The 71,342-nt window shown below is 40.3% G+C and overlaps 4 protein-coding genes across 11 annotated transcripts in view; 2 read left to right on the top strand and 2 right to left on the bottom strand.

Moving 5' to 3' along the window:
• wipi2 (WD repeat domain, phosphoinositide interacting 2) overlaps positions 1–10,304 on the bottom strand; it is a 10,883-nt gene extending 579 nt beyond the window's left edge. The window contains exons 1-12 of one of the 2 annotated variants that reach the window (XM_061701111.1): positions 10,069–10,304; positions 9,445–9,527; positions 8,994–9,163; positions 8,779–8,875; positions 6,811–6,908; positions 6,397–6,489; positions 6,180–6,250; positions 5,988–6,101; positions 5,439–5,603; positions 5,012–5,119; positions 4,113–4,210; positions 1–676 (exon numbers count right to left, since the gene is read on the bottom strand). The exon at positions 1–676 is cut by the window's left edge and continues 579 nt beyond it. In XM_061701111.1, the coding sequence (XP_061557095.1) occupies positions 564–676; positions 4,113–4,210; positions 5,012–5,119; positions 5,439–5,603; positions 5,988–6,101; positions 6,180–6,250; positions 6,397–6,489; positions 6,811–6,908; positions 8,779–8,875; positions 8,994–9,163; positions 9,445–9,527; positions 10,069–10,142 (1,284 nt within the window). In that variant the 5' untranslated portion in view covers positions 10,143–10,304 and the 3' untranslated portion in view covers positions 1–563. The remainder of the gene's footprint in view (positions 677–4,112; positions 4,211–5,011; positions 5,120–5,438; positions 5,604–5,987; positions 6,102–6,179; positions 6,251–6,396; positions 6,490–6,810; positions 6,909–8,778; positions 8,876–8,993; positions 9,164–9,444; positions 9,528–10,068) is intronic. The other variant, XM_061701112.1, reaches the window with a different exon arrangement.
• Positions 10,305–15,108: 4,804 nt separating this feature from the next.
• mmd2a (monocyte to macrophage differentiation-associated 2a) lies at positions 15,109–25,843 on the top strand. 3 transcript variants are annotated; one of them, XM_061699863.1, is made up of 7 exons: positions 15,109–15,467; positions 19,843–19,924; positions 21,614–21,774; positions 22,906–22,980; positions 23,081–23,182; positions 23,244–23,383; positions 24,111–24,220. In XM_061699863.1, exons 1-7 carry the CDS (start codon positions 15,352–15,354, stop codon positions 24,131–24,133), a joined length of 699 nt encoding a protein of 232 aa, XP_061555847.1. In that variant the 5' UTR covers positions 15,109–15,351; the 3' UTR covers positions 24,134–24,220. The 3 variants fall into 3 exon arrangements, with proteins under 3 accessions (XP_061555847.1, XP_061555846.1, XP_061555845.1); XM_061699861.1 differs by having other exon boundaries at positions 15,111–15,467; positions 23,314–23,383; positions 24,111–25,843; XM_061699862.1 differs by lacking the exon at positions 23,244–23,383 and having other exon boundaries at positions 15,110–15,467; positions 24,111–25,843.
• Positions 24,516–39,106, bottom strand: ap5z1 (adaptor related protein complex 5 subunit zeta 1). 4 transcript variants are annotated; one of them, XM_061699857.1, is made up of 18 exons: positions 39,000–39,106; positions 38,689–38,826; positions 36,857–37,037; positions 35,651–35,801; positions 35,389–35,501; positions 35,146–35,317; positions 32,407–32,454; positions 31,246–31,386; positions 30,270–30,307; positions 29,922–30,084; positions 28,757–28,935; positions 28,527–28,669; positions 28,296–28,414; positions 28,033–28,160; positions 27,331–27,428; positions 27,105–27,237; positions 26,676–26,890; positions 24,516–26,596 (listed from the first exon to the last, which is right to left on the bottom strand). In XM_061699857.1, the coding sequence occupies exons 1-18, from the start codon at positions 39,038–39,040 to the stop codon at positions 26,287–26,289; spliced, it is 2,511 nt and encodes an 836-aa protein (XP_061555841.1). In that variant the 5' UTR covers positions 39,041–39,106; the 3' UTR covers positions 24,516–26,286. The 4 variants fall into 4 exon arrangements, with proteins under 4 accessions (XP_061555841.1, XP_061555842.1, XP_061555844.1 ...); XM_061699858.1 differs by lacking the exon at positions 32,407–32,454; XM_061699859.1 differs by lacking the exon at positions 26,676–26,890 and having other exon boundaries at positions 26,433–26,596.
• Positions 39,107–40,954: 1,848 nt separating this feature from the next.
• Positions 40,955–70,903, top strand: card11 (caspase recruitment domain family, member 11). Of its 2 annotated transcripts, XM_061699825.1 has the most exons (25): positions 40,955–41,130; positions 53,013–53,221; positions 53,317–53,454; positions 54,960–55,136; positions 55,777–55,925; positions 56,821–57,000; positions 57,233–57,379; positions 58,176–58,301; positions 58,393–58,587; positions 58,722–58,874; positions 59,287–59,356; positions 59,443–59,627; positions 59,730–59,836; positions 60,348–60,388; positions 60,492–60,627; positions 60,703–60,904; positions 62,044–62,170; positions 62,240–62,483; positions 63,361–63,445; positions 63,608–63,703; positions 63,947–64,064; positions 65,307–65,489; positions 65,873–65,994; positions 66,108–66,223; positions 70,569–70,903. In XM_061699825.1, exons 2-25 carry the CDS (start codon positions 53,023–53,025, stop codon positions 70,771–70,773), a joined length of 3,501 nt encoding a protein of 1,166 aa, XP_061555809.1. In that variant the 5' UTR covers positions 40,955–41,130; positions 53,013–53,022; the 3' UTR covers positions 70,774–70,903. The 2 variants fall into 2 exon arrangements, with proteins under 2 accessions (XP_061555809.1, XP_061555810.1); XM_061699826.1 differs by lacking the exons at positions 65,873–65,994; positions 66,108–66,223 and having other exon boundaries at positions 70,569–70,709.
• The last annotated feature ends 439 nt before the right edge of the window (positions 70,904–71,342 follow it).

Here is a 71,342-nt window from a genome sequence, read left to right as displayed (position 1 = left end):
AGTGTGTGTGTGTGTGTGCTCATGTGAGAGAGCAAAGTGTCAGAAAGGAGAGTACAGCACACACCCTCAGATATCAGACAAATGAAAATAGATTTTTATTAAGCCAATGCAGAGATCTTAAGAAGAAGAAAAAAACATGATAGGAGAGCAAAGAGGCACTTACACAATTGTTTTTTTATACACAGCGCTAGCATCTGCGTGTGTGTCTTTAGTAGAGCACTGCTACATTTCTATTTTGATCAATAGTCCAACACGCACACTCACATTGGGGTTTTGTTTGAGCGGTTGGCACATGTACATGCAAAGCAGTCAGTTTGGCCTGCGCAGACTAAACCGAGGGGAAAAGGAGCACAAGGAAGAGGGAGGAAGATAAAATATGGAGATGTATGTGAAGAAACAAACAACAACAAATAACAACAGAAAGGCTCTAGAGCGCTCGGTGTGTTTAAAAAAAAAAAAAAAAAAACACCTTCCCTCTCTGATCTTGCTCTCCCCCTAGTGTCACTTGTCTATAGCAGCGCCAGAGGAGGCCCTCTGATTGATGGGTGAGGCCGTTCATTTGGTCAGTCAGTTTCCAGGATGAGCGGCGGCTGCTCATTCTCGTCCTCCAGGCGCAAGTTGTTGAGGTCGTCGTCTAGCCCCGCCCCTCCCACGGCACCCTGCTCGTCACAGTAACCTAGGATGTTAAAAGGTGAGTGTGAGTTCAAAGGTCACCTAATTGGACACAAAATACTTAGAACCCCCCCCCCCTTAATTTAACATGCATACCGTATTGTATTATAAGGTATTGTAATGCCCTAACATGTGGGCAAGGAGAGCGACAGCCAAATACAGAAATACAAACTGTTTTTTTTGGGGAGCCTGGAACAGACTAATGACATTTCAATGAGGAAAATTTATTTGAGTAAACTGAGTTACAAACTTGGTCACAGAACAAATTAAGTTCTTAAGCCAAGGTACGCTTCACTTAAATAATGATCTTGTTTCAATTGACTGACACAGTGTGAAATTTGGGCCTGTTTTGTTGAACACAAAGCTATCATTATGTCATATAAATGGCAAGCGGTGGATACATAGGTTAATTGTACCTTGTGACATTTCGTGGAAGAGCATTTAATGGCTCTGCCTGTCACTATACATTGCTGGAATAGATAGATGCTCAAAGACACATATTTGTAATAAAATTTTAGGATCAACAAAGTGAAACTGGCCAATTTTCCACAGCACATGTGATGATCAGTGCTCTCCTGTGTGGTGTACTTGAGACCCCACACAGCACACCACACGTCTGCCATAATACTAAAGGCCTCTTTATACACCCGCGCTCGAGCATTCGACAATGCCCGCATTGCATCACATGACCGACATATCGGCCTGCGTGGCCCCTCTGCGTCGCTTGACGCGCACACGGCTAAAATTATCATCCCTCGTGATTGGTCCGTTTTAGTCACATGCTGTGATGATGTAATCAGCGTTCGTCCCAGTTCCACATAGCACCTACGCTGCCGCCTTCTTGATAGATTTTGCAGCATAATTAAACGTATGATCTGGTCATCTAGGTCCATTTGTTCTAGCAGACTCTGTTCCACGGTCGCCATTGTTGTTGCTTTGTTCCGGAAACGAAAGTAAAAACGGCTACCGGAAATGGTCAAAAAAATCCTGAGGAAACTCCACCCTGTGGCGTCCTAGCCAATACCAGCCGGAGCGACACCCCTGACTTGGAGGAGAACTGCAGCACACTTTTAAAACAGCGCGCATGGGTTGCGCTCGAGTATAAAGGCAAACTGCGTGCGTGATAGCCATAGTGACGTCAGCGCGGTCGCCGTCCACATGAGTATAAAGAAGCCTTAAGACTGACCTGCGACAGGCAGCATGGTGCAACAGGGTATCAACACTAACGGAAAATACAAAGAAGAAAGAGTAGTAGAACTAGAAGAAATAGAAGCTAAACTAACTGCAAGCTTACATTGTGCTCGAAAGCTCGTCTCTCCTTGTCATTTTTACTGCGGTCAATGACTGAAGGAAAACATTAAGCCGGCCGGACTGTGTACTAGGACGCAACCACAATCCAGTAGGCAACTGACACTCGCACACCTACTAACTTGCTGCAACCAAAAATACCACCCCTGTCTTTATCAGGAAGCAACATTTTGAAGTATTGGTTTATTGGACCACAAACAACATGGCCATTGTAAAGGAAAAAGCACACTGCCCTGACCGCTGCTGTAATTATAGTTCTATAGGTACATATCGTCCTTGGTCGGGCGGAATCCTCGCATGTACAAAATTATTACTTTGCAGGAAATTAAAAAAAACAAAAAAAAAAACATTACAAAATAGAAAAAAAAAAGCCATTTTGCTTGAGTTACTAAACACTGCATCATTCAAGTTGGTATTACACCTCAGACTGCTGTCATATGCCGTTGCGCACCAGAATAAACACAACCCCAAAATCAAGTTAAAAAAGAAAATCACTAATTTATTACGCTGTCATTGATTAAAATGACAGGACACGTTGCCAGTGCCAGCCGTCCACAGCGCACCAACCCCCTGACAAGAAAAAATAAAAATCTTTAATACTTCACAAAAGCATATGACTGTGGTTACATCACCATCTCAAACTATTTCTTCAAGGTCTTGGAGCCATGAGTGATGCTATAAACAAAACGACGTGCTGACTAAGCAGTTTAATAGGTGGAAATTAATCTGCATGGGTGTATCTAACCCAGTGATTTCCAACCTATATGGAGTTGAGGCACATATTTTACAACTGAAGAATCTCACGGCACACCAACAAACATAAATGTCACAAAAAGTGAATACATTAATTACAGTATGTACTTCCCGCCATCTAATAGAATAGCATTTATTTGGTCAGTCTGTCACTATGCCTCACTGGCATAAATCGATGAACAAAGATACATTATTTCTTTTTTTTTTTTTTATTAGAATTTTTTTTGACCAATTATGTAACATTTTATAAGTTCCCATGACACACCTGAAGAGCGCTCACGGCACACCAATGTGCCCCGGCACACTGGTTGAGAATCACTGATTTAACATGACTATTTTCACTTGTAATTCTCTTAAAAAAATAGAAAAAAAATAAAATAAAATAATAAAAACTCCTGAATTTTGATTTTAATGTGCCATAATGCCACAAGGCTCCCACAGAGTGAGGGAAGAGGTTGTCTTTTACAACACTTCTCAGACAGTTGAGCATTCAAAGAGAATTAATAGATCTGTTGTCAAGCTTTTCCCCCCCCCCAACACTTTAAATTGGTTAATTTTATGAAAAAAGAAAAGACAACTTAAGAACAGATCGATTGTGTCGATTTGTGAAAAAATATTAAATTGACCTTATTAGGACACAGAAGATTCCAGCCCGACAGTGACGATATGAAATTATAAATATAGTTACGGTAAAGACACAATTTCTAAATATTGGTATGGCTTGGTGGCTGACTGGATATATAAATAAAATATTTATTTATTTATTTATTTATTTTTATTTTACACAACAAAAATTAAAATTTTTTGTTGTGTAAGATCATGTGATACAACCTCACATTTTGATTGGCCGGAACACCGGTTGCGATTCGACATTTGTAATCGCAGCCAACCTCGTTGCAGACGGTCTGTAACTCGTAAAACTACTTGCTGAACCCTGCATACTGCCTGACTGTTCAGTGGCGTTCTGCCACAAAGATTTAACACAACTAGTTTCTCCTCTATTTGTGTCCGGCAACAGCGCGAGCTTCAGGTCACTTCCTAATTGGCTTTCGTTACTTTTCAAGTCGCAATCACAGAATCAGTGGCTCGCCCGACCTTGGTGTTGACCACACATATAAGGATTTGTGATCGTTTAATATTTTGCGAGATCACGGAGGTAAAATGACTATTAACACACCTCGCACCACAGTATAATCTTTCAGAGACATCTGAGAAGGGTTAGAGGTTTAAAATGCTCTAATGTATCCTGCCTGTTGATTTGTACACTACATACCCTGCTTAACATTGCTCCTTCCTTATTCATGATTCTATATGCATGACTTACTGAGGAATCCACCGGATGTACTCAGTTATGAGCGTTAGAATGCTTTGTGACATACCTTTAGTGACAGAAGCACTGTAGGTCTGCGCCACAAGTGGGCGATCATGTGACCCCTGCTCCAGGATCTCATTAGGCGGCTCTGCGCTGCCGTCTAACCTGAGGTCAACAGCAGAGGCTCTGTTTCACAAAGGCTGGATTTACACTGCAGGTGCAAGTCACCAATTACGATTTAATGCTTAGATCGATTATTCTCTTATTCAACTCCCAGGTACATTTCAATTGACAGTGGCAGTATGTGATCTCATGTCCGTGTTTACATTGACGGAACACATGAAACAATCCGCAGACGCCCAAATTGTCCGTAAACGACTAGTATCAACACCAAGCAATGACAACACAAAAGTAAACAATAATAAATTAATTTATATAAAAATCAAATGTTACAATGTGAAGACAATTTGCAATTTTGATCTTTTACCCAAAAACATGAAGTTGACTCACAATTTACTTTCGGGGGCCACAAAAAAGCTGTAATGGGCCAGATCTGCCTCTCGGGCCCCGAGTTTGATATCTGTACACTACAGTAACACAGTAGCCATCCAACCTTATCCAGAGTGTAAATTTCATCACTGACAACTACAAACACAATAATAAACAGACTGCTCAATGATACAAATTGAGCAATATAACTGTGTGATCTTTGTAAATGTAGAATTTGTTATACTGCTCTTTGATCTTATACATCTTGTTACTATGTCTCTACTGTGCAGGGGTACCTAACGCCATGGCCAGTGTACCTGTCATTGACAATAACACATACATGATAATGAATGCTATCATCTTTAAGCAACCCATGTAAACCTCAGAAATCCAATATGGTCTAATTTAGCACAAGTGGGGTTATTCATGTCCAAATAAACAGAGCACTTTTACTGTGTATGTCGAAGTTTGCGTTACCTGTGCTGCTTCATGAGAGTGCATTCCCCTCCTTCTTGTGGATCCAAGTTGTAGAGATATAAGTAGCCATCAGCCGCTGCAACCAGCAACCTGGGAATCTTCTGAATCCTACGAGAAAACCAAAAAGACAAAAATAAGACTGCGTATGTGGTATTGAATTCATGAACTCATGTATTGACATGTCATGCTGACGTGCCTCTACCTAATTCCTATTGGTGTTAATATATATGGAAAGCTTATTGACTCTGAATATTTCTATATAATAAAGATTGGACAACATATTCTTCAAAGGAGCAATGACCAGTGTATCGCTAAGTGGAAGATAACATGCTTGAGCTCGATCTCACTGAATATCCTTCTGGTGCTTCGTACTTTTTAATGTCTTGCAGAAATTAGCGCAATAAAAAAAGTATAGAGAGAAAGTTACATTGTTAAAGCACAGATGTTTTTATGGCCACAGAAGGGCAGGCGCACGGTGGCGAAGGCTCGCCCCTGTGTGAACATTTCTGTGACCTGGGAGGGCAGATAGGTGGTTGACGCCATCAGAACCTTGCCCAAGTACCCACCCCAAGTGGTGGGCTCCTCTGCTGGCCTACACACACAATGTGAGAAACATTGGTAATTTCACAGTACAACCTTCCATCAGTTTTCTCAAGAGTAATCCCCCCCATATTCACGGTTCACTATTAACCTAGTTGTTCCTGTGGAACCTATACCCAGCTACTGGCTAAAAATCTCACCTATTGTGTTTATTTAGTCTATCACAGCTAAGTTTGAGGGAAAGGCGAACTACACTCTGGATGGGTCACAGGCAATCACAGAGCACATATAGAGAGACAACCATTCACTCACATTCACACTGTCACAGAGTAAGAACTGAACCCATGCCGCCTGCACGGAGGTCAAGTAAGTGAACTACTATCAGTGATATTTATAGCCACATCAAAGACCCAACCATTCTTTTTGAAATACGTACACATACTTCTCCTTCTGTGTTTCTAGTTTGAAGATGTGAACCGTCTCTGTGTTGCTGGAGGCTGACAGGTACAAGCCCTCCATGCTGAAGGCCAAGGAGCAGATGCTCACACACCTACAACAAGGAACACAAACAATTAAGTGAATAGCACTCAAGTGTGGTATGAAACTTTTGGTGTAGCATATCAATCACCTCTTGACCCCTCGTCGAAATTCAAAGAGTTTTTGTCCTTCTGGGATGGAGAAGACACGGATGACAGTGCCCTGGGACGAGGAAGTGAAACACAAAAAGACACGCATAGGAAGACAACGGTTGAAGGCGATGTAAGGAGACTTTATTTACTCAAGCATGCAGACAGAGAGCTACAGATAGAAAAAATAACCGGGCATGGGGGTTGTTACTGTCCTACCTTCTCTGAAGCTGTGGCTAGTTTAGTTCCGCTGGCATCAAAAGCAAGAGCTGCTAATGGGCTGTCGTGGGCTGGAATCATGTTTGCGGCTCGCTGGAACACCACACACGCACACACATGTGTAAGGGGTGTGCAACATCAGAGCACAGGTTGTGGAAATACTGACAAAAGAAGGCAGTCACACAGGGCTGTCTTTGTTAGACTGTAACTAATAGGGTCACTGTCCAGTTAAAACCCTATAGCTTCACTTTATTCTTCCATGTGTGCAGACAAACAACCAATGGGAACATGTTGGATAACGGCATGTTTATAATGAACATCTCCATTCGCCTCAATACTGTCATAGAAAAGTGAAATCATGACTAACGAGAGAGCCTGAGGGGCGGAAGCGATGCTGTCTTTGTGTTCACCTACCAGGTTGACTGTGTCAAACACTTGAACTTCTCCTATCATGGCACTGCCAGGATATGCCAGGTAACAATTGTCGTTGTTAATGGACAGGGCACACAACCCTGCAGGAAGGTGCACAAACACAAACGAATTAAACAATTAAGTCATTCAAGGGCTGCGACTGGCTAGCGACCAGTTCAGGGTCTACACTGCCTCTCGCCCAGAGATAGCCGTGATAGGCTCCAGCACACCTGCGACCCTCGTGAGGATAAGCGGTACGGAAAATGGATAGATGAAGTCATTCGAGGGAAAAGATTCAATTGTAGCGCTGTATCCAAAATACTCTGATTAAATGACACGGTCAAAGGTATTAACTTTATGTTTCGTATTGCAGACCGTGAACTGCTTCATACAGAGGGCTCTTTCTGATTGTTATTATATTTCATTAAGAAAGGTCAAAGGTCAAAACTGCAATTACTACAGGAAAGTAATTCATTAAGAACGCCAAGGCAAAAAGGTTGTGGTCGACATATCAACACAAAGGATTCCTCATAAAGAACGGATTGTGTTGTGTGCTTCAAGTTATAGTAGTTTACACGGGGTGCTCAGTTTAAAACAGTTCTGACATTTCCAGATTACGAATGGCACATGATTTAAGAAAACATTGCCCAGTTACCACCATACTTACGGTTTTTCATTTGATTCTTTTACAGCATATTTATGGCCTACAAGTGTTTTGCATACACAATTTTTTTTCATCCAAACATTTACTGCAATTGTTACATTTCATGGTTCCGAACTCCATGCAACAAACTAGTTTGTGCAGCGATGTACGATTGCATCAATAAAACATCATTTATAACGCCATTTTTGTACAAACAAAATGCAAATCAAAGTGCCCAATTTGACTGTTTCATATTTATGGTTTGTGGCCTGTCCTCCACACATCAGATCCCCAACCACCGGGCCGCGGAACAGTACCATGCCGCAGGAAATTTGGTACCAGACCACACAAAAAGAATGGAAAAAACATAAAATCATCAGTCGGAAGTTTTATTTCAAAATTAGGTGCATCTGCATGTGCCTCGGTCAAAAAGCTCATCTCGGTCATGTGATACAGGGAAAAAGTAAGCCCACAAGGAAGTGAAAATTTGTAAAAATGAATCAACTAAAATACCGTGTTCGGAGAGCTTCTTCAAAAAGCCGTAAAGGCCAAATAACGAGACAGAGGAAAAGCCTACAACTTCCAAGAAAAAGAAAGCCATATTTAAGAGACAATGTTTACCCACAGTCGTACTTAAGGTACAGGTTTATTAGTAGCTGTCTCGCACGCACCAACTCCTGCTCTCCGTAATATGTTGCAAAGGGCTCGGATGAGGCAATGAAGCCATCAAAACTGCTTCGACACACAGGGCCCAAGCCCCTAGCATTTATATTTAAAAAAAAAAATTTATTAAAAAAAAAAACAAAAACAAAAAAACCAAGCCTTTTTTTGGTTTTGGAAAATAAAAAAGATAGGACCAGCTCGTTGATTAGAAATAAGCGCAGGGCTCAGTGCAGGGAAAAACGTAAATTCAAATAAAAGAAGTGTATTTTATCTATTTATTATATACCCTCATCTTTATACAGCTTTTCACCTAAATGAAAGTTGCAGTTGATATCGTGAGCTGGTTATGTGGAAGCGTGTCATTTGCATTCTAGGGTGGGGTTGTTGGGTATGCCATTAAAGAGCGTAAGCGCCAATAGAAACAAATTTCCCCTTGAATGGGTTGTGGCAAATATCTTATGTTTAATGGTAATCAGGAACTAATGGTAATGATACTAACAATGGTGAAATCAATACCTCTTGCCGAGAGGTAAACTGCAGTCATCAACAAAAGTAAGTGCTATTGTCTTTGCAGAGGTAGAAATTTTGATAGAGCTGTGGTTTTGTAGTTCATTAACCAAATGTGGTCAATGTGAGTATACTGACATGACAAGCTTGAGACAAACCTGAAGGATTGGGGGGAGTCTCTCTGATTGTATGCAGCACTTTCATGTCTCGAATATTGTGAATGTAAAGTGACTCCTCCAGACACACTATGAGCCGCTGTAGAGGAAACAACACACGCACACACACACAAAAACCCTAAATATCAACTGATCATTTTTTATAAAACTTCACCTGAGATGGAGGACATTGCAAATAAATCGAAGTGTCTTCTTACCTGTCTGTTGAGTTTAACAGCCAGTATTGTGTTGGAGTAAGAGTAGTTGCAGATTTCTGTTCCCTTCTTAAAGTGACAGACTTTGAGCTTCCTGGGGGCCTTCAGGCTGACGATGGCCACCAGGCTGCTGGAGAACAGACGCTCCACTATACACACATCCTCTGTGTCCGCTGTGGGACGCAAACACACACATCATCAGCTTTCATGTGTCACTATAGCAGTTTCAGAAGGGTTACATGCTTTTACGATATCAGACTTTGGAGGATGTGTCATGACAAGGAAGCTAGATACTTAAGGATGTGACGGCTATTAATAAAACGAAGTGATACTATTGATGGGAGTACAAGCAGCTGTACTGTACACATACATAATGTACATTTATACAGTAAAGGAAGTTAGGAGCGGTGTTATATTTTCACTGACCATAAGAAGATAAATAAAGGCTACTCACTACATTCATATATCTGCTCCAATTTCTCCACAGAGGACAGAGAAAAAAACTTGTATCCTGATTTGGTACCAACAGCCAGGGACCTTTGAAACAAATACAAACACAAGTCATCACCACAACAGAAAGACAACACATCTTTAATAACGCTGTAATGTCAGCCGACGCAACTAAATCAAACCACAAATGTAGGAAAATTTTATGTCAAAAACCTGGCGCCAGTCAATATTACAGTAAATACATAAGGAATTATGTGAATTAAAAATGGCCACATTGAAAATGATGAATGTAAATCTCTTCTCTCTGGTGCATGTGGCTACAGTTAGCACAACATCACGTTCGCTGAGCAGCTAGCCGCTACCGACCGACCATGTAAGACGAGCTACAGTATTAGAATTGGAAAACCAACAATACTCGCGTATTAGATTTGGCATCCGGATAAAACAAAGCCAGACGGTGTCTCGTCCGGCAGTGTCAGGTCGCCATTTGAACACAAAAGCCCATTCAATGTAAGCTAACGCTAGCTAGCGCGATAGACGGCCCATCGCAGCACGGAACGTTCCCCGCAGCCTGCCTGTGTTCTTCCGCTCCCTGCCCTACATTCGCCCCGACCCGGCCCCGGCTTACGTGTTGTCCTGGTTAAAGTTGGCAAAGAGGAGCTGGCTTCCGCCCGCATCCCCGCTTAGGCTGGCCAGGTTCATGAGCCCGGCACCATCGGCGTTTCAAGTCCAGGGGGAATTTGAAGTATCTGGCCTGATAACGGTAGTGTGTATTTGGGGCCAGGTGTATATTTGCGCTTCAGGGAACCATTGCGTTGGCCAGCGTAGCACTGCTAATGCTAACAATATTGTTGTTGTTTTACATTGGGGGTTGCCGCTTATGCTTCACTCATACGCGCATGCGCGGAGCCCGACGCGTGGTGCGGCCTTAAAGTGACCGACACATATTTGTTCGACTCAAGCGCTCAAGCCTGAACATAAAAAGAAAAATAATATCTTCATTGTGCTGCCACCTTAAGAGTCCTATCCGGGCCGCTTCTGAAAATATGATTTTAGAATATATCTGCCCAGGTTTGTAAACATAAGCGAACAAACGCAAGCCGCGAAACGCAAGCCAAATAAATGTCATGTTTCATGCTACAGCGTCATCAGCTGTCGATACATGGTAGTACAGTAGTGCATGCCACACTTGAAATCATACACGGTACAGATAAGTACAAGAAATGTTGGATTTATTAAATATATCGAGACGTGACAAAAATACTCACATTCTGTACTTAAGTAGAAGTAGAGATACTTTGAGGGAAAAAAGACTAAAAAGGAAGGACTTTCTCTACTCCTTCACTTATAAAAAGTACACTATGAAAAGTACTTGCGTACAAAAAAAAGAAAGAAAAACGACTGTCAATTATATGGAAAATTGCTTTGCTAACTTGGCACAACGAAAAAAAAAAACAGTTGGCTTTTATGCTATCAAAACATGTTCCTAGCTTTGCTAATGTTGCGAACTGACCAGCGATACTGCAGAGTCGCCAAAAAGTGTACTCAAGTAAGAGCCTAATGTTACTTTAGCGTAATATTAAAGTCAAATTAAAGTTAAAAAGGTGTCCTCCAAATTATTTATTTATTCAACCTTCATTTATCCAGGTAAGGATTCTCATTTTCAATGGCGACCTGCCAGCAGACAGCAGTGGAAAACAAAGTAAAATAAAATCAAATACAAATACATAGACAACAAACTGCACAGTGTGATATAATTACATAATACATTACATTACATCATAGCACATGATGACTAAAAGGTTCAAAATGGGCTAAAATGGCAGGTGCCGTGACCATGTACATTATCCCTCACTAACTTTTTAAACGACGATGTTGCTATGAATGAGTTGAGTCTTATAATTTCTTGCAGACTATTCCAGTTGTTTGGGGCAGAAAATTGACCAAAAGTTGTGCAGACTTTGGGATGGAAGACATTAAAAAAAACTGCTGGAACGGAGAGTGCAGGTGGTGGTATGCATGGTGAGCAGAGAGCAAAGACAGGGGGAGATTACTTGATTGACTTCTACAAGTAGTAGAGTAATTAAGTATTCAATGAAAAAAAAAATGTATGTACTGAGTAACTGGTGAGTAACCTCTGGTTTATTATATGACAGCACCCGGGGCAGAAGTCTCTCTGAGAACCCACATCAAATAGTTCATGCAAGAGCAACAGTAGATGATAAAAATAAACATCAATGTAATGGACAAAAGGTAATGTTTCTGAACAAACAAAATAGTCAAGTAAAAGTCAAAAATATACGCTATATGTATTTCTAAACTACTCTACCATGAACAGTCCATCTAAAAAGTTGCTTAAGTAATAGTAACAGTAAACATAGTGTACAGATATCTGTTTTCAAAATGTAGAGGCTAACAACAAAAAAGTTATCAGAAAAGTAAATACTTAATTAAAATACAGATACCTGAAAAATCTACTAACAATACTTATTTATTAGCGTTGTAAAGTACTTCGTTACTTGAGAAAAATCAACAGTTGCATTAATAACATTGACCGTCAGGTGTTGTACTGTCAATTACTATACAATATGTTGCACATTTAGTTTTACCTCATTCATGAATACATTTAATTACTGGACCTTACAAAATGTACACAGTGTGTCTGATTAACCGAATCACAACTTGGTGCATTTCACATTTTCAGTCACACAAACCTCCTAGAAAATGTGTAATACTGAAGTGTGCTGACTGTTGTATTATTGTTAGGCTATTGACAGCTGTGCCCTTTGCTCCAGTTTAATGTTATGGTTCCTCCAGAGGTTTGAAAGCATTGGCGCACATCCAACACATGTTGGTTTAATTTGGTTTACAGTACGTTCTCTTCCAGGTAAATACATCTTCTGAAACAGAAAGCAAAGCTGTGCAAGCCATAATTGCATCCGCATGAATAAATATGCTCATATCATATGTAAAGAAAAACAAATAAGACCAGAATACACAAAATTGCAGAATAGTGTAAGTTCAGTTACCATGTACCATGATATTAATGATACTTTTTACTTGCTTGGCCACTGTGGTTGATGGAATGGATTTTTATCAATAAACACAGTCAGAGGTAAATGTGTAACCTGATTTGTATAGAGCATACACAGCTCTTTGCATAATGTGTTTGTTCTGCCTCACACACCAACCCCACATTTCCACACAAGCGATTATGTTTGTTGGATAATATTTAATTTTCCATTCCAGTCTGCATATTTCTAAAGTACAAATCTTTGTGAGTGCCCGTTGCGCACGTGCATGACATTCTGGCTGAACCTCACTTTTAGAGAACACATTAAGGTTGTGGAATCATTAACGTCACGACATATGCTATGTCCTGAATACATTGTAACCTCCAAAGTGGAAGAAGAAAAGTTTGAGGATAACAATAGAACCAGAACATTTTATTATTTCCACAAAGATAAGCATCTTGCTGCCAAATACAAGTAATTAAACTAAATTTACATGCCCACATTATATGGCATGGCCAAAAAAGTGTTTGCCATCTGTCAGTGATAGCTGGTTCTTAATGGTACTCATTTGGGTGAATCCCTATTTGGAGTTCGTCAAAAATCAGAGGCGTAGAATTTGATCAAAATGGCTGTTTCAAACAAAAATGGCTGACTTTTTTAACACTGTAACAAATTATGTCCACGCAATTTTGTGTTGATGGGCGAAACTGGAAGATTAGTTTCACAATCTGTTCTTTCAATACAATGATTCCAAGTGGGCCTTCGGACTGCCTGGTGCTCCCGCCCTCATTAACTTGACCAATCAGATGTTAATGTAAGAATTTTTCATACACTGACTACACAACATGCATGAATTCTTAAAATAGAAAAACAAAACAAAAAACTACAACCCAAACGAGACGACAGTACAGGGTCAGTGTGAGAGTTGCTTTCTATGCACTTTCATCTCAAATGCATCAAACCATAGAACGTCATCTTCCGGAAGAGGCGTTTTTGTCACTGCTGTTGTAAATATAAATGTTGTTTTTACGAAGTTTTTTGACAACATAACCCAAATTTGTACATACAGTAAGTCGGAACGCACTGCAGTCTATTACTCTTGTTATACTTGTGATGATGTATTCTTATACTGTGCATAACTAATCTATACGCTAATACAGTATAAAACCATCCATCCATCCATTGTCAACACCGCTTATCCTGGTTAGGGTCGTGGGGCGCTGGAGCCTATCCCAGCTGACTTCGGGCGAAAGGCGGACTACACCCTGAACTGGTCGCCAGTCAGTAGCAGGGCACATATAGACACGGACCAGCATTCGCACTCACATTCACACCGTCACTGAGTGGGAACTGATCCCACGCTGCCCGCACCAAAGTCAGGCGAGTGCACCACTACACCATCAGTGACTGTATAAAACCATAATTACAGTAAACATATGTTTGAAAAACACTTCTAGGCTATAAACATAAAACAATCAAATTAAGCTCAGTTTAATGGTAACTGTATGTTCTTTCTAATGCCGTGTGACAACATATTCTTCCGCAGTTCATTGCACGCCATTCGTAACCTCAACACGCTGTATGTCGGTTCCGTCGTAAACTGAGGACCACCTGTATCTCTTTGCGAAAAACTTCCTGTTCTCTCACCATTATGCTTCTCAAGTTTTCATTTACAGTGGTTAATTTATCTTTACACTACTATGTCAGTTAGGAATGTTAATCACAGTGGCAGGCCGTGCTTTTGTACCTTCACCATTCGATGGGGACGTGCCTGACTTAATCCACCTCTTTATACCAACACTAGGTCACAATTAGAGAAACCACCAAAATTACAAAAACCCAATACGGTCTAACAGCATGCCAGAATAAATATTTTTCTAACAAGATGACAAAAATAAACAGTTATATACAATATTTCATACTCACCAGATATGCTGATTCTTAAATGTAGACTACCAATGTGTGCAGATCACCGCAGATGTGTTTTGCTAGTTGAAGTTGGTTTACGGTGACTAACCAACCCACGGCCGAAAAAATACTGACGTTATTTTGGGCCAGCTAGTGGGCCCTGTGAGGCGAATTTGAAATCTGATTGGTAAAAGAAACAGTCCCAAGGCAAGGCCGTGAGTAGATTAGAGTGACATAGCGGCTCAAATGTGATGGGACAAAAAAAAAAAAAAAAAAAAAGAATAAAAAAAATCTCACATCCACATACAAGTACTGGAAGCAGTGCAGCCATTAGAAATGCTATTAAATGAAGAGAATAGATGAATACAGTTTAATGGAACAAATAATAGAATGTAGGGTGCAAAGACCTTGCTTGCCCTGACGAGCGGGCAAGCAAGCAAAACGGCTCGTTTTTTAGTCTTGTCCAACTGGTATTGGACAAGACTAAAAAAAAAAGTGACATTTGACTCGACTACATTGCAGGAAAACTGAGAGACCATCCCCAGTGCAGCCAGTTAATACAGGATATGTATTATGGCGACAGATTGAGGCCTCACTCAAGGGATTGGGTTCGATTTTAGAGGTTTCCTCAGCACTGTATTTGCAGTCCATTGGCCAGTGTTTCCTCTACAAATATTTACAGCTAAAATACAGTACAGACTTGAGGGAGGAGATAAATTGCGTCGGGAGGAGTGGTGGTTGGCTGCTGTGTTATCATCGGCCAGGAGAGGGGAGGAGGGATTACAAGACCAGCCGGCTGAACATCCTGCAAGCACATCTGAGACGCTGCACAAAAACTCTGCGCAGACCCACAAGCCCACGACCCAAGCCGGCTAAAAGGAATGCAGCCTGGGTCCATTCACACAGTGGTGAAAAGTTGTGTTGAAGTCGGGTAGACGTCGTTGTGTGCCGGAGCGAGCCTACAGGTTGTCGTCGGTCCGGCTGGATTTATGTGTTTGTTATTTTTGAGCGCACGGCTGTGGGACGTCCGGAATGGGGGATCCGTAGACGGAGACGCGCAAACAGACGCGCGCAAGATGGACCTGAAGTGGACGACATTTGGAAGGTAATGAGAAATTTGGTCATTTAAACTTTTACAACTGGAACGGTTGCAGTGCATCCAAACGAACTGACGCGCACGGTTCGAGCCAAAGAGATTGGTTTGGATCGACTGCGTGTGTACAGTAAAGAATGGGCACTCGCGAGTGTGCGTGACAATAACTGCATCTCATTCAGTAAAACTTTATTTAAAAAAAAATTTTTTTTTACAGTGCGTTTTTTTTTTTTTTTTGCTCTAAAGCTGCAGTTCAAAATGTGTATCATTCCGCTATACATTAATATATTACCTTTTTTAACGTGTCCTTTAGTGCAGTACTCACACTGTATTCAAGTAGAAGTACTTGTGCAAAAGAAAAAGAATAAGCAGAAGCACTGATTCAACAAGAGTACAAAAGCGCAAACTTTGAAACTGTGCAAAAGTAAGTAAGTACTGTCAACTACTCTAGCCGTTTTGATAATTTGCCACATTGAAAAAATGTGAAACAACAAAATTACAAAATAGTTTCCCTCTTTTATTAAGTTACATAGGGGTCTTAAAAAAAACAACAACATGCACTGTCAGACATTTCATGGGGTTTTTACAGTAAATTGCTGGCAACACTGTTACCAGTGTCTTCCATGTCTTGTTATTTACACCGAAATGACTGTGGAACCATAAATATTACAATGCATGCTGGGGAATTGGGCATATATTATAATACAATTAGACATTACTGTAAATTCTACAGTTACATACTGTACCGTGATTATAATACATAGTTTCCACTGTATCATGGGATTTTGGTTGGCGTTACACACCATAAAGAGAGTTAAAAAAAAAAAAAAAAAAATCAAATCAATGTTTAAAGATAAGTCACCAGGTAACACTTAGCTTCACTTCACTTAGCATACAGCAGAAATGACTGGGATGTCACTATCGCACACGACCCACAGTTAGGGTTTCATGAAAACAAAGTGCAATATTAATGTAACACGAGATTTAAATAAAACACATTCAACGAACTACAGGTAACATAAACACACGATTCATGTTACATTAATCCGTATCATTCATGAACATTAAGGATTAATGTCTTTATTCAACATTTCATGGTGCAATGCGTGCTGGGAGACACGCGGCTTCACAATTCTGCTGCAAAACACAATAACTCTGTGTGACGTCAGCCAAAATCCCATGATGCAGTGGAAACTGTAATTAATTACTGTATAATAACTTTAATGTAGTTTACTGTTTGGCTTGTGTTAAATAACTGTGGAATTTACATGAATGTCTAACAGTGCAGTGTTAGTTTAAGAGCTTCAGGTTTCTGCTAAATAAGGAAAAAAAAAAAAAAAGTCAGGAAAAGCCAACTGTTACATAAAAACTTTATTTAAACAAACGTGCTTTAAATGGAGGCAGTTTCGTGCTGACTCCTATTTAACATGCGTTTCAATGTGATTGCCTGGTTAACTGATCAGTAGCATCCTAGCTATAAGAGGGTGTGCACACTTGTGCAATCACAATAGCACAGTTGTTTATTTTTACTTACCCCTCCCAAAAATATGTATTTTATTTTAAATTGAGTTGTACATGTAATAGGTTACATTAAGTGCGGAAAAACCGTTGTAATGAAATGTCTTGGTCTCTCTGTTTTTTTTTTTTTTTAAATAAGAAAACCTTACCATTACACATAATAAATATAAAACAGACACATGCACAAACTTGCAGTTGTGGGCGTGTGCACATGCACATAGTGATACAGTCATCGTGAGAATCAGAGTTTGAGTCCCAGAGGAGGTGAACTTGAGCATTACTGGAAAAATGAAATCGCTCTGGACACACACACACACACACGCACACGCACACACACACACGCATATACACGCACAGTTTAAATGTAACAGATCCTATTAATATATGGAATGTGCTGAAATGGGCTATTTTAGCCAAACACTTACTTTTGTGAGAAGCACACACACACACACACACACACACACAAAGACAGACACACACATTTGGGCATGTACATAATGCATGTGTGTGTGTGTGTGAGCATGTGTGTGTGTGTGTGTGTGTGTGTGTGTGCACGAGCGAAGGGACAGCGTGTGCCCAAGCCAGAGAGTAGTGGCGCTGACGATGACAACAATGTCTCTTCTGATCCGTCTTCCCCTCTCTTCAGTCCAACTACACAAACACACTCACACGCACAATTCCATCAGAAGCAATTAGAGGACATCACAGTGCAACACTCAGGTCCATTGATAGCGTTTCAACAGCGCACAGAAAAACACGGCTGGCGAAGCTCACCAAGCTCCCTGGGAAAACAAAAGGCCGTACATCAGTTTTCTATAGCCAGGCGGTTCTTATGACACAGGTTAATATTTGCTTTCATCAAAGTAACACAACACTCATGTGTGAGCCTCCTTTTAATAAAAGGTGCCTGCAAGTTTGTGTTGCAATGACAAATGGACGGGAAGTACAGGAAGGTCCTGGGAAAACATTCTAAACGTTCTCCTAGAGTGGAACATACTGATTTATACTTGGGCCCAACCGATATGGATTTTTTTTAGGCTGATGCCAATGCCGATATTTGGCAGAAAAAAATTCTGGTAACAGATTAATTGCCCGATTAATTTAGAAACTAGATAATGAATAAAGTCATTTCTTTTTTGGTTATTTAATGATTCACAACAACAAAGATACAGTATGAGTTACAGGCAAAACATTTGACTGTTTTACAATAATTTGTCCTTTAGTATTTTAACTTTACAACAGAGAGGAATTTTCAAGCAAAAAAGCACGGACTTAAAATTACATGAACATCCTGGCTTTCAATCCTGATTAAGACATTTCCAAATGCGATTTTTGTGCTTTTGTTATGCTGATTGTTTATTGTTTTGTGCACTGTGGCTCTTTTTGTTTTATTCTTGGTTTCCTACATTGTTTGAATGTAAAAAAAGCAAACAGCAAAAAAAAAAAAAAAAATCAGCCAATTTTTGCTGCTTTGAAAAGTGCCAGCCGATTAATCGGGCGAGCCCCTACTTTAAACATAAAGGTTTTCCGTCCTGTACATGGTGCATGTGTTGTACAAGAGGGGTTTTGTGTTTCATATTAGAATTGAGCGCCCTCCACATTCTATAGAAAAAAAATGGTTACACCAAAAAGATATACTGTAGGTGTGCTGGGGGCAAGACACGATTGCCAGCATGTTTGTAAGCATGGATGTGCTCTCAATGTGTGATTAAATAACACAGCTGACCCACACAGATGCACCTGTGGCCCTGGGTAAAGCTTTCCGTGTGTGTGTGTGTGCTTGTGTGTTCATCTTGCCGTATTAAGTGTGCTTTTGTAACATCTCCAGATGTGTTCCTTCTCTCTGGGATTTATATCGGATAAAGTTGCACACACACATGCAAGGGAAGACTTTAGCGTCGCCGAACAATGCAGTTTGTCACAAAACATTTTTTTATTATGAAAATCTTACTGAGATTTTGTGTGGATGGGATTTATGACATCACACAGGATCAGGAAGTCCATATAATCATATTGATTTGTAAATTGCATAGATTTTATATTGTAGTCAGGTCACATTTGGAATTTTGCCCACTTCTTAAGGAGCTCACCAACATATTGAAATACTCACCTGAAATAGTTCAATCCAAGGAAATACCATCCAGAAATCCATTTTCAATACCGCTTATCTTCATTAGGGTTGTGGGAGATCTGGAGCCTATCCGAGCTGACTTTTGGTGACTCGGGGGGAGGGTACACCCTAAACTAGTCGCCAGCCAATTGCAGGGGGAAATCATTTTAAATATTGCAATTCAAAATACTGTACTTTAATCATGTTTTCATTAAACTGATATATATTTTTATGTTGGAATCTGATTAATATGACTGCTGATAATAGTAACTCATAGGCGGATATGTGTCTGTGAATAGAATAGAAGGTTATTGTCACAGGACCAATGAAACTACATGTGCGTGTGTGTGTGTGTGTGCGTGTGTGCGCGCGCGCATGTGTATTTACGTTATTTAATGATTGGCATAAATAGCAAAAATCACTGGAGTGAATAAATAATATTGTATAGTATAAAACTGGGGAGTGCAGGTTCTTTTTCTGAACACCCATCTAAGTTAACAAATCTAGAACACTTGATATTTACTGTACATACTGTAATGTCAAATGAGAGCTGACCATGACAACACAGTTTGCCAAGTATCGATGGGGCATGCAAAAATTCCCTCCAACGTGATGTGGATTAGCAGCATTTAAATCCCGCAAGAATGAGTCCAGCACTCACACACACTCACAGGTTATGAAATAATTCCGTTGTAAATTAACTAACGATGCCATCAGATCTTCAAATGACGTACAAACCCGTTTCTTTTCTGTCGTCAGGTTCATGAATACCAGGGTGCCAGCCAATGAGAGATACCAGCCAACTGAATACGAACATGCTGCTAACTGTGCCACACACGGGGTGAGTCACACACAAAACACACATCAAACACGTGAATTGTGGAATTATGATGGGTATAGCTGCAAATCATTTGTGTTTTATCTCCTCTATGTCCAAGACTACTGTATTTCTGATGAGTAACATCAGCTCAGTGAAAGATCTGAAAAAAGATGCAGAGGATTGAGGCGGAACAGTAAGGATTTGGGGCTCTCTGCTCGGGACAGTGGTCTGTAATCCATGATTCAGCCTGTAGCGTTCCCTAATCTGCTGTAATCCCTGAACGCATTCGGCCTCGGAGGGAAAACGAGTGAATGAAAGATGGAAAAGAGCAGGGAGAAAGCGCGGTCATGGTGATGGTTAAGCCCCACACAACAAGTGAAAGGCAAGCCGCACATCACAAGCAACGACATGTTCACCTTGTGCAAAGCATGGTATCGCTCAGCAGAGGCTGCAGTTGTGCAAGGAGAGGGGCAGGAATGTTCATGTCAGGAAAGCATTTAAAGAAGACCGAGAGGAAAACACAGAAATGTTCTCACGCTAAGCACAATCAAAGAAAAAAAAAATGGATCCAACAACAACGACGACGACAAAAAGTTTTAAGAGGTTTTTGTGTGGCTGAGAAGGCCTTTCCCACACACGTGGGATTGTTTTACGATCTGGACTGTGTTGCGTATCATTATTTTGTATAGTAAAACAACATCACTCAAGTTAAAGACCTCACACAGCCTTGTGTGATTACCTTACAATATTTATAGGGTTATTTTGGGAGTTTTGTGTATTTGCCAGCATTCCATCCACAGTTTGCCAGAAGGACAGCCTAGTGGGTGGGGCTGGCATATGTAATATTTTTTCTTTGGCCTATGAATTCTGCCACGCAAAGGCATGACGCTATCAAGAAAAAGAGTCGGAGCAAGTCTGTTGACTTACCTCGCTGTGTGTGTACGGTACCGTCCAACCGCTTTCTCTACCGTTTGTCCTCATTAGGGTTATGGGTGAGCTGGAGCTTATCCAGATGACTTTTGGGTGAAACTGGACTGGTTGCCAGCCAATCACAGGGCACATAAAGACAAACAACCATTTACACTCACACCTGTGGACAATTTAGAGTCTTCAGTAAACCTAACATGCATGTTTTTGGAATGTGGGAGAAGCCACAGCACCTACAATTTTATGACGGTCCCGCCATAGGGTTGCTGCCTAGGCATGGGCCTGGATCAGATTCTGACTTGATGATAACCATGAGCAAAAATAATGCAGTTTCACAGTATTGCAATTACAGCTCTAAAATGTTTGGCAAAATCACTTTTCTTTCTATTAAATTGAATGTGCTCAGGATGTGCATTAGTAAACATAAAGAATTACATTCCTCTAAATAAAATCCAGATGTAGTATAACATTAAAAGTATTTATTTAACAGAAAATTTGAATAATTTAGCCGATATCCTTTATAAGAAGTCTACCAGTGTATGACACATGCATATCAGTTAAGCCTAGTAGTGTTACTAGTTCAGCACAGTAGTTTTCTAATAAAGACGAATCGTGGAGACACTTTACTAGTAAGGCACTGTCATTCTACGAGTGCAGACCAAGAACATACTAGTACATGGACCTTAAAATGGATTTCAAAGATATTGAATCATTGCGCAGACGGGTTTACTCAGATTGGTCATCATAATATTTCTTGTAAAAATGCTACTGGTGTCTTTACAGTTCTGGATCCTACCGAGCTTGCTGGGTGGTTCCATGCTGTACTTCCTGTCAGGTGACCAATGGCATCGTGTTGCTGCCTGGCTTTACGGCAGCGGACTCACTGGTCTCTTTGTCACCTCAACGCTCTTCCACGCTACTGCCTGGAAAATAAGCCACCTCAGGTGTGTGTGTGTGTGTGTGTGTGGAGGGGGGTGGGGGTGTCACATGTGGCATGATTTGCCAGATGTGAATGTTTGTGCTCACAGTCACACACACAGTTTGTTCATTATACTGTTAATTATGACATAGCCAGAGGTGTCCAGATAAACAACAGATGTGACCTGGTTATAAAGATATTTCGCATCACATTCACAGAACACGTCGTACTAGTAACATCATGAAGAATGACAGTTCCTTAAAAAATGTCAATGCTGAGAGATGTTGTCGCTGGAAAATTATTTACACTCTTCTGACGACATGAAGCACTGCTAAAATTGTTTAAATGTTACTAACGGTTAATAAAGGTTTTATAATAACATGTTATGTGACAGTTGGAGCCTGCAACGAATTAAGTCACTTGACATAATTTCTTTCAGGAACATTTTTCAAAATTTGTTTTGAAAAAAATAAATAACTTGAAACTTTGGAGGTTCTTCTGTACCTCGGAACACTTAGGCAGAACATAAAAAAATGATTAAATTAATCAATAGGGGAGACGTGAGTGTACAATAATTCAGTGGTTGACAGCATTTCCTAAATCCTCCATTCTTTTCGTTTAGCGAGTACGAAGGATTGAGTGGTTTATTTGTGTGAATGTTGCGAGACAAGCAATCCTCCCAGTGTGATTGTGCGTCAAACGTACTTACTGTTCTTATTCTTCCGCTCGCTTTAACCTTACGTAACAGCATCACCGCTTCTCAAGGGATTTAAAGTCAGTCAAAGTACAAAATGTGCTGCTCATTCTTGATGCATGTGTAGATATTTTTCTCCGCTTCTGAAATACTGGACGTTTGCGAATTCAATGCCAGTGTGCGCAGTTAGTTGGTCTGATGTCATGCCTATGCAGCTTTAGGGGCATGCTCGCATAGTATCAGCATAACTCAGCATTTGTAGAACAGCAATTTGTATTATTTTATTTTTTTTATCACTGGTGGACCGTCCGGGCCAACAAGGCCTTCACTTTCAGCCTAAGCACAATCAGAAACACTGACATACATTTGCAACCTGAATTCTATTATTCGTTCCATAAAATTGTATTAATTTATTTCCAACAGTATATTCTCTCCATTTTGTAGCATTTTTGTCTTTTGCAGGAAGGTGGAGCAACTTTTCCATATGTGTGACCGAATGGCCATCTACTTCTTCATAGCCGCGTCCTACTCTCCCTGGTAGGTCTGTCGATGAGTCAAATAACGCGATAATACGGTTTGACGGGTGGCTAAGGTCACACCGGAGGTGACGTGACGTTTGCACGACGTGTGTGGACAGGTTGATGCTGAGGGAGCTGGGCCCGTGGGCGTGCCACATGCGCTGGCTGATCTGGGTCATGGCTTGTTTTGGGTCCATCTACGTCTTCTTCTTCCATGAGCGGTAAGATCATCACTTTGATTTTCACACAGTAGTGTGGCTGAAACCAAACGCCCACTCTCAGGTGTTTACAGTACACGCCATCATTGTTTGGACAAGAATCATTGGCATTGAATAACAGTTTCCACGGGCAGGTACAAGCTGGTAGAGTTGCTGGGATATGTAGCCATGGGAGCTGTTCCTGCTCTGGTTATCTTGTCTACGGTAAGTAGCTTGAAGCATTGTATTATTATTTTTTCCCCTCACTAAAAAAAAAAAAAAAAAAAAAAAAAAAAAAAAAAAAAAAAACATTTTATCATTGCAGCAGACATCCTGCCATTGTGCAGCAACCACAGACTGCCTGTATTTATGAAACTGAACAGTTGAAATTCTGCATTTTTTTCCAGTAGGCTTTATTTGACATTGTCCTGAATAATACAGGCAGTTTTGAGTTTTCATCAGTGGAGGTAGTAGCAGGTATCTTCCGCTCTGCTGTTTCCTAAAAATAATCCTGTTTCGAGGAACTTGCCATTGATGGTGTAAATTGCCCAACAAATAGGAGCAGTGTGACAGCCATTAGGGGCGTAAAACGGGGGTAAAAATTTTGGCAACTGTCAAGGGGCACTGACCCCTTTTCGTCCAGAAACACTGGTCACATGCAATTTTGTACACTTGCACAATCTAATGAGAGCCGCTACAAAAAAAATCTTCAAATGCAAGAACGACACTAAATATATTATATAATATACATTTCTTTCCTATTTGTCTGCTACTCGTATTATTGTAAACAATATCTATGCTCCAATAAAATAGGTGAGTCCAAAATTGGTAAATAATGTAATCTTTTGATTGACAGCAGTGTAAGAGGAATTCATGAAACAGTATGTCATTGAAGTATTCGATCATGTTGTCACTAATGCAGCAGAAATTGAAGCTGCCCGTCATGTTGCAGGTGGACCACGCAGGTGTGTGTGAACTCGCCATGGGAGGGGTCTTCTACGTTGTGGGTGTGGTCTTCTTCAAGAGTGACGGCTTTGTCCCTTTCGCCCACGCTATTTGGCATCTTTTCGTGGCAGCCGGAGCAGGCATTCACTACTACGCCATCTGGAGGTACCTCTACTTGCCTCGGCAACTTATGGAGACCTCCAGGTGACGGCGCGCTGCTCTCACGCTGAGAGAATTCATCCCATGTTACTGGCAGAGAAAACACAAGCTCAGTGGTGGAAAAGAAAGTGGTCTTAAGTAAATAGTTTACATGCTATTTGATAGGTAAGAGCTGATAAACCTGACTGTTCTACACTTGACCTCAACCATGATAAAGCACAGTGAGTTTAATATGAATCAGTAATTCTGCTTCTGTAATCATTTTGGAAGGACCAATCATAGGTAGTAATAAAGTAATTTTAATTACCTCATAGGTACCAATATCAACTTGCAAAGATGTTGAGATGACCAATATTTGGTCAAATCAGGACAAAAATCTTTGTAGCGAGAGAAGGCAGAGACATAAATTTGTCATGAGTTTTATCTTACATCATCTGCACCAAGTCGAAGGGTGTAGAACAGTGGTTCTCAAACGTTTGACACAAAGTGCACCTAAAAAATTCTTAGCTCTCCAAGTATCACTGTAATGACTAACATGAAAAGACAGTAGCGTGTTCATTCAAAATTAGGCGTATTTTATCCCTAAAAAAACCCCAAAAAAACAGAGGCCACATTAACATTATGTAGAGTTTAAACATTAATTCTGGCCTTAAATATAGGAAAGTAACTATACTTAAATAATGATACAATGAAAATGTACTGCATAAAAAGCAGAGTGTTAGTTTTTTTTAAACAAATAGTTCAAAAAGATTAAATGCAAAGGTATTGTACTTAAAAGTGAAATACAACTGAACTGTACCTATAAAATGTAGTGGATTTAAAAAAAAAAAAAAAAAAAAAGTTGAAGCTACTGTAACATTATGCAGTTTGAACAATTCATGCAGTGGTACTTTACTAGTGGGAGCTCACGTGCCACTCATGGTACTTGCACCACACTTTGAGAACAACTGATGGAGAGCATCTCTTGCTCATGTTGTACTAATTGCATCCTGGTAGTTTTAAGGCAGAAAATAAGGCAACAACAATTAGTTCTCTTGCAACTACTGTATTTAGGAGCCCTTTGTATCACCTCCACTAAAAATGTACCAAAATTGACCACTATTTTCAACTTTTGTTCATTTTGAATAGCTGAATAACATCAAAATGGAGCGTCAAACCCACAAGCAACACACTTTGCAGTAAGAGTTCAGTTTCTCAAGTCAGTTCAAATTTCTATGCAAGCGTAAACAATGCTCATTTTAAGTGGGGAGTTTTTAAAAATCCAACAATGACAATGATTTTATGAAGACCGATTGCATTAAAGATGAGGTAATCTCCCATTGGCAACTGTAATCTGGTGTTCTTGGTATAGTTTACCTTTTTTTTTTTGTTAAAACTGTAAGCACTTTCTAATAGTCAATGTCTGTATTTCCAGAACTCCTCCAAATGTTGTTATACAAACATTTCACCTATTTTCTTACTGGCCACTCTGTAGGCTCCGGAGACTTTGTTTTTCTTTTTTATACAAATCAGATGATCATTGTTGTACATAATTTATTTCTGATAAATCACGTTAAAGAATAAAGAAGAGATAATATAGTACACTGATTGTTGAGTGTCTTTTTGTGATTGGTTTGTCATCAGTGCTGCATTAAATGATGTATTTACAAAAAGTGCAAAAATCAATCTAAACCTCAAATTACAGTTTGTACGCCGAGGCGAAACAGTGGCACATTTGGTTAGAGCGTCAGTCGAAAGTTCTGGGTTCGATTCTCGGCTGGGGCCTTTCTGTGTGGAGTTTGTATGTTTTGTCTGTGCTTGCGTCGGTTTTCTCCGGGTACTCCTTCCTCTCACTTTCTAAAAACATCCATGTTAGGTTAAATCAAAACTTTAAATTGTCCATTGGTGTGAATTGTTGTTTGTCTAAATGTGCCCCGCGATCGGCTGGTGACCTCACACCCAAAGTCAGCTGGGATAGGCTCCAGGTCACCTGTGACCCTAAACTGGAGGATTGGTATAGAAAATGGATGTACATTGACGTTTGTTTACGTGCTTGTGTAGGATGACGGAGAAGTAGGTGTGTGTTGACTTTTAGCATGCGACGTGTGCGCCTGCGTGAGTCTGGTGAGCGCTCGCAATTGGAGCGGCAAGGCCACGTTGGTGTCTTGGTGCCACTGGGGTGTGGTGACGTGCGGTGGTGGGTTCAGGACACTCTGAGCCACGCCGGGCGTCTTCAGAAGGGCGCACAACTCCTCCCCGAGAGTTACTATGGAAACTAGGTCCTCTTCATCATCGCACCAGGAAACGGACCCCCCTCTGGATACATTTCTCAGTTTGGAGAGGAACAGGGACACCCTACGATGGACACATCACACATTATACATTGACGTCCAATTACCACTGATTGTAAATGTACAGTATTCCTTGAAGCGACCTTGGTATCAGGTCATGTGATCGTGACGCCAGTTTAGCAAGGGCGCTCATTAGACTGGTGATGACGCGAGGGGCGGGGCAGCCTGCTCCAGATGGCGGGGCAGATGATGTTATCTCAAACAGCACTGCCTCCAAAGTCTCAAAACAGTAAGTGATGAGCCTCACGGAGCAGCGAGAGTCATATGACACAGACAGGTAATCCCCGAGCACTAATACCTGAAGACAGATGTATTTGAAAATAACAAGATTTGTTTTGTATTGAAAAAAAATATTTTCAATGGACAAATGTATTGGGACTCCTGGCAGAAAGTGAATATAGAAGAACAATTAGAGTGAGTCTCCCCTTTGCAGCTAAAATGGCTTTCACTCTTCTAGGAAGACTTTCTACAACTACTATCAGTCTGAAACTGATCCATTTCATTCTTCTTACCACATGGGTGTAGATTTCTTGTTTGCCGTAAACGTTGGATGTGGCTCCAGCAAACTCCAGCAGCTCGTGGGATTGTTCCATGACCAAAGAGGGGTGGAGTTTGCACAGGTTCATCAGCTGGCGGCTGAACACCCTACAGAGACAACGCACCCAAGGTGAAACATGCAAGCCTCCATAACAGACATCGGATTAGCACTTTGTTCTCATTGTGTGTGTTGCACTGTACCTGTGTATATCTGTGTTGTATTTTGGGACGTTGAGGAGGAGGCTGCTTCTCTCCAGCAGCACCAAAATCACTTGCCCTAAAAGCGTCTTGTCAGCCACCTAAAACAAAGAGCCATTTTTGATCATATATTTTCTCCTGGTCAAGTGATCTTACATTTAAAGATCATTCGGTAGAACCAATGAAAGAGAAAAGCAATGTTACTAAATATTTGATAAAAATTCACACAGTTGTAGTCCTGAGAACTGTGATTCCCAACCACTGTGCAGCAGCACATTCGTGTGTCGTGAGAGATCATCTGGTGTGCCGAGGGAAATTTATCCATTTAACTTTTGTTAGAAAATGATTATTTACTCGTATACTTACAGGCAGAACAATGCAATGCTCTTCCACTAGATAGCAAAAACTACAATTAACCTGTGTATCCATCGGTCAGCATGTCTGTCATAATAACTAGAAATAGATCTGTGTTTTTATTTCAATCCCTGTGAGTATATGTTCAACTAAACAGGCCCAGATTTCACACTAAGTAAATTTGACTGAACTGGGACAAGATCATCATTATTTCTGTATAAAGTATATACTTTACTTTTTTTTATACTTGTTTTTTTCGGTGGTGTGACGAGGGATTTTTCAAAAGTAAAATATGTGCCTTGGCTCAATAATGGTTGGGAAACACTGCCCTAGAACATTTATTTTCCTCACTGTGATGACTGTGTTGAAGAAAATATGCAGCAAAATCGGGACAGTCTGGGCACACTGAACGACTCTTGGCCAATTGGCAGTCTCGGATAACAGCTCGAGGAGCACGCTGAGTCGGTCAATTGTGTCACCTGTGCAAAACAACACCAATGCATTTGTGTTTGCAATCTTTGCGCAGAATAGACTGTTGGACACAGCCCTTAATCGTGTTGTCAACACTCCCCCGGAACAAAATTTTGGGGTAATTAAAAACATTGTATGATTACCTGAACCCGCTTCACCTCTAAGTAGGAAGAGGAACAGTGCTCGGAAAGATGGATTTCGGAACGCATCCATTGACGGGAGGCTGCGCCCTCCCGAATCAGAAATGGGCAGACACATCGATCTGAAACACATGCGGGAGCACACAAAGTTGAAGAAGCCAAAATTGCCATGACACTGGAGGAGGTTCAATTTTTTCCCCAGACTTGGCTAATGCTCATCTGTCAAATGTGCACCTCAGTTGCAAGACCAGAGTAGCAGAGAGACACGGGAGGTCCAACAAAGTATGCAGCAGCTCCAGCGCAGTACCCGATGTCACCATAGAGGGCAGCAGATCAACAAAGTCATCAATCACTGCAGGGCTGTCCCACGCTAAGAACTGCAGAGGACAGCAAATGCCGGCAAGCAAGTATGAATTAACAATTTGCCACAACATTCTTTTCCCCCCCATTTTTGTTTTCTTTACCTTAAAAAGATTTGGGAAGTGGCGTGTGTATTGGGGAACTCGGAGTTGCACATTCTCGAGATTTAGTCGCAAGAAGCGCAGAAGCTCATGTGCCAAGAAAGGGTCATTAAAGAGCTCGGCAGGGAATCGACCAAACACCAGATTCCAGACGCAGTCACAGTCTACAGCTGCCAATTCGCCTAAACAGGGGAGAGAAAAAAACCAAGACATTCATGTTCGTGATGAATGAAGTAACCAAGTGACACATTCAGCACTCACAAAAATTTGAGGTAATTTGGCTTTTGGGTGAACTTTCAAGATTAACCTAAAATCCACTATGGCCTTTACAGGTGAACGTAATTTGACCTTCTCTCACTTTTGAATGCATGTGTACAAGTGCGCAACAGGTACAGTATCTAATCCATAAATGGACCAATGAATTTCCAATTCTATGCAAATTGTTGGGTGTCGTCATGTTAACAGCATGATGGACAGGTGCATTCAGAAGTTCAGAGAAGGTCACCTTAAGTTTACCTGGAAAGGTTACAGTGCATTTTACATTCATTCTGAAATTTCACCCAAAAGCCAAATATCACTGTTTGTGAGGTGTGATGTGATTTAAAATAACAAATGTCAAGTGTCAAAGTTTTGTCATTTTAAACCACAGCCTGCACGTACAGTCCGGGTCACCTTGGTACAGTTTGGAACAGTAAACCGTGATTTGGCTTATGTCTCTTCCGTTGGGTGACAGTGTGACACAGTGTAACAACCAATTAATTCAATAAAGAAGAAAACAAGGTAAACTGAGGGCAACAGAGAGCCTGCATTTTTGGAGTCTTCCTTCTTGGCATAGAGCTGAAGGCAAGTTTCCTTTACGAAAAGCCACGTTCCATTTTTGTTGTCGTGCGGAAGTAAAGATTATATATCAGCTAATCAACACACTGCAGGCACCACCACAAAAGAGGGCCAAAAACTGGTTATACAGATTAGCTATTTTGGTACTCTTTATTTAGGTAATGGAATGTGAAAAATGAAATACAATTCCAAAATGAACTGAACCGGGCAGACATCAGGTAAACTATCAGATGATAAGATATATTGGAAAATGGAGAAACTTTGAAATTGCTGTTGTTAGGCCAACCAGAAGTATGTGCTCATGTGACCATAATTTTGTGCTTATACGTGCCATGATTGAGATAGAACTGTGCCACGGGAAGCAGGACTCTGGCGAATGACAAGTCTGAGCTGAGACGACCAAAAAGCGCCTTAATGCACGGGAACACCCGGTAGACAAAGGACGCATCCTCTATGCACACGCAGTCCAGGATACACACCGCTTCCACCAGACACTGATGGAGGAAACAAATACAATAGCCTCATAAAATCTTTCAATATTTATTGATGCTCTCAAGAACAAACACCGCAAAACTAGACTAGAGTTTTGTTATTATTTTTGTTGTCAGAGACGTTTTCCTAAGTATCTCCCCCATAACCCTGCAGTGTGAGTGAAAAAGAAAAAGAAAGATGAGCTCACAGCTTTCTGCAGATCTGTATCCGTTTTCTTCTGGGCCTCTGAAAGAAAGTTTCAAAATGAAACATTACAGCTATCCAGGCTTACACAGTGTATAGGAACACCAGCACACAGCTATAGTGTATCCCCGTTTATCACGGATACGTTCCAGACCCACCCGCAATAGGTGAAAAAGCCACTATATAGAGACCATATAGTTTCAACCCTCCCATACACTTTAAACATATTTAGAATTATTAAATTACAATTTTAAACACATTGTAAACATATTTACTAAAAATATATAATCAAATAATAAAATGTATAGAAAATAGTGTATGGTATTGATACTGTATACACTGTGGGCTGGGAATACCCCTAGATGGCAATAATGCTTAAGGTATGACGTTCCATAGCTATAGTATATCAAGAAGGAACAGAAATTGACAGCATTCTCCACGCAAATCTGTCCCTCCCAAAGCATACCCAAGAGTTTGATTTTCTCCTGAAACGTCAGGATCTTCTTCTGGAGTTTAGATTTACTACCAGAAGGCTTCGAAGATGTAGGTCGCTTGGGGGCCTTCGTAGGACTTAAAATGAAATTAAAAGTATTCTATCCGCAAATGCGTGACATTCCCAGCAGCCGATAAGAGCCCAAGAAAATGAAAGACCCACAACTCTGCTTAAATGGTCATTATTTTATATACATATTGACTTATTACTGCATTTTATCGCATCAATGTCTTAAATACTGTACCAGTATATATATTAATGTAAAAATCTGTAAAAACCCATGGAAAAACGATCGTTATAAACCACAGGTTTCTGCGACAAAACAAGTATTTCTGCTGCAGACAAGTAGATAGGTCCCACAAAAGAAATCTGTAATCTGGTGTGGACGCGGGAGGTGAACCGCGATATAGCGGGGGGAACATTGTGCTCAACAACCGATTACATTTAAGCTTTAAGTTGACAAGCACTGACAGTGGCGCACACGTACTGCGATCACACTGTTCAATGAGGCGTTGGCAGTACTGGAAGGCCTTCTCTCGTAGATGCTCCTTCGGAGGAAGCAGTCGGCTGGAGGTGGATGTGGCAGAAACCATGGAAACCACAGACCCATCTATCTCTGACCTATCATCTATAACATACCAGGTCACAGATCAGAATTTGGGGTGATAACAAATATCCACACAACATTGCGGTGTTGCCATGCAAAGCAGTTAAATGGAATTAGAAAGCACAATCAGGAGTTGGCAATTTTAGAAAATGGTGTTGTCTGCCTTATACTGCCCTGATTTTAGAGAAATTTAAATTATCAAGTTATTTTATATGTGGTGCTCAGAGGTGATGGGAAGGAGGGCATACAAGTGCATCTCAAAGAATTTAAATACAGGACCATGGAAAAACATCAGATCCACGAAACAGAGTGAAATATTTCATGATTTTGTTTTTTAATTTCAATGATTATGGTTTACAGTTAATGACAACTAAAAATGTACTCTCTCGAGAAATTAGAATATTAGATAAGCATTGATGTTAATATAGAAATGAGGTAGGAATTATCCTTCAGAAAAGTATTTTTCTACAAGTTTAATTAATTTGTATATGAGTTTCATTTTATAAATAGAACTGCTGAAAACTTAATGAAGATACACTTGTATATTAAATACCAGGAAATGTATTTTAGTTTGCTTAGTTGGAGGTTCTGTGTGCTGAACTGAAAGCTCTGCTCGTTTTAACAATAATAACTTGCTCGAAGCAAGCTCTGCTCGTTTTAACAATAATACAAATGTTAATAGACATTATTATACATGATGCGCATCAATACAGATGTGTGGAATTGTAGAATATACAATAGATTTTTTCCCCAGGATCTCAAGTAGATAAAAATGGAAAAAAAGAAACATTTACAGGAATACACAATATTGATTATATTAGTGAAAGGGCTTTCATTAATGGATAAATTCCATCCAAAACAAACCTGAGACTGTGGGAAACACAGAAGTTACATGTCAGTGTTTCTGGTTAATTCATGCTTTAGATCAGGTGTAGTATTAATTATCAGACAAAGGGCTTAGCTGAAAGCATTTCATTCATTTGGCTTTTTCGACGCACATGCAGGGGGTCGGGGCGTGGGGACGCCAAATTCACTTCTTACCATTAGAAAATGAGTGAGAGAGGGAGAGACTTAGCTGTAACCTGTTTGCTGGAGATGATAAATACACAGAGCAGGTCATCTGAAATGGGCAACGTGAAATTATTTGAGGTTTTTATTCCTCAAAATACAACCCCAATTCCAATGAAGTTTGGACGTTGTGTTAAACAAATAAAAACAGATTTGCAAATCATGTTCAACTTATATTTAATTGAATACACTACAAAGACAAGATATTTAATGTTCAAACTGTCACATTTTATTGTTTTTAGCAAATGATCATTAACTTATCATTACCACTGTGTTACATCACCTTTTCTTTTGACAACATTCAATAAACGTTCGGGAACTAAGGACACTAATTGTTGAAGCTTTGTAGGTGGAATTCTTTCCCATTCTTGCTTGGTGTACAGCTTCAGCTGTTCAACAGTCTGGGGTCTCGGTTGTTGTATATAACGCTTCATAATGCGCCACACATTTTCAATGGGAGACAAGTCTGGACTCCAGGCAGGCCAGTCTAGTACCCGCACTCTTTTACTATGAAGCCACGCTGTTGTAACATGTGCAGAATGTGGTTTGGCATTGCCTTGCTGAAATAAGCAGGGGCGTCCATGAAAAAGACGTTGCTTGGATGGCAGCATATGTTTTTCCAAAACCTCTATGTACCTTTCAGCATTAATAGTGCCTTCACAGATGTGTAAGTTACCCATGCCATTGGCACTAACACAGCCCATACCATCACAGATGCTGGCCTTTGAACTTTGCGTCTATAACAGTCCAGATGGTTCTTTTCCACTTTGGCCCGGAGGACACGACGTCCACAATTTCCCAAAACAATTTGAAATGCGGACTCGTCGGACCACAGAACACTTTTCCACTTTGCACCAGTCCATCTTAGATGAGCTCGGGCCCAGAGAAGCCGATGGCGTTTCTGGGTGTTGTTGATAAATGGCTTTTGCCGTGCATTGTAGCTTTTCAATTTGCACTTACGAATGTAGCGCCAAACTGTATTTACTGACATTGGTTTTCTGAAGAGTTCCTGAGCCCATGTGGTGATATCCTTTACACATTGATGTCGGGTTTTGATGCAGTGCCGCCTGAGGGATTGAAGGTCACGAGCATTCAAAGTTGTTTTTTGGCCTTGCCGCTTACATGCAGTGATTTCTCCAGATTCTCTGAACCTTTTGATGATATTATGGACCGTGGATGATGAAATCCCTAAATTCCTTGCAATTGTACGTTGAGGAACATTGTTACAAAGAGGTGAACCTCACCCCATCTTTACTTGTGAATGACTGAGCAATTCAGGGAAGCTCCTTTTATACCCAATCAGGGCACCCACCTGTTCCCAATTAGCCTGTTCACCTGTGGGATGTTCCATACAGGTGTTTGATGAGCATTCCGGAACTTTCTCAGTCTTTTTTACCATCTGTCCTAGCTTTTTTGGAATGTGTTGCAGCCATAAAATTCTAAATTAATGATTATTTGCTAAAAACATTCAAGTTTATCAGTTTGAACATTAAATATCTTGTCTTTGTAGTGTACTCAATTAAACATAGGTTGAACATGATTTGCAAATAATTGTATTCTGTTTTTATTTATGTTTAACACGACATCTCAACTTCATTGGAATTGGGGTTGTACTTTCACTTAATAGTTTGAGGGTACATTGAGGGGGAAAAAATGGACTGATGGGCATCATCATTGGTTGAATAAAGGCTAAATCCCTGATACGATATGTTAAATCATAATTTTGTGAACCAGAAATTGTTTTTCTGTTTTGTGTCTGTGACCGAAAGCGGGGGTGTCCAAACTTTTTATTCCGAGGACCACAAAGAAAAATGGAAGGATGCAAGGGCCACTTTAACATACTTCACCTTTCAACACGCTAAAACCAATCCATCATACATATATAAATACACAAACCATCCATCCATTTCTGAGCCGCTTATCCTCACTAGGGTCGCGGGAGTACTGGAGCCCACCCCAGCTATCATCGGGCAGGAGGCAGGGTACACCCTGAACTGGTTGCCAGCCAATCGCAGGGCACATATAAACAAACAATCATTCGCACTCACATTCACACCTACGGGCAATTTAGAGTCTTCAATTAACCTACCATGCATGGTTTTGGGATGTGGGAGGAAACCGGAGTGCCCGGAGAAAACTCACGCAGGCACGGGGAGAACATGCAAACTCCACACAGGCGGGGCCGGAGATTGAACCCCGGTCCTCTGAACTGTGAGGCAGACGCTCTAACCAGTCGCTCACCGTGCTGCCTAAATACACACATATATTTTACATAGAACTGTTAGGTGATGAAGAAAAAGTCAAGGAATTTGCAAGATATTTCGGTGGCCAATGGCTCTCTATCCTACAAGAGAGATCCGCCCATGTACATAGCAGCATCAGAATCACATCTCTACACTGAAAGAGGGTGGGTATTTGAACTGCTACAAAATGAGCAATCTGTACTAAGATGACCTGGACAAAGAGCAGAAATTGGAGCACACAAGTGCGATTTTGAGACGCATTTTAGCGAATTACGAGTGACTAGTGAAAAACAGAAATGAGAGAGATGTGAATAAATTTCTTCTTTTCTCCAAGTGTAGAAAGTAAGCTATGCAATGCATGCAAACGATGCAGGCCATAGTTCAGACACCCCTGACATAAATTTAACAGCTTTGAATGAATGTTGACTTCATACCATAAATTGAACAGCTTTGAATGTTGACTACATACCAGTTTCGGCTATAGCGCCACCGGACACAGAGTGGAAGGTGAGGAGCCAGTGTCGTAGCATGGAAAAGGAGTAAACGTTCATCCATTGGTCTTCAGTGAAACTTTGACTGACGCACAGCACTGTGAAGAAATCTCCTGACACCGTCCCATCCAGCTCTGCAATCGGCAGCGGCTAAGGGAACACAGATAATGAAACATATTTGATCAAGTACAAAATAACAATGTTATCAGTCCAGTGCATACCTGACGTGACCTGGATCCAGTGAAGAATCCTCCTGAGGAAGCCCCGCCTCCTTGCGAGGTGCTCGCATAGCGCAGCCAATCAACAAGCTTTTTACTTAGGAGGGTTATGTTATCTATAGTGATTCAAGCAGTGGGAAATTATGACTCAAACGACTTGGAAAAACTTAACTTAGGCGTGCAAAAGCTGAATGCTGAATGGAACAATGTAGCATTTTTCACATTACTAATTTAATCTGCCTATTAATTGATTATTGATTGTTACCTTCAGTGAGGCTCTCCGGGCTGTATGTGAGGATGGTGTTGACAATTGGCAGGGTGTGTGCGAGCGAGTGAGTCGGCCCTTCTGAGGGTCTGCTCTCCAGACTGCGAAGTAGCTGAGTGCAGAGAGCTGACAGATCATTTCGGGATTCAGCCTGTTTAAAGTAAAACGTGGGCAAAGGTTAAGTGTAAACATGCGTGTCTTTTCTACATACAGTGGTAATGTTTAAAGTAGTGTCAGGAAAAACACAGCTTTGAAGAACATCTCCCAGTAGAACGAATGAGTATTAAAGCCACGCTGACATGAAAAAAAAACTACACTGAAATATAAAAATCGCACTATCACACTACTACTCACTTTAAACTGCGTACATTCCTTGAAGTCTCAGCGCCCTATGCACAATGGTCATTGCACCGGACTATTGCTATATAAGTCATTCAAACTGCTCTAATTGCTAGAGGACTCTGCATCTTTTTGCACAATTGTCAAAAAAATAAAAAATAATAAATATTGTACCAGCATTACCAGATTACGAGCAACCTTTTATTGCTGAGCGACTATTTTTCTCAATGTCTTTATGTCTCAAAAGTATTCTCTGTCAATTGACTGTCTGTTGTCGTACTAGAGCAGTTCCAACTACCGGAGACAAATTCCTTGTGTTTTTTTTTTTTTTTTGCACATACTTGGCAAAATAAAGATGATTCTGATTCTGAAAAGTAACAGTATACATTTGAGATGAAAAAGATAAGCAATGTACAGGATTGTGTCAAGCTATACATTATTATAGGCTTAAAAAATTAGGAAATACTCGGTATTCTGGCAATGACGAAATACACAGTATCAACAACAGACTGAACGCCAGGTATTGAGAGAAACCTTCCAGTATGTGCATGTTAGATTTTTTTGTCCAATCAGATTTTTGCCGATGTGGTACCATGTCTTTCTAAAAAGCCCAAGGGCCTTCAGGATCAGTCGTGCTGGTTGATGTAGCTTAAAAGTACATTAACCATGGGACTGTTACTTTAGCCAGCTAGCTGACACATAACAACATCCCCTTTTTTCCATCCTCTGATTGGTTGGTTTGAACAAAACTTGGTACAGTCAATTTCAACCATCAAAACACATCTGTAGCGACCTGCACACATTTATAGTGTACTGTACTCCCTCGTAGAGCAGCGATGCATTCAGCAGAATAGTACATAAGCACACCTGAGAGAGCAGCAGGTCAGCTTTGTGGCTGCTCAGCTGACTGTTGCCGTCTTGGCCGTAGTTCTCTGCCTGACCAGCGAGGGCCAGTGTCTCTCTGAGCACAGCTGAGCTCAGCACCTGAAGCTGCTCCAGGGGTGAAGAGAGGAGTGATAGAAGCATCTTCTGAAGCTCGGGGGGCAACCTTTGGTTTAGAAAACATAGGATTCATCAGACCCATGCATTGTTACGGGACTAAGAGGTCAATGTGGGTTTGGAAAGATGAGGTGACAAAAATACTCACACTCTGTACTAACAGGAAGTAGAAGTACAACTACTTGTGTAAATTCCTGTACTTAGTAAAAGTAGTAGCAAAAGTAAAAAAGTACAGACTGTGAAATGTATTTAAGTAAAAAAACAAAATTATTTTCAAAAGTTCTTACTGTCAATGATATACACTCCCCGTTTTGATAACTTAGTACAAGAAAACAAATCAACACACAATACAGTTTTCCCATTTTATTAACTTACATAGTACTCATACTGAGAAGGGGGAAAAAACATCTTACATCAGAATCATAATCAGAATCATCTTTATTTGCCAAGTATGTCCAAAACACACAAGGAATTTGTCTCCGGTAGTTGGAGCCGCTCTAGTACAACAGACAGTCAATTTACAGAACACTTTGGGGACATCAAGACATTGACAAAAAACAAGTCCTCTAGCACTTCGAACGACTAATATTGCAATAGTCCGGTGCAATGACCATTCTGCAAAGGGCGCTGAGACTTCAAGGAGTGTATGCGGTTTAAAGTGACGAGTAGTGCGATCATCTGGGACAATGTTGGTTGTGCAAATGTTACAGATACTCCTCAATCAGTGTGCAAATGGAGCAGATGCTACTCTGGCATGAGTGGCCAGTATATGCAAATAGTGCAGCATGGCGAGACAACTACAGTGAGTGCACGAGTAATACATAATTGGCCCCACAGAAATGTGACAACGAACTCAAGTCAAAAAATTGCCAGCTTGTTGTAATGGAATTATAGGTTAGGTGTTTAAGAAGTTGATCGCAAGAGGGAAGAAGCTATTGGAATGTCTACTAGTTCTAGTTTGCGTTGATCGGTAGCGCCTACCTACATGTTGCATGTTGTTGTTTTATGAGCTAGCTAGCTTGGCTTGAGTACAATGTTATCAAAGCATCTTCCCATAGCTTTGCTAACATTGTGACCTCAGTAACAAAACCACTAAATTTGCTAATGATAACAAAATGCACCTTACTTGTATGTGTTTTTTTTTTCAGGGTAGACAGAGAATTTTTGAATGCTTGTGTTTTTTAATCTGGAACAATTCGCATTTGCCTCGAAACATTTTTCTAGCAAACAACAAACAATTCTCCTAAATAAGACAGTGGAAGGGGAATATCTTGTGTCCCTGAATCTGTTGTCATTGGCGTTAATGCTCCCTGGTTCATGCTCCTCCATCTCACTGCTGTCCCTATTTATTTATCTAATAAGACCTCCAATGCGGTTTACTCAACCTTAACTATGTACATTTTCTTTTACGTCGTTTCGTCATCTGTGGAGATTGAAAAGAGTAACAATTAAGCCTTTTTTTTGCAAAGTATGGAGTAGAACGAAAGTACAGATATCCAATTTCAAATGTAGGGAGTAAAAGTAAGAAGTCGCCAGAAAAACTAATTCTCAAGTAAAGGAGGTACCACAAAAATCTACTATGTAGTGTAAAGTTAAGTATTTGTACTTCGTTACCTCCCACCACTGTTGGAACGTGAGGGAAGGACTCCGGTTGTAGAAGTTAAAAAAACACAGTCAGGTTGTAATTTAATAGCACTTACGTCCTGGTGTACTTTGTGGCAGAGAGGATGAGGCGCAGTCTTTCCAAGGAGTCAACAGTCTCGTGACCATGATCTTTCCCCTGGAGCAACTTCATTAATCTGCTGTAAAACTTCTGCAGCTCAGACTCCTGGATCTCCCTACAAGTTGAACCCCATCACCAATCATCAGCCCTTTTGTGGCATTTGAATTATTTTTTTGTTGCACATCAGAGAATACAGATGTATGCTACTTCGCAAGCAGTGGATCAATAACATTTATTTAAACTATATGGACAGAATATATGTTCGGAATAGCTGTTACAGCGCCTTACCTTGCTTGTTTAATTAAGCTTTCCGAACCGTGAGAGTACATATTGGGTTTAACCCAGCTAGCTAGAGTTCTAGCAAACACTTCCTCCTGTAGCGGAAGATAAATATTGCAACCCTAATCGAGTCCCGACTGAAAGCATGTGATTTTTCAGTTTTCAGTTCCGCTTTCAGGAGAAACCAAAAACTCATTAGTCTTTACCACAACCAAAGAAAGTCATCATCAACATCACACACACTAAATAATATTTAAAACCTCATTTTCATATTTTAATTTCTTGTTGGTCAGGGGTGTCAAAGTTATTATTATTTTCTTTTTGTGAGCAACGCAGGGTTTTTAAATATGGTTTTCAATTCGTTCAACTGTTGTTCAATTTATGTTTAAAAGGGGTTTGGACAGACACACACACACGAAATGTTTGCAATAGCTCAACTTTATTAAAATTTAAAACACAATTTGCAATCTTGGTGCAAACGTTCACAAGAATAATTACATTATTTGCTTCGGCAGACCACATAAAACGATGTGTCGAGCCAGATTTGGCCCTGAGTGATCTTGTCTTGAATTTGACACTGATCCTAGTTGACACTGATCCTAGTTCCATAAACAGCAAACTCAGTTTGCACAAACTGGTACTTGCATTATATTAATTGTAAAGAAACTGAATTACCAATTTATTGATAAACATTCCCATTGAAGTGTGTTGAAATTAGTTAATTACTGTACAAACAGAACAAACAAATAAAACATTTCTTACATCCTTTTGCCAAGTGGGGCATAGGTCACCAATGAAGTTTCGCCACATTTCTCAGTCCTAGGCCATCTCCTGTGTCCAGTTACAGGTTGTTAAGCTTCTCCTTGAGTTTACCACCTCCAAGTTGTCTTTAGTCTTCCTTGGCCTCACACTGAAATGCAACACGTGTTATGTTTTTTTTTTGTTGGTTTCGTAACCGTGTAACTTACTCATTCCAACTTTTGTCTCTTGATTTGAGTTTCCACGTGCTCTAATTGTGGTTTCTTCCAAAGTTCTTCATCGGGAAATTTTTGTCAAACCATCTGATGTGAAGGGTTTGTCTCAGATATCTGTTTGAATAAAGTTCATTTTTTGTTTTTAATGATTTAGTGTTGCAGAACTTGTGCCATGCCTCACAGGCATACTGCTAGCATTTTAGTTTTTAAGAATGCAGTCTGTGAATTCTAAATTGATCTCAGGGTCTTGAATGCGGCAGACACCTTCCCAATTCTGGGTGTGTTCCCCCTGTTTTACTTTCGTTTCCTAAATACATTTGTATGCAAAATGGTCACTATCTTCCAAATCCTTTCCGTCTATTATTATTTCAGTTGTTCATTTTGAGCACTTTGTTCTTTTTTTCAGTTTACATTCAAGCACTATTTTGCTGCTTCCTCTACCATTGTTGTTGTTGTTGTTGTTTTTTGTTGTAAAACATACTAATTGTTAAATAAAAACAAAAAATGTATGGACATACAGTACATCAGGCAACACACCTCGAAACTAAATAATCTCTCAGGCATTACTTTATTCCACTTCTACTACTACTTTTACTACTAGTACTACTACTACCAGTACTACTAATACTACTACTAATAAAAAGCAGATTGAAGAAGGAGAAAAAGTAGAGAAAGAAGAAAAAGAGGGAGAAAAAATACAGGGAGAGGAAGAAGAAAAAGTAGAGGAGGAAAACAGAATATTTTCATAATTTCTAATACTTTTGTATAATCAAAAGGGTTACTCCCCTACTGTACACGGTGTAAAGAAATGAAGTAATGAGGGAAAAAATAACACGGCAACACGTATTGAGAGAAGAAAAAAAGTGACCTAAAAAAAGGTTGAAAAGTCATCGAGTACAGGTATTTTGTTTCATAACGCAAATACACGCACGCCCCCGACCTCTCTCTCTCTCTCTCTCTCTCTCTCTCTCTCCTCCCTCATTAAGTGCCACACGCTCTCTGTTCAGGACTGTTTTGGACAAACGCGGAGACAAAGTTGACCTTCTGTGTCTTCTCGTGGCGAAAGAGCATAACAGTATTCGAAGTCAAAAGAGCAACAGCAACACACAGCGGCACGTCTCGTCCAACTTTGAATTTCACCCGATTGCTTGTCGTCCACATCTCAGGTAAGACCAACTGTTGACTACCGTACAGCCTACGCGTCGCTTGAGGCTTTTTTTTTTTTTTTTTAAATACGCGTATAAACCATTTTAATGGAATTTCTCTGTCGATATGTTGCTCGAGCAAGGACATAGAAGAATATACAACGCAATTAACTCACTATCAGGCTTCATCAACAAGTTGAAGTTGCGTGCGCATTTGAAACCACCGCTTCACAATACGATTCGGACGGTGCACAGTCGCCTGCTTGAAGGGTTGGGCATTCGTGAATTTCTGCATTTTCTGCACTCACCTGCCACTACAAGACCTTTACCTGTCCAAAGATAACAATGCTCACTTTTGAGTGACACTGGCAGAGAGGCATTTTTTAAAAACAATATGTTTATAATTAATATTTTTACTGCATCATACTCATTGGTGTTTTTAATATTCTGATGTAGATAGTTAAAAAAAAAAAGTCACCAAATTCGAGGAAATAACTGAGTGTGATGGTTTGACACCACTGCAAAATACAACCACTACAACAAATATAATCTTAAATTATTACCTCTGACAGTGTCCAACTGGCAATCAGAACTCAGTCTGTTATTATTTGTAGTGGCAGGCTTTCTTTTTATATATATATAGCAATTTTTTTGGTTGGGTATCATTCAAATTTGCCGGTGTATCTGTACCTTTTCATAAACAATGCAGTCATTACAAAAGTGCCAACTCACTCCTCTTCTTGCTTGCACTCCACAGCAGCATATCACATTTCTCAAGGCTCGGACAATGAAGTCTTTCTGATGGCTGGCACACACCTGAACCATTAAATTAACATCAGTCAAATTCCAGCCCAACATACAGTAATGCATGACCAAGTTTCAGTCGTAATGTTTGATACAGTCTTCAAAATTAATCTGTTAAAAGGGACATAACATTATGTCTGGAAGTAAATTGTCCAACTGTTGACAACAGATTTTACATGATAACTACCAACAGTCTAATTTAGCGGTCTCCAGCCTTTTTGAAACTACTTCTGAATAACGCATTTTTTCAAATGAACTTTCATTATATATTATTTTTAATAATGAATTATATTAACCTAAGTGGGTAGGACACTGATCATATATATTAACAATTTTTCACAATAATTCTCTACAATGATTGAACAATAGGTCGGAACACTGAACACGTGTTTAGTGTGTTGCAACAATAGCCTCTCTTTTTGTCTCTCTCTCCCTTCCTGCTACTGTTTGCCCTCCCCCCTCCAAAAAATAAAATAAAATAAAAAAATCAACAACGAAAGATTGTGGTTAATAGAAAAAGTAATAAATCTGTTTCACATCTGGAGGCATGTTCATACAGCATGAACACAAAGTGCTATCTGACAAACCCTGTCTCTCCAATACCTACTACGTACATACATCTAAAAAGACAAATAATACTGTATCTCATAAACATTTTGGGTACATCATCAATGTGTTCTAAAAGTAAAGATGTGAGAAAATAAAAAAAAAATGCAAAATGCACATTAATTGAAAATACATGTACAGTATGATTTAAAACACAAATAAACAAAGTTAGTGACTAAATAAAAACAAATAATAGATTATAGAGGTTTTTGGATATGAAAACTGCATAACAAAAACAGTCAGATATTCATTGTATTGCAGTACAGATGCTGTCAGAGATGTCTAGAAGTCAGTTTTAAACAAAGGAATTATGCCAGCATATCATCCAAACCCAGAGCTGTTTTGTCTTTTTTCCACCAAGCATTTTATGAGAAAAGACAGAGGAGGAGACAACAGTGGAATTATTTTTATTTTGTTTCAGAAAAGCTGTCACACATACACAGGATGCACACATGGTTTCGATCTGTTTAGTTTACACACTGGGCTCCATACAAATTTCAAACTCTTTGGAAATATGAAAAAAAAAAAAGAATCACTGTTTGTTGTTTGGTCTGAAGCAATATAGATTGTATGAGTGTGACTGCCATTTGTGGCATTTTCTATAACATTTATCCTGGGGAGCTTGAGTCTGTCCCAGAAAGATCACCTGTCATTATAGACACATATAGACATGATACCATTTAGAAACGGCGGCACGCTGTACGACTGGTTAGAGCGTCTGCCTCACAGTTCTGAGGACCGGGGTTCAACCCCCAACCCCGCCTGTGTGCAATTTGCATGTTCTCCCCGTGCCTGCGTGGGTTTTCTCCGGGCACTCCGGTTTCCTCCCACATCCCAAAAACATGCATGGTAGATTGATTGACAACTCTAAATTGCCCATAGGTGTGAATGTGAGTGCGAATGGTTGTTTGTTCATAAGTGCCCTGCGATTGGCTGGCAACCAGTTCAGGGTGTACCCAGCCTCCTGCCCGATGATAGCTGGGATAGGCTCCAGCACACCCGTGACCCTAGTGAGGAGAAGCGGCTCAGAAAATGGATGGATGGACCATTCAGAAACAAATCTGAACCTTGCAGAGAATGAGATGGAATTTTAAAGTATCACTTCAATAGTAAATACAATAGTTCAGTGTATGTCCATCTTAACATTCACTGCCATTGACGGCTTTAGAAGTTTAATATCCATGTTAACTGAGAGGGCTGGCAGTGAATACGTTTTAAGCAAGAATGGGTTTAACTGTTTAGTCTCATCGTTAAAGGGAGCGTTTTCAGTAAAACACTTTCTGGTATACATACATACATACACACACACACATATATATATATATATATATATATATATATATATATATATATATATATATATATATATATATATATACCAGAAAGTGTTTTACTGAAAACTCTCCCTTTAACCCTTTTATATATGTATATGTGTGTGTGTTTGTGTATATATATATATATAGCCTCACAGTTCTGAGGACCCCGGTTCCTCCCACATCCCAAAAACATGCATTAATTGGAGACTCTAAATTGCCCGTAGGCATGACTGTGAGTGCGAATGGTTGTTTGTTTCTATGTGCCCTGTGATTGGCTGGCAACCAGTTCAGGGTGTACCCCGCCTCCTGCCCGATGACAGCTGGGATAGGCTCCAGCACGCCCGCGACCCGAGTGAGGAGAAGCGGCTCAGAAAAAAACATTACTTTAAGAAGAGTCCCAGAGTTGTCAAATGTTACGGAACGTCCGTATTTTGCTACGGAAATCGCTGAACGTTGACTTTTTATGGCCGTAACACTGATTGTTTCAGATATTGGGGGGGAAAAAATCAGTTGGACAGCTGCTTGGTGCACCCTGATTTATTAAGCCCCCTGGCTGCCAAGACGAAAGTTCTTTTTGCGTCCCGTGTCAGTGCATTGTAAGTCACTGATGATCGCCTCTATGGTAGCGAATAAGATGCACTTCTAACCATGCTTCTTACAAAAGTGTCATGAAGAGAGGATGATGAGTAGATAGGCGAAGTAGATGTCAAAATGTTAGATATATTGTAGAAGTTATCATTTATTTGCTTAGCTTGCATTAGTATTATGGACAATGTTTAGAAAGAAAGATGTCTCGCCTTCAAGAAGATGACTCAGCAGGAATCATCTGAGAGAAGGACGTGGCCGGGACGTGGCAGGTGCCATGTTTTCACCTTGAAACCCTACCCTTAGTGTGTTGTGTCTTGTAGCTTAGTACGTTATGTCTTGTAAACTTAGAAACCTCCCTATTTTCAAATAAATGCAGGAGCGACGGGAGAGATTGTTTAGAGCGTGTTGAGAGGCTGTAACCTGAACAATCTCCCATGCGCCCTCCTCATGAGTAAAATGACCAACGTCTTCATTCCTTTTGTGTTTATTCATTATAATGTTTGGTGAGATAAATCCAACATTAAATTGGTCCTTCGAGCCGGATGTCAACACACCCGAGGATTCCAGTTGTGGAGCCGACACCCAGTTAAGAGACCGTGGCCACGGCAATTGAGACCCTTTCCGGGACTGGTCTTCGTACTCCTCAACTGGGATCTGAAGGTTGACGACAATCCACAGGATTGAAGACGACTGGTGAGTTAAATTTTTAAAATTTTTTTGAATGAATGTATCGCGCGACAAAGAAGTCTGCGGCGAAATAAACCTTGTGTAATACTAGTCACTGGCAAGTAACTGATGGACGGCGGAGTCCGACAAATTCCGCATGGACGGCGGAGTCCTATACGTGCTGAAATTCCGTGTTAAAATAAAAAAAAAATAATAAAAAAAATAAAGGACGGCGGAGTCCTAGACGTACTTAAAATTCCGTGCCTTCGTGTTTCCGTGTTTCCATGTTTTCGTGTGTTTGTTAAAACGTTACTAATATCGTGTGTGTGTGTGTGTAAAAGTTTGGATGTAAGAGACTGGATTGTAAGTGACAACTGAGTTTGGAAGCAAAGGCAAGAAACCTCCGCCCCATTCGGGGTAGAAGGTTGAGGTTTACCAGAACTCAGACATTCATTGTCACCCAGTCATATTTTGAATAAAGTCAGTATTAGGTCACTCTAGGTGCAAATAAACTGACTTCCAAATTCACAAAAATGGGAAACAATAACAGTAAAACGAATCCAACAGAAAGCCTGACGTGTAAAGATTGGAAATATGTACAACTACAAAACCCTTCCAAAATAAAACATTTAAACACGTGGATAACCAAATACAGTTTCGCTGGCCAGCTGAATTCGAGAAAATTAGTTCAACTTCGAAACAAAATAAAGGAACGGCACAATAATAATATATCACAAATGGGAAAAGATGGATTTGACGACTTACATTTTTGGCTAAATATGGCGTCTAAAAGAGAAAAGGAAGAAGAGAAAAAGAAAAACTTAACAGATGAACTAAAAGAGCAAACAGAAAAGGATAAAAATATATTGTTCCAAAGACAGGAAGATGACGAGACAGGACTAAAGATAAGAAATGTTAAAACAAAGATAGTTGAAAAACGAATATATTTCGCTAATTGCAAAGCTATCGTGTCATGCAATCGCGAAACATATATATATATATATATATATATATATATTCAGGCATTATATATATATATATATATATATATATATATATATATATATGTTTCGCGATTGCATGACACGATAGCTTTGCATATATATATATATATATATATATATATATATATATATATATATATATATATATATTCGGGCACTCCGGTTTCCTCCCACATCCCAAAAAACCAACCATTCGTGAGTGAGTGTATATATATATATATATATATATATATATATATATATATATATATATATATATATATATTTTATATATTATATATATATATTTATATATATATATATAATTTTATATATATTTTATATATATATATATATATATATATTTTTTTTTTCAGTTCAGGGTGTACCCCGCCTCCTGCCCGATGACGGCTGGTATAGGCTCCAGCACGCCCGCGACCCTAGTGAGGAGAAGCGGTTCAGAAAATGGATGGATGTATATATATATATATATATATATATATATATTTTGTTTTGTTTGTTTGTTTTTGTTTTGTTTTTATTGTTGTTTTTATGTTTTTTTTTTGTTACCGTGGTTGAAAACAGAATTGCCAAGGGTTAATGAATCCATAGATAGATGTTTTTGATGATGGAACGTCAAAATCTCATATACTGGTACTTTGATTAATTGATTAATTTCTTAAATATAGAGATTTGTTTTTTGACTTAGCTCTATCTTCACCACGATTGTACCATACGGTGATCGTATTTATGCAGATGTCTCACTGAGCTCAATCTGTCAATCTCATGCTCCATCCTTCCCCCACTCGTCAACCTTACCTGCTTGGTCCAATCCACCCTTTTTCCGACAGGGGCTCATTAGGAGGTGCTGAATATCAAATGAGACCACATCCTTTGCGAAGAGCAGAGATGAGATTTTCAGGCCACCAAAGTGAACCCCTTCCACGACTTGGCTACTCATTATGTCCTCATTACAAAATGATAAAACGAACAGCTGACAAATGGTAGAGTCCATTGTCCTAATGAAGACAAACTCTATCGGATGAACTAGCAGGTGATTCCAAATCATAATATAGGTTACTTCCTTCTCCTTTTTAGATAATTGGAAAAGTAAATGTTAAAAGATGGTGCTTTCACATTCAGTTTCAGTATCCATCCTGCTTGAGAGAACCCATAATAATATGACAAATAACTATAATCATGTGATTAAAAAAAAAAACAGATTCCCATTTGGTCATGATATCAACCATGAGGCACCCTAGCCCAGAACTGCTAACACTGTAGAGGGAGAGTTGGCAGTGGACCTATTCCGTCATTTACAGTAGCTATGAGGATGTGTTGCCGCAAAATATTGTCGTGCTGCTTGTACAAGTTGCCAAGTTCTGCTTGATACAATAAGACATGACTGTCTGACTTGGCACGCTGACAAAAAAAAGGGAGATGCAAGGTCTACCTTAGCCTTGCCTAAACCTTGTCCTTCTTAGTAAATTTCTTACACCTAGTCTGAAGCCCGAAAAGGCTACGTAAAGGTGAGAGTACACAATGCAAATGTCCTCACAAAGATGCTATGAAAGTAAAACGTGTAAAGTACTCTCCCCGAAAGGAGGCTGACACTCACATCTGGTTTGGCAAGGAGGAAGCAAAGGAGAATTTTCTCAACAACAAACTCTAAATAAGAGAATAGAGAAGAGGAAGCATATCTGTGGTTTCTGTAGAGGTGTGTGCACGAGTGCATAGATATGTGTGTGTGTGTGTTCATGTTTGTTGGTCTGTGCTCTTGAGGTTTCATGATCTGCATTAATCCCTGGCAGCACACACTCAAGTTGTAGTATGTGATTTAGCTGTCACCCCTCAGGCTACATTTTTCTGAAATAAATAAATAAAAAAAGCTTTCCCCCTTCTTAAACAGTTATTAATTGTTTCATAGGTACATCTTGTCAATCTTTTACGCCTCTGTACTGCCATTACTACTGTATACATCGTTGTAGACACGTCACTCTGCATCATTTGCAAAACTGTTGTTGATCAGTATTACCGCACTACTGGAAAATTTATATTGCTAAATGATTTTTTTGTACTTTTGTGTTTATGTCCCAAATTTATATTTTGGTATAGTGGCTTGTTTGCAGTAGTACTAGAGTGGCTTCAACTACCGGAGACATATTCCCTGTGTTTTAACATACCTGGTCAAGAGGGTTGATTCTAAATTCGGATATAGGTAACGTTATCCACCTATACGGGCGTAGTAGCAATGTTCTGAAATGCTGCACACAAACAAACATGCCAGTTGTATGCAAACATGAGTGTTTACATGCATGATTGACAGCGCCAGATAGCCTTTATTTGTTTAACAGTGCAGCTTCCTCATGCAAAATGCTGATGGACTGTCATGGTGCAGATTTGTGTATGGCTGACATGAGAAAGTTAATTGTTGGCTGGAAAACATGAATATAAAGCGGAAAATGGAAATGTGAAATAGAAATATGTGCATTGGTCAACTCTTGTGTGGGGAAAATTAAGACGAGAGATTTCTCTCGTCTTAATAAAGCCGTACATCAGGAAGCCTTACATAGCTGTGTCGCAGATATGTATCAATTATCTACTTAAAGCTTTAACATCTGTCATATAACAAGTTGTGTTATGCTAACGATCACATTCGTGTTATTTTCTCATTGTTACCTTTCCCAAGGAAGTCACGTTGCTGTTTATTGCCAAGCTTATTCACAGTGCTTTACTGTTAGTCACACCCGCTTTTTATATTCTCTTCACACAAAGACACTGTGACGGTGCAGTCTATCGTCATGTTAGGAAAAAGCACGATAACACAGACAATCTGCTCAACTTGATGTAAGATATTGGTATAAAAAGTACCCTATATAATATTTTAGACCTAAGTCCAAGTACCTGCCTAATAAAGTTTACAATTTCACAATTTTTAAGTTATTTAGATATTTCATCCTCTGTACAGATTTTATCCAGGATTAAAGACGAGAGAAACAATGTTGTGTGGCTGCTCCTTATTTTTAGGCCTTATTTTTCTTGTATGTCACAGGGGTTGACAGACAAGAAAGCTTATGTATTTTATACCATTTCAACGCAGTACTCTTAACAAGGATGTATTCAGGATTCTTAGCATGTTCTCAGGGGGAATTTGGGCGATATACAGCATATTTTTGGGATCCCCAATTTTTTTTATTATTTATAGATCCGTTGGGATAACATGTTTTCACTGACATTCCCTGAACTCTTTAAAAGAGTGTGACAAAAAGTACACACCATTTTAAAAGTAATGGCTTTTTTAATCCATTTGTGACAAAAAGTACACACCATTTTAAAAGTAATGGCTTTTTTTTTGTCAACGAACACAATAATTTTTATTTCAGAATTTTGATGTTGATTAGACAGACCTGTGAATTGTTTTTTTAAAAAATTATTATTATAATGTTAAAAAATAAAGCAAAATTAGCTTTGCTAGACTTTCAGGTTCTTTAGGAAATTATTAGAAAAAATAGATTTTTGTGTGTGCACATTGACAAATCTCATTTGGAATCACTGGTATTGTATGCCAGTGATTCTCAAGCAGTGCACCATGGCACACTGTTGTACACTGACAGATCATTAAGGGTTACGCGGAAAATTATCCAATTTCACTTAATTAGTCAGAAAATGTGGCACGGTGGACGACTGGTTAGCGTGTCTGCCTCACCGTTCTGAGGTCCGGGGTTCAATCCCTGACCCCGCCTGTGTGGAATTTGCATGTTTTCTCCGGGCACTCCGGTTTTCTCCTTTTTGTGACATTTTTTGTTTGGTGGTGTGCTGTGAGATTTTTCTAAATTGCGTGCCTTGACTCAATAAGGCAGGGCTGTCAAACTCAAATGAATGGTGGGCCAAAATAAAAAAATTGTGACAACGTCACGAGCCAAACTCAATATTCAATTAAAAATCACTGCGTTGTGCATCTTTCCATTTTATGCAGAAATGTACCATTAAAGTTTATCATTGACAACAAACTTAAATTTTGCTTAAACACTGAATCTGGAATAAACAAACTTTAATATTATAAACACAAGAAATCAAATTTGTGATAAAAGACATCAGTGGTATGTGTTTGTTGTTTTGTATTTAAATAGATAACATGAATTCTTCTGTCTCTCTTCTTCTTTTCCTTTCGGCTTGTCCCTTTGGGGGTCGCCACAGTGCGTCATCCTTTTCCATGTTAGCCTATCTCCTGCATTCTCCTCTCGAACACCAACTGCCCTCTTGTCTTCCCTCATGACATCCATCAACCTTCTCTTTGGTCTTCCTCTAGTTCTCTTGCCTGGCAGCTCCATCCTCATCATCCTTCTACCAATATACTCACTCTGTCTCCTCTGGACGTGTCCAAACCATGAAAGTCTGCTCTCTCTAACTTTGTCTCCAAAACATCGAACCTTGGCTGTCCCTCTGAGGAGCTCACTTCTAATTTAATCCAACCTGGTCACTCCGAGAGCGAACCTCAACATCTTCATTTCCGCCACCTCCATCTCTGCTTCCTGTTGTCTCTTCAGTGCCACTGTCTCTAATCCGTACATCATGGCTGGCCTCACCACTGTTTTATAAACTTTGCCCTTCATCCTAGCAGAGACTCTTCTTGTCATGTGTGTGTGTGTGTGTGTGTGTGTGTGTGCGTGTGTTCCAGGTTTTGTCTTCCTCTCTCTCGTTTCTCACACACCTGCTCCTGTGAGCATCTTCACCACCTGTGCCTCGTTCATACCTAATTACCGATTGTATTTAACCTCGTGTCTCATTCCCACTCGTTGCCAGTTCGTTGTCCCTTGTCGTCACGTTCCAGCATTCCTTGTCACAGACTCACAGTAAGACTTTGACCCTGTTCCGATTATCGACCTTGCCTCTTTGCCTCATGTTCTTGGATACTGTTGCCCTTCTTGGATTGCCTGCCCGTGTACCGACCTATGCCCGTCTATTAAACCTCTCTTTTTGGAAACTGTCCATTTGTTTTGGAGTCTTGCATTTTTGGGTCCTAGCCTCTGTTCGTTCATGACACTTCTGTCACATAATACACCTGACACCTTCCTCCACCCGTTCCAACCTGCTTGGACCTGTTTCTTCACTTCCTGAACACACTCACCATTGCTCTGGATGGTTGACCCCAAGTATTTAAAGTCCTCCACCCTTATCTCTTCTCCCTGTAGCCTCACTCTTCCCCCACCACCCCTCTCATTCATGCACATATATTCTGTCTTACCTCTCCTATCCAGTGCATTCCTCCATCTTTCTAACTGTTCCTCCACCTGCTCCCTGCTTTCACTGCAGATCACAATGTCATCTGCAAACATCATGGTCCACGGGGATTCCAGTCTAACCTCATCTGTCAGCCTATCCATTACCACTGCAAACCGGAAGGGGCTCAGGGCTGATCCCTGATGCAGTCCCACCTTCACATTAAATTCGTCTGTCACACCTACAGCACACTTCACCACTGTTCTGCTGCCCTCGTACATGTCCTGTATTATTCTAACATACTTCTTTGCCACTCCAGAATTCCGCATGCAGTACCACAGTTTCTCTTTGGGTACTCTGTCATAGGCTTCCTCTAGACCTACAAAGACACAATATAGCTCCTTCTGACCTTCTTTATAATTTTCCATCAACATCCTCAAGGTAAATACTGCATCTGTGGTACTCTTTCTAGGCATGAAACCATACGGTTGCTTGCAAATGCTCACTTCTGTCCTGAGTCTAGCTTCCACTACTCGTTTCCATAACTTCATTGTGTGGCTCATCAACTTTATTCCTCTATAGTTCCCACAGCTCTGCACATCACCCTTGTTCTTAAAAACGGGCACCAGTACACTTTTCCTCCATTCCTCAGGCATCTTCTCACGCGCTAGAATTCTATTAAACAAGCTGGCACTACTGGCACCAGTCAACCTATTTCCATCCCTATCCTTAATCACCCTAACCTGCTGCACATCCTTCCCATCTCTAACCCTCTGTCTGGCCAACCTGTATAGATCCTTTTCTCCTTCTTTAGTGTCCAACCTGGCATACATGTCATCATATGCCTCTTGTTTGGCCTTTGCCACCTGTACCTTTGCCCTATGTTGCATCTCAATGTATTCCTTTCTCCAACTACCTTTCTTTTTGATGTAAATATTTTTTCAAAGGTCAACAACAAAACAACCCAAAAAAAAAAAAGAATGTGCTTCAATAAAAATCCAAACCTCAAACTATTAGTAGTTCCTGCCTAGGAGTTTATAAAGGGCATTAAACAAAATGTTAAAATCAATTATGTTATATTCTTTTTTACAGCCACGTTACTCCGCACACGACAAACAGGTCTGTCTTTTACTTTAGTGAACAAACAATCTGCCTCCCACCTGTCTTGGAAGTTAACTGTTTTCCATCTTTTGTTTGGTCATTTTTGGGAAGAGGAAGTGTAAATTTGGACTGGTTGCATAGTTGCTAACGACTGCAACAGAAAGGGAAGGGGCGCTTGCCAGTCTAGACTGATGGGCCAACACACTAGCAAACCATTCTGGGATTTGTAATATTAGTGGCGCATGTGCTTTATACTGGCAGACCAGCTCTAATGCACATTTAATATGGTCTTGCGGGCCAAATATAATTACATCGTGGACCAAATTTGGCCCCCGGGCCTGAGTTTGACATATATGAAATAAGGGCTAGGAAACACTGCAGTATGCCATAGAAATACTGGATATAAATTCGGAAAGAAACTGGTTTTCTAGCAAATCTGTTGGTGTGTACGCAATTATATGAATGACTGTAAGTGCAAAAATAAGTTAAACAAGTAATTAGCTGATAGTAAAACAAACTACGACGTGTGTCTTTTGATTTGCTATCCAAAAGGGTTCCTGGTTTTCTTTTACTGTAAGAGACTTGGCGACTTGTGTGTTTTGGGGTCTTTTCTTGTCAGGGCGTATGAGATGGAAAACGGCACACCGGGGATACTTGACGATGTTGAGATGCGGTGGGAGAACGTGGAGTGCAAACGCTATGAAGTTTGCCGCATCATCTCTCCGGCCAAGCTCACTCCTTATCTTCGCCAGTGTAAAGTATTGGATGAGCAAGATGAAGATGAGATTCTCAATTCTCTTCTGCTGGTCTCCAAAGCAAACCGCACAAGTATGTTGTCAGATAAGTGTGTGTTTTCCTTACAGTTAAGATAAACGGAATATCTTTTGGATGCTAATGACATCTGAACAACAATCTCCCATCAGGTCGCCTTCTTGACATCCTCCGCTCCAAGGGAGAGCGGGGATATGTGGTGTTTCTGGAGAGCTTGGAATTTTACTATCCGGAACTCTACAAACAGGTCACAGGGAAGAACCCCACACGTCGCTTCTCCACCATCGTAGGTGAGACACACGTCTGAAGGTTTGACTGAAGCCAACTAAAAACTTCACTTTCACTTTGGCACGAAAGCTAAGCAAATAATGTCACAGATTTGCAGTTGTTTATGTACAACGCCAATTCCAATGAAATTGGGACGCTGTGTTAAACATAAATAAAAACAGAATATCATGATTTGCAAATCATGTTCAACCTATATTTAATTGAATACACTACAAAGACAATATATTTAATGTTAAAACGGATAAATTTGATTGTTTTTAGCAAATAATCATTAACTTAGAATTTTATGGCTGCAACACGTTCCAAAAAAGCTGGGATAGGGTCATGTTTACCACTGTGTTACATCACCTTTTCTTTTAACAACATTCAATAAACGTTTGGGAACTGAGGACACTAATTGTTGAAGCTTTGTAGGTGGAATTCTTGCTTGATGTGCAGCTTCAACTGTTCAACAGTCCGGGGTCTGCGTTGTCGTATTTTACGCTTCATAATGCGCACACATTTTCAATGGGAGACAGGTCTGGACTGCAGGCAGGCCAGTCTAGTACCCGCACTCTTTTACTACGCAGCCACGCTGTTGTAACATGTGCAGAATGTGGTTTGGCATTGTCTCGCTGAAATAAGCAGGCTGCCATCCAAGATGGCAGCATATGTTTCTCCAAAACCTCTATGTACCTTTCAGCATTAATGGTGCCTTCACAGATGTGTAAGTTACCCATGCCATTGGCACTAACACAGCCCCATACCATCACAGATGCTGGCTTTTGATCTTTGCATCCATAACAGTCCGGATGGTTCTTTTCCTCTTTGGCCCGGAGGACATGACGTCCACAATTTCCAAAAACAATTTGAAATGTGGACTCGTCGGACCACAGAACACTTTTCCACTTTGCATCAGTCCATCTTAGATGAGCTCGGGCCCAGAGAAGCCGGTGGCGTTTCTGGGTGTTGTTGATAAATGGCTTTTGGTTTGCATAGTAGAGTTTCAATTTGCACTTACGGATGTAGCACCAAACTGTATTTACTGACATTGGTTTTCTGAAGTGTTCCTGAGCCCATGTGGTGATATCCTTTACACATTGATGTCGGTTTTTGTTCCCAGTTAGCCTGTTCCCCTGTGGGATGTTCCAAACACGTGTTTGATGAGCATTCCTCAACTTTCTCAGTCTTTTTTGCCACCTGTCCCAGGTTTTTTGGAACATGTTGCAGCCATAAAATTCCAAGTTAATGATTATATGCTAAAAACAATAAAGTTGATCAGCTTGAACATTAAATGTCTTGTCTGTGTAGTGTATTCAATTAAATATAGGTTTTACATGATTTGCAAATCATTGTATTCTGTTTTTATTTATGTTTAACACAACGTCCCAACTTCATTGGAATTGGGGTTGTAGGTCAGTGAACACATCTTCAAAGATGCAAAGGAAAAAAATATTCCCAGTCAGTTGCACATTGCATACAGTTCATAACAAAGCCTGATATAATTTTCCTTGCCTCCTTGCTGCAGTCGAGGAGGGTCACGAAGGTCTGACCCAGTTTTTAATGAACGAGGTGGTGAAGCTGCAACAGCAGTTTAAAGCGAAGACCCTGCAGCACGTGGAGCTCAGCAGGAAGAACTGCACTCTGGAGGATGAGCAGAAGAAACTACGGCTCGTAAACCAGGAACTTCAGACCTCGCAACAGAGTAAAAAAAAAAAAAAAAAAATCTAAATCTTATTCTCATTGAATATGTGCAAAGTCCCTCTTTCTCGTTTAGGTTTGATTAAAAGTTAATTTCATGTTAGTAATCCATTCACCATTTTGTATACCACTACGCGTGTATGCAGTGAGGGAGTGCTGATATGTCAGTTTACATCTACTTTGGTTTTGCATTCTAGTGAGCAACTCATTCACATTTAAACTACACAAGAATCTAAACAATACAAAACAACGACAACTGTATTTTGTCTGTCACGCTATTATTCAGGAGATGCTGAGCTTACAGTGTTTGTGGTTAGGGGGGATTTGAAAATGTGCAATCCTAAAAACACTAGTTCCTCCTTTATAGTGCCGTTTTCATTATTCCTCATTCTGTTGCTGTATCATTACACACATTGAGTGTGCACTATTATTGTAAATTAACTGGATTCATAGTCCACAGCGTTCAACCACTCCACATATCTTATATTTCTTAAAAAAATAAATAATAATAAAATAAAAATCACAATTTGAGATCTGAACTACTTACAACGCATGAGAAAACGAGAAGGTGGTATCCACAGGGGTAATCTGTAATTAGGAAGCCACTGTGTCAATACTCACTACTTGTGTGTGTGCGTCTGCAGGATACAACAAAATGAAAGAAGAAAGAAACATCTACAGTGATGAGCTGCTGAGAGTCAAGGATGAGAACTACAAACTGGCTATGAGATACGCCGCTCTGAGTGAGGAGAAGAACTTAGCAGTGATGAGGAGCAGAGACCTCCAGCTGGAGGTAATGTTGAAAAGTATTAATATTAAGTTAATATTAATATTAATATAATATTAAGTACATATACAAAGACGTACTATTATACAGAGAAACACAAATGGCACCATGAAAAAAAATCTCAAAAATCTGAGTTCAACTTCTTATAATAAGATATGGCATCATTGCCTCCCAATCAAGTTCCACATAGTTTTCAAACTTCGCCTAATGACCTAAGAATCCCTCCGTGCCTTGATCCCGGCAGACTGTATATCAACCCGTGCTCTTCATCCCCAACATCAAACTCTGGATGGTTGGTGACAGAGCCTTCAGTGATGTAGCCTTTCACCACTTTTTCTCCCTCACCTGTGGGATGTTACAAACAGGTGTTTGATGAGCATTTCTCAACTTTCTCAGTCTTTTTTGCCACCTGTCCCAGCTTTTTTGGAACGTGTTGCAGCCATAAAATTCTAAGTTGATGATTATTTGCTAAAAACAATCAAGTTTATCGATTTGAACATTAAATATCTTGTCTTTGTAGTGTATTCAATTAAATATAGGTTGAACATGATTTGCAAATCATTGTATTCTGTTTTTATTTATGTTTAACATAATGTCCCAACTTCATTGGAATTGGGGTTGTACAATCAGTGATGCTTATCTGAGATATTGGTTATTGTTAAGCATCCTAATATATAGCAAAGCTGTTTTATTATTATAATTGTTTCTATTATAATGCTCAGTTTTGATTGCCTTATTGTCATTTACCAATGTGTAACGCAGAGCTGTTTCTAATGTGTTGTCCTTCATGCGGCTCAATAAGATCACCAACCTGTTACATCTCATCAGATTGTTCAGGTGTACCTAACGTATTGTGCAGTGGAATTAATATCCAACAATTCCTTCCTTTCTGTTCAAACAGATTGATCAGTTTAAGCACCGGCTAAACAAGATGGAGGAAGAGTGTAAGATGGAGAGGAAGCAAAGTCTCAAACTGAAGAATGACATCGAGAATCGGCCCAAGAGGGAGGAGATCTTTGGGCTTGAGCGGGAGAACGAGACACTCAAGATCAAACTACAGGAGCTGCAGTCCATCATCCAGGTGTGGATGAACTTTCATTGAACTAACTTGTAACTAGCAATCAGGCAACATAAAATGTATTTGAAACAGTGACTCACTTTTAGTTAAAAAGGACAATTTCATTGTGCTTGCACACCACTATTCCATACAATCAGCAGCAAGTATTTCTTACAAGTTAGTTTGCGCCAAAAACTGAGTTTTACTTATAGAACAGTTAAAAAGGGGAACCTTTTTTTTGTTTTTGAATGACCAGCCTGGTCCCCTGTCTACATCGGACAAAGACATCCTTGACATTTTGGAGCATGACAGACAGGAAGCGCTTGAAGACCGACAGGACTTGGTCAATCGCCTCTACAACCTCCGTGAGGAAGTCAGACAAGCAGAGGAACTACGAGACAAGGTAGCAAACAGATACGGTAAAGGTGGTTTAAGGGTTAATGTGGGTATGAGTGGGAAACCGTTAATCACGTCGCCTCGTCTTTGTAGTACAATCTTGGAAACACATAGGCTTACACTACTTACAAAAAGTTTGGGATATTTGACTTTCAGGTGAAATTTCAGTATGAACTTAAAATGACGGTATTTGAATTATGAATCCGGTTCAATTAGAACCGTGTACAATCCTCTTTATGATGTCGTTCACATTTTTGACATCATGAGACCAAGACAACACCTGACAATGGATCAACATCTCGCCATTGCGAGGCTTCAAACAGGATGTTCTCAGATGCAAATGCATTGGTTGATTCATGGATTGAACACCTATTTTGAATTTTTCTTCAGCTCCTTGTTAGAGAACAGCAAATTGGGCAAAACGTACTAAAGCACTGAACACCTGGACATGGGCATTCAAGTTTAGAGATAGTCAAATTAAGTTCACACATAAACGTTATAGTGCTGCATTTTAGCTTTATTCTGAAATTGACCCCAAAAGCCAAATAGCTCTAACTTTTTGTGACTAGACTTGTGTATGTAATATCCAGAATCCATTTGCACATGCTTAGATTCTTCAGACCTTCTGTCAAATATCATCAGATCATGTTGTAATTTGGTGTTTATGTCTAGGTTTTAACTTTTTTCCCCTCCCTTGGATCAAGAAGAAATTCTGTTTTTTCAATCACACTTTAATCTCTTTCATTAACTCTCAGATCGTCGCTGATCACTGTGTTTGTGCATGCATGCGGGTGTGTTTGTAGTACCTGGAGGAGAAGGAGGACCTGGAGCTAAAGTGCTCCACGTTGCAGAAAGACTGTCAGATGTACCGTAACCGAATGGACACCATTAACATGCAGCTAAAGGAAGTGGAAAAAGAGAGGGACCAGGTAACTCAATACATGTTCTTACTCACGCACAAGTGCGCTTACAAAGCAAACACAGTTTTCTGTGACTTTGCATGTTAATTTTGTGCCGCAGGCCTTTCGGGCCAGAGACGATGCCCAGCACCAGTTCTCACAGAGTCTGATTGACAAAGACAAGTATCGCAAGCAGATTAGAGAATTGGAGGAGAAGAGCGATGAGCTCCATATTGAGATGGTGCGGAAAGAAGCCCGGCTGGTCACACTGGAGTCTCGCCTGCGACGGATCTCCAAGGACATTGCCTTGGATCAGGTTTGACATTTTAGCAGGGGGGTGTAAAGAAATCTATGTTTTAATTATGTAAAGAAACACACATTTACCAGTGTTCAGGACACTTACAAATTGACCAATGTTCAGGATTTTTTTTTTCTTCTTCTTTTCCTCAGAGCCTACCAAGGGACTTACCCCCAACCATCCTCTGTCTGCAGGAGCTTAAACCTGCTCAGGGTCAGTCGGAATGGTCCAGCGATGAGTCACCAGAGGAGAGGATTTTACCCGAGGAGTCCCGCCTCAGACGAAGACCCAATCTGAAAGCAGTGGTCAGCTAACGTCCACCACGCATATTGTTAAACAGCATCGTAGAATGTTGCAATCAAAATGAACTACAAACACACCACATCAATTTACGACAATATGACTTGCGTTCAAGGTGTTTGCATCATTGATAATCCAGAACTTTACAGTGTATTCAGCCTTGCATTTTCGCTAAAAGGGAAAGGAAAGAGTGTGCAAAAAAAACCATGTATTTCCCCAGACCTGCATATTTTGCAAACATGAATTTTATCCTGTTGAAACAATGTATTTTCTCAGTTTCAACATGTCCATGCACACGATGCATGGTCTGGCAAGATTGGTTATTTTTAAATTTGCCTCATTTTGTGTCCTCTCATTAAGTTGCTGCACTTAAACATTTACCTATTAGTTCAAAACATTTATGCTTGGTCTTTTTAGAACAGAGCGAAGTCTCCCAGCTGGGTACCCAAAGACCTTCCAGTTAACACAGAGGCTGCTCATCCTGCGGGTAACACACAAATAATGATATTGTTCAGAAAGTACATTTAATTGCCAATATAGGATAAACATGTCAAACACTTTCTACGTTGACAGCCAATGGTGTCGATCTTCTTGAAATTCAGCTGCCAAACATGCAAACCAACAACAACTCCCTCCCTCCTTCGCCCAGTTTACCCCCTGCATCCCCAACGTATTCCCACAGCTCGAGGCCCACCCTGACTTTGTCCTCCTCTTCGCTCCATCACTCCATGACAGAACACCCCAACAGGCCGAATATAGTGAGGATCACCCCAAAAGCGATGCGATTCGAGGCGGTATTATCTGTCACGTGAATTGTTTAATCAGCTCTTACAGTAATATTGTTTTGTCACTATCTCCAGCTGCGATACCGTAATGACAGCATCCAATCCATGCAGCCTGAGCCCCCCGAAAAAGCATCTCTGTACCGCAGAGAAAGGGAAAATGAAAATGACTTCCAGCCCCGCAGGTAATCAAGGCGTGGTGCCTTGTTACTGTATATACTTACTGTAATCAGGTCCACCTGCAAAACTCTGATTACATTCAAATTTCAACTAAAAATTTGACTAGTGTATGTTCATTATTGTAGTCTGCAGCAGTGTAGAATTGGACTGCACCATATTGAGATATTCGGAGAGCTGTTTCTCATATTTTGTAGCTGCATAATAGTAAGATTTTTTTAAACAGCTCTCAGTATTATTCGATATTATGGTAAATACAAGCACAATTGTAAATATACTGTAAAATGAATACCTCTGTGACCGTGTAAATCAGTATTATCTCTCTAAAAGCAGAATGTTTGTTACATTCCTCATACTGGACCTCGTTAAATGTTCTTGTATAGCTAAGACAGTGGAACTGTGTGTCTGTTTTCTAAGCAAAGGACAAAATAATCTTTTACACATCTTCAACTATAGTATTGTGTTTACCTATGTTAAATGTGAATGGCAAAAAATTGTCCTCCATCTGGTTTCCTTCAGCCTCTCGGACTTTGACAGTGACACTATGGAGTTGGAATTTGGTAATAAATAATGATTAAAAAAAAAAATAATTCCCACAATCAAAGCTGATGTTTTTAGATGCAAATCTCATTTGATTTCACCCCCCCCCCCAAAAATAAAAAGAAACATCTGTAGAGGATGACGTGGGGCATGGCCCACCTTCTGTCCACTCATCTTCGTCATCCCATCAATCAGAAGGCATGGACACTTACGATATGGAGCAAGTCAACAATATCTTCAGGAAACTTTCTCTGGAAAGGTACATAATACTCACAAGCACTTTGTTGCAAGTCATCAGACTTCCTTTCCTATTCATATTTTTGTGTGTGCGCAGGCCATTTCGTCCGTCTCTGTCTTCCTTGTCTAGTATCAACTCGACCCGGAAGCCTGTGCAGGAGTTCACATTACTAGGTGAAAACCTGCTAAAGGACACCACTCTTGTTGGCGGCAATGAATGTGGGATTTTCATCTCATCAGTGCAGCCGGGCTCTGTTGCTGACAAGACTGGCTTGCGAGAGGGTCACCGCCTCTTTTTGGTGAGATCGCAATTCAGGAAACCATCAATTCTACAAAAAAATTTAACATCATTTGGAGCAGTTAAGTATAAATATTTATCTAATAACGACAAAAATATTTTAAAAAACGTAAATAAAATACACCATATTCACCAGAAATGCTGATTATTAAATGTACTGTTTAAGTATGTCAAGATCGAACTTGTGGTGTATTGGTACATGCTGCTGCCGTCTTTTAATGCAGACTTCGCCAATTTGATTCCCGGTTAATGGACTAATTCCCAGCCACTGCCGGGCCCAAGTCTGGATGAAAATGGGTGGATTGTGTTAAGAAGGGCAGCCGGCGTAAAAACTGCGTAAAACAAATCCATTCATTTTCTGAGCCGCTTATCCTCACAAGGGTCGCGGGAGTGCTGGAGCCAATCCCAGCTATCATTGGGCAGGAGGCGGGGTACACCCTGAACTGGTTGCCAGCCAATCGCAGGGCACATAGAAACAAACAACCATTCACACTCACGGGCAATTTTGATTCTTCAATTAACCTACCATGCATGTTTTTGGGATGTGGGAGGAAACCAGAGTGCCCAGAGAAAACCCACACAGGCACGGGAAGAACATGCAAACTCCACAGAGAGGGGCTGGGGATTGAACCCCGGTCCTCAGAACTGTGAGGCAGACGCTCTAACGAGTCGTTCACCGTGCCGCGTTAAACAAATCATGCGAGGGAATCACTGTGGTGAGCCCTGACAAAGAAAAGCGGAAATTAACTCCATAAATGTGTGCAGCTTGCTTTGTTAGTCAAAGTTGGATGTAACAAGTTTTGATATGCTCAACCAAACAGAGGATGGAAAAATGCTGACATCATTGTTAAGGATAAATATGAAATCTGTTTGCTTAAAGAAACAGTCCCGCTGACAATATAGTTGAAGTTACGTTGACCAGCACTCTTGATTCTGAATTTTATTGGACAAAATAATCTAACATCCACATACACGTACTGGAAGCAGTGCAGCCAAGACAAATGCCACGGAATCAATGAAAGTAATACAGTTCTTCTAATAGCGTTTCTAGCAGAGAGGACCTTCCTTGCCCTGACAGTCCACCATTGTCACGTCACGTAAATATGTTTTTTGTCTCTTGTGATATGACTGATTTATCAGCTTGAAGGGCACGTACGTGGAGAGAACCAGAGGATTTCGTTGGAAACCAGCACCCAGGAGGAAGCCCACTGGGTGCTGCAGCACTGCTCTGGACCGATCAAGCTGCACTATCGAGCCAATTTTGATTGTAAATATGTCACTTTATAGGATTTAGCAGTTTTCATATTTGAATCTGATTACTGTATGTGCCCACCAGCTTACCGTCGTCTTCAGAGGGACCTCGCGGAAGGCACGCGGGTTTCTGGAGATTCCTTCCACATCCGGGTCAACCTCAACATCTCCAGCCAGTTAAACAGCTGCTCGCTGAGTGTGCAATGTGATGAGGTGGTCCATGTCCTGGACACAAAGCCCCAAGGCCAAAGTGAGTGGCTGTGTGCCCGCGTTGACCCCTACAGCGGCTGCGACCTGCAAGACTGTGGGACTCTGCCGAGCAATTCACGGTATGAGAAAGTCTATCAAGGAGTCAAAGCTAGGTTTTGCTTTTGATGCTAAGCCTACACTTACTGCAGATTTTTCAAACAATCGTGATGTCAAAGAAGTCAGTGAGCTCAGTGGCTTAATGTACTTTATACTGATCATGAAGCAAATGTGATGCAACACTCAGTGGTTGGAGGTAATAGGTTATCTGTACTTTACTTGAGTAAAGATACGCATGATGACACGATGTCAAAAGGCATACAGTAAATATAGAGAGGTCATGTCAACTACGGCTAAGATTTTCATTGACTGACTGATTGAGATCTGGGGTGCTTATAAGGCAGACAAATCATGGAGGAATGTGAACCCGGAACAGATTCCGTATCCATGACCGCTAATTTTACATTTTTTTCCCCGTCGGTTGACAGTGTTAGCAAAGCAAACACCCCCCCCCCCCCCCCCCCCCCCTCGCTCTATGGACACAATGCAATTAAATAAAAGCAAGAAACAATTTTTTTTGTGCAGGTTATCAAAACGGTTATTGTATGTAATTGACAGTACAAGTTTATTTAAACATTTTACCTTTGAGTTTTTACTTTTGCTGAAATAAAGGAGTTAAAGCAGTACTTCTAATTTGAAGTCTTTTTGTCTTTACAAATATCTGCATCTGTACTTCTACCAAAGTAGACTACAGAATGTTTTGCCACCTATGGTACCATTGGGTCGAGTTAAGCAATGAGTGCCTGCATTGACTCACCGGAGGTTTACAAAACTGCCTGCAGCACTTGTACATATTTTCACTTCTTATCTACACAATCTCTTGGCAGGATCTCAATAAAACTATTCATATGTATGTATGTGTGTGTGTGTGTGTGTGTGTGTGATCTATTATAAACCTAGGGCTCAGCAGCTCCTCCTAGTAAAGATACAGAAGTTGATGTGTCGAGGCGGGAGAGAAGAGAATGAAACTCCGTGTAACCTGAGGGTAAATATCTTCTCAGATGTATGAATTCTTCTCAAACTCTTTCTTTTACTCTTATAGAGAAGAAGAAATCAAAGTCCAATAATGACGTAAAATATGATGTAAATATACTGACAGCACTCAAATTAGTGGAATATGTTGTTTACATGTTATCCACCGGTCTAGAACAATTTGCAGGCAGAAGAAGGCAGCCCCTCTTCTGACCCCAAAACCAGCCCACGCATGTCGAGAGCAAGCATCTTCCTCACTCAGATCTTGCAGGTAACGAAGCATGAATACATCCTCCAGATGTACAAATAGCAACTGTCTGTGCAGTATAGTGGAGCGTCTACATGTAGGAACCGAGAGGCCCTGGTTTGAAATGACATATACGCTACTTACTATCCTGCATAAACATTTGTTACAACTGGATAATCAAGCAACTTAATTTCCTCTATTGTGTGTTATGATGTGAAAGGTGAGGTCATCAAATAACTTCATTATTAAAGATTGCTGTTTTTGTAGCTTGTCAGCAGGGTGGATACCAAATACAAGCGACTGAACAGCAATGAGCGTGTGAGGATCATAACCTCCAGTAGCACAATATTCCCCAGACAAGGTTTAGACACACTCAGAGCAGAAGGTCAGTACAAAGTGACGCAAAGGGAGACAAACTCCTCATGCATTTGGAAAAGATGCTAATCATCAAATGTAAAATGTCAAAGCTCTTATGTGACATTCTTGACATTCACAGGTTTGAAAATTTGAGCTGAATTTTGGAATTTAAGATTCAGCTGAAGCTTTCAGAGGAGTTAATTTTTGATTGTGATTTTGATTAATTGTGAGAGTCCCGCAGAGGTTAGACAGCTCATGAGAGGCTTGTACAAAATCCAGTGGCAAAGTGCTGTGAGCCTTGAACAAGGAGCCTGTTTGACATGAAACCTGAAGGTGTCATTTAATGATGCAGCACAATTAAACTCCCACATGTATAACGACTATTGTGTAAGGTTTTCAAATGTTCAAATGTTCAGGTTTATGGGAGGTTTTGCACTCCTGGGACCCGAGGCAATATAACTCCACCTACACAGATTTTTGAATTATTACAACCTCCTTTACTATTGTTAGGGAAGTGGTGAGTCATGTGAAACTTAAATCTTTTTCTGAATATTTGTATCAATACGTGGAAGCCATGGAGGCACAGTAGATGGGCACAATTCATTTAGGTCCAAATAGTTTGATGTAAAAGACCTGCTGCAAATCAGAAAGTGAGCAGGAAGAGAGTAAAGCTTTGAGAATCAAATAATACAAAATGTAGTTGTATATTTAGTTATACTACACTTTACGGACGGTATAAAGGGAATGGCGTGAGATGAAGTTAACCTGTGAATATTTCTGCATTCATGGGTAGAGAGTTGAGTATAGGATATATATTATTGGCTGATTGTCACTAAGCTGCTTTCACATGTGTTCATGCTCCTTTTTCTTAACAAGAAGCACCAGGCCAGAGTTACTTTATTAGATCACAGTTGGATTCTGCATTAGCATTGGAAAAGGTTTAGTGCTCAGCTCACGCTCAGCTGCCTTCAAATTTTGTTTCTGTTTCACTTTCTTTCCATTTAGACAAAATATTTAATTATAAAGAAAACTGTCAGAAAGTTTTGTTTTTTTCTTGCAACAGATATTTTGTTCGGGATTTCCCCCGTCATCATCATTAATAAAAATGATCAATTCATCAAGATTTTATTTTAATCATCAATCAAAGGAATTACAGTGGTCATCCCTAATATAAGCATAATATTTCTGAGAACACTTTTGAAGGAAAGAGTGTTCATTTAAATCAGTCTCTATAACTTGTCTTTTTATGTGTCGTCTTTGGTGCAAGCAGACGCCACTGATGCTGAGGGGGAGATGAGCAGGAGTTTAAACCTGATCCCGTACAGTCATGTCACCCCACAATGGACCGAGAGGAAGAGACCGGTCCTCTTCACACCCACTGGTTTAGCCAAAACACTTTCACAGAAATTAGTCAACATGGGGGCTTCCATGGACTTCAGTGTGTGCAAACCAGGTAGGAATATGCATGCTGTTGAGGTGGCGGTGTTCAGGGAGATTCATTAGGATTTCACACACTTCATCACTGCCAGTCCTCCGTGTTAACGTGGATATTTGAATTCAACAGCCGTCAATGGCAGTGAATGAGTTTTAACCACTTGACACATTTACATTAAAAAGTATTGCAAAACACAATGACTATAGTCAATCTAGTCTGTGTCGGTGCTGAGAAGTCAGTTGACTGATGTCAGAGCTTTTGCACAGATGTCTCAAGAGAGCAACATCAAAACTTTCTGTTCTTCTTGCATGTGTCAAATGTCTTGATTATACACCCAACACTTGCTCAACCATTCTCAGAAATTTCGCTTTTTATCCATTATCCTCTTCTTTTTTTTGTAGATATTTTATCCAAAGAGGAGTTTAATCAGAAACCGAGTGTGGAGTCCTTCGTTTACTACAAAGAAAAACGTGCCTCTTTTGAATTCATCACCAGAGAGAGCATAGAGGCCATCGCTGCAAAGGTTGCTTGCACAGCCATTCATGACTAGATTTACTTGCTTGTGCTTGAGCTTGTGTGATTTGATCACTATTTGTTCTGAAGCATGCTTAGGTGTTCCTTTCTCACTGTCACCAGGGCAAACACTGCCTACTGGAGGCTGATCTCAGCTGTGTCAAAAACCTTCTGAGGGTGGAAATTTATCCAATCATCGTCTTTGTCAAGATCTGTGAAAAAAATGTCAAGAAGCTGCGGTAGGCAAAATCACAGCACAAATAACTCTTTTACTGAAAACCCCAAACATTGAAAACACACATGATTATACACAACGCGCATGGATGCGTGACATTATTGAAACTGTGACAAACAGATTATGGTAACTTTTTTGGCAACATACTGCATTTTAGTCGTGGCACAGGGAGCAGTTCCCCACCAGAGAATAAAGCTTTTCTTTCTTCAATTCTTTACAATGCAGAGTAGTTAGTTTATTTTCATTCATTTCAGTACTCATATATAATAAAGTTTAATCAAACACAAAATAAGGCCAAACCCTGTCTAATTAGTATGTTAAAAATTATTGTTATTGTTTCTTGATCGTTCGTGATGTAATATTCTAAATTCTTGATATGGTGAATTTGGGGTTTTCATTTGCTCTAAGTAGAGGTGGGTAATGACATGCTACATTTACGACGTTACATTTACTTGATTAACCTTTTGAAAAATTGTATGTGTCAGAGTTGTGTCAATGATACTTTGCTTTTATACTTAAGTATTTTTACGAGGAAGGATCGCTACTCTCAAGTCTTACCGTGCCAAAACGTTTTTATTTTTCTGATGTGGCCAAATGCATTTGACAAAATGACATCCTAATATTAGACCTTTATTGTGTAGTAACCATGAGCCAGTGTAAGTGAATACATTCAGTATCACATCCTGTCCCAAATACAAAAAAACGGACTCAACAAAATATGTACAGCGTATTCAAACTAAAATAATCAAGAATGACAAAAACAAAAGATTAACAATTCAATTTAAAATTCTGCTCTGTTTAAGATCCAGCTGTTACACGGCCATCTTTAGACATCACTGTCGAGAAGCTAAAATATTTTTGCAAAGAGATGTTTCACACGTAAACATCCATCCATTTTCTGAGCCGCTTCTCCTCACTAGGGTCGCGGGCGTGCTGGAGCCTATCCCAGCTGTCATCGGGCAGGAGGCGGGGTACACCCTGAACTGGTTGCCAGCCAATCGCAGGGCACATACAAACAAACAACCATTCGCACTCACAGTTATGCCTACGGGCAATTTAGAGTCTCCAATTAATGCATGTTTTTGGGATGTGGGAGGAAACCGGAGTGCCCGGAGAAAACCCACACAGGCACGGGGAGAACATGCAAACTCCACACAGGCAGGGCCGGGGATTGAACCCGGGTCCTCAGAACTGTGAGGCTGACGCTCTAACCAGTCGTCCACCGTGCCACATGTAAACAAAGAAAGTTAATTGAAAGGTCCTGTAGTTTGGCTATTTAGACCTCCATAGAGTGACTCTCTAACATAGACTTAGTATAAAAGTGTCAATTTCATTTTTTTAAAAAAAACATTGGTTTTGTCATACAAGTGTCCAGAAATACTTCTGTTTAACACAGTTTTGCACAGGAAGTCATCGATTTACGAACGAGTTCCCTTCCTACGCTGGCGACGTAACACGAATTTCCGCGTGAGTCGGATTTCACTGTTTTTGTCGGAATTTACGGCGAAATACTTCTTTTACGAGTATTGTCCCATGTGATTGTGACAGCAAGCTCAGTGTGTGTGGGCGTGTGCGTCGATGTGTGAGTGAGAGGGGACTGCGAATGAGGAAGGAGTGCGCGGCGGTGCGAGTGTGTACAGTAGCAAGTGTAGTGACGGCGACCGGGGAAGAGTAGCGATTAGCGGAGTACCCGTTGATGTTGAATGTGCAGAGGAGCTAATAAAGCCATCAAATCAGTGCTTCGTGCCTTTATTATTGCCGCCACCCAGCTCAGCTGTGCAATGAGAGAAGGGAGTTAACCCCTGCGTCTCCCGACCACGGTCAGGTGACTGTAGCAGGAAAGGTTAACACTTCGTATAAAGAAACTAAAATACATCCATCCACCCATCCATTTTCTGAGCCGCTTCTCCTCACTAGGGTCGCGGGCCTGCTGGAGCCTATCCCAGCTATCATCGGGCAGGAGGCGGGGTACACCCTGAACTGGTTGCCAGCCAATCGTAGGGCACATATAAACAAACAACCATTTGCACTCACATTCACACCTACGGGCAATTTAGAGTCTTCAATCAACCAACCACGCATGTTTTTGGGATGTGGGAGGAAACCGGAGTGCCCGGAGAAAACCCACGCAGGCACGGGGAGAACATGCAAACTCCACACAGGCGAGGCTGGGATTTGAACCCCGGTCCTCAAAACTGTGAGGCAGATGTGCTAACCAGTCGTCCACCGCATAGTTTATATAAATATATATGCACTGCTTCAAGTCCATGTGGATGGTCGATTTATTTTTTTTATTTTTTTTGTCCAATCACATTTCAGCCTCTGCAGTATGTGCTGCTACGTCAATCTATCCTCCCAAGGCCTTCAGAACCAGTAGTGCTGGCCCATATAACAAACTACAATGAATACACAGCAAAAAGTCTACACCTTGTTTACATGCCAGCTTTTTGTGTTATAAAAAAAATAGATCAAGATAAATCATTTGAAAGGTTTTTCAAACATTCATGTGACCTGGAACATGTGCAACTCAAGTGGAGAAAAAGGAAATATTTTCGAGAGGGGAAATAATAATAAACAACTGTGATAATGTGTTTGCACATGTGTGTACTCTTAAGGCTGGAGATGTAATTGTGTGCAGAATTAACCAATCATATTCAAGCTCATGTTAAATGGGAGTCAGCATGCACCTGCAACCTTTTAAAGTGTCTCTGATTAACCCAAAATAAAGTTCAGATGTTCTGGTAGGCTTGTTTGCCTACTAGAACATCTGTAGGCTCATTTGTGTAGTAGGCTCATTTGTGCAGTCACATCTTACAGCATTAGCCATGGCCTGCAGAGAGCTTCCACGCTATCAGTGGGATCGTCACTGTTCAAAAGTATAAGTTAGAAGGGTACAAAAGGGTTTTCCTAGGGTGGGAAGATGGAAGCCTTATATTATAAATAAAAACATAGAAGCCTGACTACATTTGGCAAAAAAACTACTTGAAGTGTCCTTAACGCATGTTGGAAAATGTGTCACAGGCCGATGAAACCAAGGTCGAACTTTTTAGCCAAAATTCCACAGAACGCCGACAGTGAAGCATGGTGGCGGCAAGATCATGCTTTGGGACTGTTTTTCTTCTGCTGAAACTGGGGCCTCAGACAAGGTGGAGGGAATTATGAACAATTCCAAATACCAGTCAGTGTTAGCACAAAACCTTCAAGCTTCTTCTGGAAGGAAAAAAAAATGCCATGAGATGCTTGCTGGAACAGCTGAACTTTATTTGGGGTTAATCATCGGAAATTTAATTGATGGAAGTTGTGTGCTGACTCCCATTTATACTTACTTTGAATGTGATAATTGTTAATGAAAGTTAATTCTGAACACAGCCACATTCACAGTTGTAAAAGGGTGGCCACACTTGTGCAACCACATTATCTCACTTGTTCATTTGTACTTGCCCTCGAAAATATTTTTCTTCAACTGAGTTGTAAAGGTTAGATCACATTAATGGTGGAAGAAGTTTTGAAATAATTTATCTTGATCCCACTTAATTTTTTTTATATCACAAAAACTGTTTGATCAGGAGTGTGTAGACTTTTTAAATCCACTGTATTCGCAATTGGAGTGTTTCTTTACACAATCAGATTTCAAATTCGCCCTGCATCTTGATGACATCAACATTTTTTATGTCTTGTCATAGGTTGGTCAGACCAAAACTTGTTCCAGCCAACTTCAACTAGCAAAACATGTCTTTAGCGATCCGCACAAAATGAATACATTTAATGATCAGCATCTCTGGTCAGTATGATTGATGCATTTTATTCAAATGCTTTGCTTTTGTCATGTCATTAGATAAATATTGCTTTTGAACTGCTCCAGATAATTTGTGTGGCCCAGCTGCGTACTGTTATATTGCCTTTTTTATAGCATTGATGGTTTCTATTATTGCGACGTGATAGTGGCGGTATTACGAGGTGGATTAGGTTCGCTAAATCCCAGCTGTTGGCCTGGGTACCAAATGCACGCATACTGTATGTAGATACAGTATGTCGATAACTTCTATTCTCTCTCCCTGGTGTAGGGACATGGACTGTTTCTCGCACATCATCCTAAAATTCCTGCCTTGTGCGTCTGTAGATTAGTCCAATTCAGGTCCACTGTTGTGTATGCATGAGCATGCACAATAAAAAAGTATTAGTATTGAATATATCATCTGATTGTGATGAGTAAGCTACAATGTCGATACAACCAGGCACGCACACCTTTATTGCAGGTTCTCATCCGTCAGAGTACGTGACTGATGACTCATGACTTTACAACACTTACCACAACAGAGTCGTTTCCTTCCTGTTTCCTGTCCACACAGGAAGTTGCCGCTGCGCCTGGAGTCGGAGGAGGAGTTTCTGAGGTCATGCAGGGCAAAAGAGAAGGAGCTGGAGGGTGTTCCCTGCCTCTACACCAGCCTGGAGCCGGACGCCTGGCCAGGGACAGACGATCTCATCAGGGTCGTCAAAGAGCGAATCTTTGAGGAGCAGAAGAAGACTGTGTGGGTGGAGCAGGATCTGTTGTAATCACCACTAGCCTTTCTCACTATGAGCTGTACATGAAAATAAACGTGTGGCCGAACCACAAAACTAAAAACAGTGTTTACATTATACCTGTATTTAATGCTCAAACAATAAATACATTGTCTTTTGTAAAGCTGTGTCTTTTTGCATTTTATTTTTTTGAATAAATTAAATAGTACCTGTGAAGATTACAACCATTTGCTGCAACTATGGCTATACTGCATTCTAGTGGCCAATATGATAAGTACAACATCAAAATATCATCGACCTGGGTTCTGCAGTAAAGCCCCGCCTCGTCGCGGTTCGACATATTTATATCTATCCATCCATCCATTTTTCATACCACTTATCCTCACTTTGGTCGCGGGTGTGCTGGAGTCTATTCCAGATATGGCGGTGAGAGGCGAGGTACACCCTGAACTGGACGCCAGCCAATTGCAAAGCACATATAAACAAACAACCCTTCGCACTCCTATTCACAACTATGGCCGATTTAGAGATGACAATTAACCTACCGTGCATGTGTTTGGAATGTGTCCGGAGAAAACCCATGAAGCAATAGGGAGCACATG

The sequence above is a fragment of the Phycodurus eques genome, chromosome 16 (genome assembly GCF_024500275.1).
Source record: "Phycodurus eques isolate BA_2022a chromosome 16, UOR_Pequ_1.1, whole genome shotgun sequence".
In the NCBI taxonomy this organism is placed as follows: Eukaryota; Metazoa; Chordata; class Actinopteri; order Syngnathiformes; family Syngnathidae; genus Phycodurus; species Phycodurus eques.
Note: the sequence above shows the minus strand (reverse complement) of the source record. Positions and strands in the feature narration are given on the sequence as shown.

Bases quoted from the DNA above. Each gene is read 5' to 3' on its own strand.
- mmd2a (XM_061699861.1), top strand. From the start codon at position 15,352: ATGTGTTTGTTATTTTTGAGCGCACGGCTGTGGGACGTCCGGAATGGG. The intron at 15,468-19,842 runs GTAATGAGAAAT...TTCTGTCGTCAG, and splicing joins AAGTGGACGACATTTGGAAG to GTTCATGAATACCAGGGTGC. The intron at 21,775-22,905 runs GTGTGTGTGTGT...TGTCTTTTGCAG, and splicing joins TGGAAAATAAGCCACCTCAG to GAAGGTGGAGCAACTTTTCC.
- ap5z1 (XM_061699857.1), bottom strand. From the start codon at position 39,040: ATGTACTCTCACGGTTCGGAAAGCTTAATTAAACAAGCAAG. The intron at 35,502-35,650 runs GTAACAATCAAT...GAATCACTATAG, and splicing joins CCCGGAGAGCCTCACTGAAG to ATAACATAACCCTCCTAAGT. The intron at 28,161-28,295 runs GTAATCATACAA...TGTTTTGCACAG, and splicing joins TAGAGGTGAAGCGGGTTCAG to GTGACACAATTGACCGACTC.
- card11 (XM_061699825.1), top strand. From the start codon at position 53,023: ATGGAAAACGGCACACCGGGGATACTTGACGATGTTGAGATGCGGTGG. The intron at 57,380-58,175 runs GTAGCAAACAGA...GTGTGTTTGTAG, and splicing joins CAGAGGAACTACGAGACAAG to TACCTGGAGGAGAAGGAGGA. The intron at 66,224-70,568 runs GTAGGCAAAATC...CTGTCCACACAG, and splicing joins AAAAATGTCAAGAAGCTGCG to GAAGTTGCCGCTGCGCCTGG.